Genomic DNA, 72,089 nt, shown 5'->3' with positions numbered 1-72,089 from the left:
GTAGCTGACTCCACCCATCTCCAAATTTTTGAACTTGAACAAAAGACACGTCCTACCCCGAAATCTGGGGGTTTTGTTTTGCCACACAAACAAGGAAAAGATAAAACAAAGAGGATTTTATATAAGAAAAAAATTTGCCAGTTTTTAAACCACCTTTTTTACCCATCTTTATTTTTTTTTAAATTTAATAATTTTAAATGTAATCTAATTGTAGAGCCTACGAGCCACGCTCATGGAGGAGACCACAGTGTGCTAGGTGCTGTAGAAATGCATAAATAAGATAGGTCCAAACAAACCAGTACTTTAGGGTTTGGATAAAATGAGACCTAGGATCCAAATCAGCCCTAGTTTGGGTTTTTATTTCACAGAGTCCCACACTGATGAATTAAACACCTCCTGTTTAGTCCAGGTGTCTGCTACTGCAGCACCATCACAGAGGCATCCCACAGTTTGACACATGTTGTTGTTTTCTGTTGGAGAGAGAGGCCCATGGCTGGAGTGGTCAGATTCTGCTGAGAAGGCCTGAGGTGAGTCTATGATGTTACGGTGGGGGAGTAGAGATTATGCAACGCCTGCATGCCCAAGGCCTGGTTTTCAGTTTTATGAACAGTCACTCATTAATGAAAACAAAATGATAACAACCAACTTAAAACTGTAGTCTGAACTCCCTAGCTTGTCATAGCCCTGCTGGGAGCAGCGAAGGCAGTGTGTATGTGAGAAAGAAATGTCACATTACCTGCTTGGGTAAGTGTAACCACAGCTTACCTGGCCCAACATCAGGTCATATGTTCCTCAGTTTCCCTTCTCATGTATTTAGTGGGTTCAGGAAGTTGGAGGTTTTAGTGCTTTGGCCAGTTTAGAGCCATCTTCTTCTAGGAGAAGGGAAGTCCAAAAATCTTCCTCCCAGTCTCTTCACTGGTTGACAGGCTTCCCTCAAAAGCCTACTCATCTTCTCCCCCCTACAAGGCACAACACCAATTTACCATCCCCCACCTACATCTCTCTCCAAGTCCTTCCCTCATTTGAAGGTGTTACCACACCCCCACAGGGAAGCCCAGGTCAGTCTTCCTTCTCCTCTAGCCTCAAGCCCTGGGACTTTATATCTCCAAGCCCTGTTTCAGTCCTCCAAGGCCTGCTTCCTACATTGCGTGTCTCCAGGCCTTCTTCCCTGCAAGCCTCCATTGAACATCAGGAGCCCTCTCCTGAATTCAGGTTCTCTCTCCCACCTCTTTCCAGCAGACCTTTGCCAGATTGCTACTCTCCCACAGGCCACGTCCCTGAGGAGAGCCACATCTTGCCTCAGCTCTCTCACAGTCTCCAGCTAACCACAAAGCTAGCCTTATATAGCCCTACCCCTATTACCCAGCAGGGCTTGCATCCAACTTGATCACATGATCCTTCTGGGGACTCCAAGTCCCAAATGGCTGTCCTTAAAGAGGCAAAACCTTGGCGCAAGGGTAGGTAGACCTGGGCCTGCCCTTAAAGTGACAGATTTCCTTGTTTTTTTTTTTCTGGCTCCTCACTTTCATTGGCAAGGTGAATATATGGCTGGCGACACTGTGAAGTTCACCATTCACATACAAAAGCAGGTTTTCCTTAAGAACTATCCCTTCACATGGTGCCGTCGAACTTCTTCCTTCACCACCAGATGGTACAATCTCATTTTTTGCACCAGCTGGATGTATTTGGCTTTGAAGGACAGTTTTTCCCTCCCTCATTAGCTGTTAGTGGTACAGTCCATTACCTCCCCTGACTCTCACCCCAACTCCAGGTGGTACAGTCCATCCTTGGTTTGGAGTTGAAAAGCAAGAGATTCAAGTTCTCCTCTCATACACTACTGTCCTCCAGTAGGGGCTTCTTGCCATCTGATCCTCCAGCCTGTGAGCTGTGGGTGTGGGTCTGGGCTCCGTTGCTGTGTTTCTTATGGCTGCCCGATCTCAATGCAAGATTGTGGTTCCTGGAATGAACAAGGCCACTAGGAGCAACAGCAGGACCGAGCATGCTCCAAACCCTTGGTTCCATCTCTGTAAGTATGTGTGTAATTGATAATGGTGCCCTCCAGTGAACACCAAGGGCTCTTAATGAGATGTAAGCAAGGGCAGAATGAATCTCTTTTTTTCCTTTGTTGTTTTTGTAGGTAAGAAAGCATAGAGGAGCAAGATCTTCTCTAGTGTCTATTAACTTCAGGGAAATAACACCAACAAAGAATTTGGCCCAATGTAAGTAAAAAATATTCTTCAATTCTTATATGGTCTAGCATTACTCCAGATCTCCCTCTTAGCCTTTACTCTTAAATTGTTTGCTTTAAAAAAAAATTAAGACAAAACATTGCTATTGCTGGATCTTGAGAATTGTTAGATTAAAAAAAAAAAAGTCATGGTGAAAGCCAGCCAGTGAAATTGACTGGAGACAGAGAGGGATCTAGGGTCTCTCACCGCCCCAGGGCCCCACATACTGCATGAAAATGGCAGACAATTTCCTGACTATCAGACAAAGCAGAACATCTTGAGAAACTAATTAAGTAAATGTGTTGAAACAATACAAGTTTGATTGGGTCTTCGCTCACTTTCCATAGGCAGGCTACTGGCTATTCGCTCTAATAGCTGTTCACCTAACAGCAGGAAGACTTTTGGCCGCTAAATTAATCCCATTCTCCCGTTTCCATGGACAGCATATTGTTAAGGATTAAACCATCCTTTCAGTAAAATGGTGAAAGAGGAGCCAGAGGATCCTTTATTTATAAAATGATGAGTGCTCCAGGACACTGAAAAATTGCTAAAAATACAGCGATCGACCCCGCCGCAGGGAGATGCTGTAATTGTGTTGGACACCAGTCCCCTATATGGTAGTACCATATTGGATATACCATGCACTCAGAGGTATGCCCTGTTGGGGCTCCAACCACAGGGTCCTTCAGACTCTAGTCCCCAGGTTTCCATAAACAGTCACGGAGTCTGGTGAATATCAAAGGCTTGCTTTATTGGGGCTGTCTCACATAAACAGTGCAGTTCCCTCAGCAGGATGGTTAAAAGTTGCTAACAAAAGAAGTGAGCCCAACACTTCACCAGTTCCCAGTCCAGCCCCTTGGGATGTTCCCATACAGAGGAATTAAGGTGGGGCTCCTCGGACCTAGCGCCCGGACTACTTGCCGCTGGAGGCAATCACGGCCCAGCTGGGAGATACCCCAGGCAGAGTTCAGTTCTTTTGTCTGACCTGTTTGAAGCCATCTACATGACCCTAGTATTTGTAGCCTGCTTCTGCTCCAGTCCCCTGGACTCAGCTCTGCGTGAAATTTGGGCCTGCAACCTTTAATTGCCTCAGTAGTTATTACTCACACAAGTAGCACCATTGAGTTCTGTGGGACTACTCACCTACGTAGGGGCCACTGGATCAGGTCCTACGTTCTTTGCCTTTGTTCTTTTCCTGAAAATTTATGGGAGGCCAACAGGTCACCAAATTCTCAGCAAAATGGCCCATGGTTTGCAGCTTTGCAAAGACCTCACAGAGCTTCCAATGCTACTGCAGAATTAAATGATACTGAGTCAGGAGAGCAAGAAGTTGGTATCTGCAGCGCTCTGATTGCAATGCAGAGAACCCTCCCTCTCCCCCTGTAGACAGAAACACAGTTTTGGGCTTGGGGGGTCTCCACAGATAACATCTGGTGAGAAAATCAAGAGAAAAGAAATGCAAATGAGCATAAACAATGTACATAGAATAAAGGACATGGTCATATTCTAATTAGCTTTCTCTCCCCCCCACTCTCCCTCCTTCTGTCTTGCTCATCGAGGGCAGGTCTGAAATATCACAAGATCATATTCTAAGAAACGTCCTCTCAGACATGGCACCCTGGACTTGACCCCTGCGGTTCTGGCTCCACAGAGCCTTCTGATCACTTCAAGCAACAGGAACTTCTGTCAGCGGCCGTGACAGATAGTTGCAGTGGGAGGGAAACCTACAGACCAACAGTCTCACAAACACAATGACAGCAGAAATAAAAAGAAGCCAGATCTTTAAGTGTCTCAGAAAAGCCACTAAAAGCGGAATGGAAAAAAGAGCCACTTGGTGTTTAGCACCCAACTGGGAGTTTGCAGTAATAATGGAACATAGTGACAAAGAGCTCTTTCTCCAGTGGATCTGGCTGGCATGCATGTTGTTCTTTATGGCTTATGCTCGAGGATGTGGTACCTCTCTCTTGCACTAAGTACAGAGTTAACCAGTTCTCAGGGCTTCCATTGCCCTGATGTGGATTGAAGAAGTGCTGTAAAGCTTAATCATTCCATAGCTGAAAATAAGCCAATAAATAACCATGAACTTTCTCTCCTCGCTTCATGAAGTAAGGAGGAAACCATGGCCTTCCAGACTGACCGAATGCCATTTTGGTGCAGGAATGGGAGGATGCTAGAAAGAGAGAATAAGACTGGCAGACCACTGGCTACATAGTTTGATAGTATTGTCGCTGTTAAAAGCCTCCTAGCTGTCAGCTACTTCCTCTCAGGATGTGCAACATTCCCTAAGAATCTTTTCATGTGCTGTATAGTTATACTTGCCTACTTGATTTTTCACTCCATGCATCTGATGAAGCGGCTGATAGCGCACGAAAGCTTATGCCCAAATACATTTGTTAGTCTCTAAGGTGCCACAAGGACTCCTCTTTGTTTTTGCTGATACAGACTAACGGCTACCCCCCTGGAACCTAAGAATAGAGACTAATGCAGATACCCAGCTTGCCTTTTCTTTTTATCTGAGGCAGAATCATTACAGTTCTAAGAGTGAGCTCTGTAGATAAGTGGCCAGAGACAGACATGCTAGATATTTTGAGTCAGCTCCTTTGGTCTGGCTTTGATGAACTCGGGATGGAGGCTAGTTTAGCTGCCAGAGTATCTTTAGAGCAGTAACTATCCTCTAGAGACCATTCTACTTGCTGGGGGTCACTGGAGTCCAAGGTCATCTGGACTGGAGGACCTGAACTAGGGGAATCTCCAGCTGACCAAATGAGGCAGCCTTCCAACTGTTCTGCACAGTCTGAGCAACTCAAAGTTGCCAGAAAGGGGAAGGACCTGGCCCTCTATTTCTAATTTTATCTCCTATTCCTAGGAAGTGTTCTCTTTACAAGGGCCCCACCCTGCTGTTCATATGTGAGCAAAGCCTCCATTTAACTCAGTGCCTGCACAAGGCCTATGTGATGAGGCCCAAATATGCACTTGCATTCAGTTTTATTTTGGTGACTCTTTAACACAAGGAATATATGAAAAAAAAAAAAGTAACCTCTCTTATTTGTACATCCAAGGAATAAGTCTCCAAGCCCATCAGAGGAATAAATTGCAAGCCCTGTTAAGCAGGCAGTTAACCATGATAGAGCTATCAGGCATGACTCCAACGTAACCCAAAATGTGGCTCTGTGGTTATTAGCATCATGTTGTTACATCATTAAGGGAACAGAGAGCTAAAGGGACAAGTAATAGGACTTTTCCTGTCGAGAAATATGTTAGAAACAGGAGCAGAGAGAACCAAATGCATATTCTTGTTTAAAGAGACACTCACGTATCTTAGGCCTAAAATTTGACCTACACTTACTAGAATTTGTATAGTCTGATGGGGGAAGCTGAAAAGTTTCTTAATTGGCTCAGTCATGCTTCTCTTGGTTTTCACAAAGAGTAAAACTGGGTACAATGACTTTTCTTTCAATTCCTATTTCTCTGTTGCTGAGAAATGGACAAAACCTTTGAAGAGAATATATTAACAAACAGCAACAGGTTTTTGGCATTTCAAGGCAGATCTCCACCTAGTGTAAACTTTCATAGCTCATTGTCATTGACTTCAATGGAGCTAGGACAATTGATATGAGTTGAGGATCTGTCCCATCACTTTAACATCTAATCTAATCTATCTATCTATCACATGTGAATAAGAATTAATGATGGTATTATAGTGAAAATAAAGGAGTATGACACAAGAAATTTTTTTCTCTAGTATCACTGTGAAGCAACGGTCAGACAGCAGCAAAAGGAATCGATGAAGATGTCCCAAATGAAAACAACAGATTATAAAGCAGAACAGTGATACGAGGCAAGTTACAGGAGAGATTATAGGGAAAACTATCTATAAGGTCCCAGGTTTATGTCTAGGTTTGTAAGGATTAGATTTTTATCAGTGAATGCTGGTAAACATCAGTGTCACTATGCACATGCAGTCCCATGAAAAAATATTTCCAGGGAAAATAATAGAGATTTACTGACAGGGTAAATAAGAAAAATGCTGCTTGAGAATTTATTAGAGTTTGATTTAAGGATATTTACTTTGTATATTTTGACATGTGATGTTGACAATTTGTGTATTAACGGATACAAAGCTTTAACTTTTGAATCTGTGTCTACTGTCATTGAATAATTATTGTCTGACCCCCGCAATGATTCCTCACAAATGTGAAAAATATAAATCAATACAAATCTAAACAAAGGCATAAACCCCATAATTTTGTGTAACTGAAAATTTAAACCGATAAAAATAAAAAAACGCTTCAAATAAGCACTAATTGCCGTACTAATTAAAATCAGACTCTAACAAGTCTGTTCATAACACTGCCTAATCTATAAGGCTAGACAATAGTCAGTCTCCACCATTTGTCACTGCGATTTAAGTGAGTGTTTGCTCACTGTGTGGGTAGCAGATGAGTCCAGTGATTTGAGGTGAGGCCTGAGAGTCAGGCAAGCCCAGTTCCACCCCCCCACCTCAGCCAACGACTTGCTGTTTGATCTTGGGGAAGCCATTTACCTGCTCTGTGTCCCTTATCTAAGGAGAAACTCCAGTGTCAGTTCTATTACAGAAGTAGCAAAGGGCAAAAAATGAGCAAGCAGGGTTTCTTTCAAGTGTGGTTATAATGATCAGGAACAAAGACAAGTCCGTTGGAGATACTGACCATGACCAGTGAATATGGGTTAGTAAAATACAGTGACTTATGCTTGCTTCTCTGTCTTGTCCCCATTGTCTGTGCCTGTTGCTTCACTATATGCCAAGATGGGCTTTATGATATGTTAGCATAAAAGAAATTTAATTTCCTGTTATTAAACCCCCCCCCCACGAGCCTATCACTGTTTTAACAGTAATTTACATTGCTTCCAATTAGCGCTGCCCTTTGGTTTATGATATGTTGTTTTTCTCAAAAACCTTTGAACTAGTTTATATACCAGTTGAAGGACATTCTCGGGGCTGTTAATAAAGATTAACCCTTTTGAGCAAAGCTGCCCTGATTGTGGCCTGAACCTTTAGCGGATGAGAGCGAAATGGATTCTGTTAAATGATCCTTGGCTCCTTGCTCTTCAAATTTTTCAAGATAATTTTTTGCCCTTATCCCTTCCTTGTCCCCATTTTCCAGCCTTTCCCAAGGAGAAAATATCTCCCTGCCATTGCCTTAACTGAGGTGAACTATGTAAGGTCTGTAGTTAAGCAAACATTTTTAGAAGTGAACATAATCTAGAGTGGGCTGTAAAGTGCTGTACAGGTATCAAGTATTATTCTTACTTCGGCACTTGGAACAAACCCCCCAGGTACAAAATAACCCTTTAACCACAACAGGTTTCAGGAATAAGTCACTTAGCAGCTGCCCTTTCTCTGGTAGATCAAGTATTTGGGGTACCTGAATCTAATACCTCTATATACCTATTGAAAAGAGGAAGATCAAGAGGCCAACAGAAGGAGAGAAAGTCCATCAGAACTTCAAAACAGGTGGATTTGAGTGTATTTACCTACCCCTTCCAATGCTGACTCCCACTGTGTGTGCCCCTTCATCACTGTCATGAACTCTTATGCCCCTGTGTTAGCTTTAGTCCTCCTCTTGTTTGTCTAGGGTCATTGGCTCACCTGTTTACCTACTGGCCAAAAAGATGGAAATATAGAACAGATGATATAATCAAGTAAGCCCTAGGTGCATTCCATCTTCCTTTTATTATTACATGTATGTTTTTATTATGCTGTCAAGAAGAAGGGTTATTGCCCTTTTCTCTAGGTTATTTGTTCTCTTTTTCTAAAATTGGACTTTTTTTCCCCAAACAATTAGGGGGAGAGGGAATTTGACTTTTTCTGCCTTTCAGCCAAGAGCACAAATGTCTTCTCCAAGCTCACAGATCCACGCAGGATTCAAAAGAGAAATGGGCTTTACAACGCAAGTGTTGGTACCAGTATTTTTGCATACAAGGTATGATGATCCAGAATACTATATAGAGTCTTATTAAACAAGGTCACTTTAGCCAGCAATGTGCTGCAGTTTCACACACAACAACAGCAACAATGAAGTGTTTCACACACAACAACAGCAACAGTGAAGTGGTCCAAGCTTCACACAGCATATATTTCTCTGTTAAATATTGCAAACATCTTAGTGTGAGGTCTGGCTGTGAATTTCAGAGTCCAGGTTAAATATTACTGTATGCGATGGGACATGTGATAAGGTGCTATAGGGAACAGACTGCAATGTATAAACACCTTGTATTATCAACAGCTGGCAAAACCTGCAGCCCACATTCAGGCTCCGATCCTGCAAAGGCTTATGCATGTTAGCTTTACATGCTGTAAGTAGTCCCATTGACTACTCTACTTAGTATAATGACAGGTTTCAGAGTAGCAGCCGTGTTAGTCTGTATTCGCAAAAAGAAAAGGAGGACTTGTGGCACCTTAGAGACTAACCAATTTATCTGAGCATAAGCTTTTATGAGCTACAGCTCACTGCATCCGATGAAGTGAGCTGTAGCTCACAAAAGCTTATGCTCAGATAAATTGGTTAGTCTCTAAGGTGCCACAAGTACTCCTTTTCTTTCTACTTAGTATGTGTAAAATCAAGCATGTGCTTAAGTTTTTGCAGGATCAGGGCCTCGGTCAAAAGTCTCAATGAAATCAATGGGAATTTTGCTTGGGTAGAGTCTATATGATCTGGCCTATCGCTTTTACTGCAAAGAACTGTGATAACAATTCAACAATTGCTGCCAATGTTTTTGCTTTAAGTGCTCCACATTTCTCTCTAAATGGCTTGAGGTAAGACCAGCAAACCATTTATAATGAAGCAAGTGGCCCTTAAAATAGAGCAAACACAATTCTAGAAGCTGTTAGCCATCTATAACTGTAATAAACCATTCCTAATTAATTTCACCAACATATAAATATTATAGAACTCTTTAATAAGCCATTAACAATAAAATGTGTAACTCTTAAGCTCAAGTAAAATCACTAGCTGTGTGGCACCATTGTCTTTTCCCGATTTGTTGTTAGGTAACCCTTAAATTCAGGCATTATTCCAGTAGAAGAGGCTATTAAAGAGGCTGCAACAGCTATCACCACTCAACCCTCAAAGTGTGACACCTTCTTGGATATTGGTACCTTACCTCCCAAATTATGACTGGGTACTGGGCAGTAAAGGACAAGAGATGAGCCAAATCTCAATAGCTAAACACCTCGGTCTATGGGGAAGTCTGTATGAGTCTGAACTTCACATACAGTCTTCCCCATCTCTCGGACCTAATATTATTTTGTGGTTTTCAGATCAGATCCCTTTTTGATCCTTGAGTCCCATGTCTATGTGTAGGAGCCACACCTGCATTCTTTATCCAGTGCTCCCTTCTATACAAGACTGGGCTAATATTGGATAATTGCCCTGGGTCTTCGCTCTCCACTGTGTGAAGGGAGGGGAGAAAAATAAGTAAACAGAAGCAAAACAGTCCCTGAAGCTTCAGCAAGAGAGGAGCAGAGTTAACACTGAATGCTGCCCCACTTCCATAGGCGTCTACAGAAGACCCTCCATATGGCCATGTCTCTGTGGGTGTGGGGAGGCAAGTAGGGGTGGGAGGAGGCTAGAACCAGGGGAGCAGCCCTTCTAGTCTACAGATATCTTGGTGGCAATCCAAGCAAAAATTCATGCTGCTCCTATTAGCATGTTATCAGGCTTAATTAATTCTTGTTTATAAAGCACTCTGAAATCCTCAGGTGGAAGGAGCTATAGAAGTGCACATTTGTTACTGGCTTGGTGAAATCTAATTATAGAACACATTACCAGTTTGGGCTGTCTTCCCTGCTTGGACAGTCTGCCCTGAGGTTGGTACTCATGGCTGTGAGCTGCTCCAGACAGCATGACAGAAGCATCCTTGATTCTTCAGTGGCGTAGACTAGTTATAGGGGCTCCTACGTCACCCACCTTCCTGCTGATGGCGGAAGGGGCTTGGATGGACTGAAGGAGACATGGCTTCCTTTTGTCCCTTGACTGCTCTTGTGACCCCTTACACGCTCACAAGTCAGACACTCACAAATTTACACTTTTAGGGTTCCGATCCTGAGAGAAGTTGGGTGCCTTTTATCTCTCGTTAATATCAGCTTAATTAAACTTACCTCCTTTGTCAAGTGCTTGAAGATCTACAGCTGAAAGGGACTCTGGAAGAGCTAGGTATTATTGTATTATCATTATTATTATTATGCAGTGGGCTCTCAGCCTAGATGAACTACAACTTAAACCAAATGATCAGGGGTCAGTACATCCCACTAGCTCTCTCATTCCATATTGAGGTGGATGTTTACATCTTGACCTGTTTGCATGGGCTTATTTAGTCCACTAACACAGGTGATTGCTTTGCCTGTAAGGTGGTATATAAAATGACAAGAGTGGTATCCTAAGTGGTAAATACATTGCATATCGCTGTCTTCAGTACTCCCATATATCTGCAAGTGAGTGGAATGGCTGCAACTCTAGTGGCTCTGTGGATATTTATTGTGAAAAAACAGCAGGGGAACAATCAAAGTAATTGCGCTGGGCTGATGTACATGTTTCTAATGAGTTCTGCTGCAGAGGGACTGACTCAGTGTGTCTCCATTATTTACACAAGACACCCATTATCAGTAAGAGGCCTTATTAGCTACTTTATATTGGTTTCTATATCTTTCAGCTCAGGGAGTTTTTGGATTTTCTTTCTTTCTTCTCAGTTAGTGATATGATCTTGTAGTCAATAAAAATCCTTATCCATTTGGTCCTTATCCATCAGATTCTGCTGGCTGCACTATTCATATTTCTGAAAATGCCTCCAAGCAAATATAAAAGTCTGTTTGAATCAATTGGGTTTAGTATTGCCATATGTACTGCCATTCATTAGGAAATAAAGTAAGCTCCATTTTATATCACTCATAATCAAAATGTTACAGTCTGAACACAAAGCTTTCCAAGTGGTGAGCCTGAAATTGGACTCCTCTTTTTTGATAGGCACAGCAGAAAAGGAATTAGGAGATTTTAATTCAAAAATCATGGCCCAGATCTTCACCCATATATTCATGAGTCTAAACTGTGAGCATAGTCACCATGACCAGGCATGCAGTCACAGTGATTTCACATGCAATTTTGTAGCTAGATATCTAACTGGGCATTCACACGTTTCTGCTGCAATTGCATAATCACACTAATTATGGTAGTTGACCAACCTGTAATTATTAGTTCAGTTCTTAATCGATCACAAACACCACTCCCGCAGCTGGTATTAAATGATGCCCTTTTAAGTAGAGCTGATTAATAGATTTCAATTTAAAGTTTGTTGTTTTTTTCACCGCTATGGAGAATGGCTTTTAGATTAAATGGCAGTTTTTGCCCCAAAAATTCTGTGTTACCAAAAAAGAAAATTGTATTGAAAAAAGAAAACAAAATCTGCAGTTTTTTTTATTTTTTTCAGTGAAAAGCCAAACTATTTCCAAGCAAATTTTCAATGAGGGTCAAAATAATTTTTTTCAGGGGAAAAAGGCATTCCCTAACCAGCTCTATTTAAAGAGTCCAAGGAATGAATGAGCCATTATGGTTAAACTATCTTTTTACCCTCTTAGAATGCTGGTAAGATGCTTTGTGCTGTTGTTAACCCAAAACTAGTCTGTAGATAAACAGAGCTCTCCAGTTACCAGTGCTGAGTATGGGATATGTTTCATGAGCACTGCATTGACTTTAAATATAAAAGCAAGACAAGAGAGGGCAAATCAGTTTGTATGTTTCGTTTGGGTTCAGGGGCCAGATTTACAAAGGGATTTAGGTACCTAAAGATGCAGATAAGTGTCTAGTAGAGCTTACAAAAGCTCCTAAGCAAGGTAATCTGGCTAGGTGCTTTTGTGAATCCCACAGGGTGCTTATTTGTCTCTTTAGGTGCCTAAATCCCTTTGGAAATCTGGCCCATACGAACAAATTGGTGGTGGAAACATTTTAGAAGAATATTTGCCATCTGCATGATTCAGATACCCAGACATGTACATAACTGAAGCAAAGATTAACCATGTCTGACGGAGCTGATGTGTCTCCAGCTTTGTGTATGTATAAGCGATAATGAATCAAAACTCTGTTTGCCTTCGAATAATGCATAGCATGATTAATTATATGGAGGAGCGTGAGTAATAACAACAATATTGTATGCTCCACCATAATGGAAACCTGCTCTCTTCTTGCTTTGTTCCTCTAATCTTTGAGAGCCAAATATCCACAGGGTGTTGCTGATTGAGTGGCAAGGAGATTGCAGATGGCTACAGTTTATAAGGAGTATTTCTCTTCCATTGTGTTCTCACGCTGAGTGGATTTAGACAAAAGCTTTTTAGAAAACACAGATTGTTGCTAAAGGATTAAAGGGATCTATAGAAAAAATACAAAGAACCGAGCTAGACATTATGAGCTTGAACTTACCCCTAATAAACTCAGTGGCAAAACTCCCATTGATATCAATGGTACTGTACTGGACCATAGTTGATCATTATTGATTGGCATTGGGACACTCTCAGGTAAATATCTATCACTTTGTTACTAAGAGACTTTTAAAAAACCTCTGTAGGCAGCTTAATCATCTCCTCCTAAGACAGGCAAAACCGCACCTTATGAAAACCTAACACAGCGTTCAACAGTAATAGCCTCCAACCCAACGGTAACAGCTGCAGCAATTTGAACTGCTTCTGTAGGTTACTCCAGCAATCTTTCCAAACGAGCCCAACACTTACTTCAGTGGGCGCAGGGAGGGTACCAGCAGAAGACCTGCAGGGTGAAATTGTGAAAGACTGGGGCCTCATTTGCAGGCTGCAATAAGCACAGGCTGCTCATTGTGCACGTGTGAGCAAATCTAGTACGTGCTTGCGAAGCCATTTGCACACACGGATGGCCTGACTGGCATGGGCATATGTTGCACCTGCGATTTAGGCCTCATTCATGTGGAATTTGCCCCTTGCAATTTCACTCTTTCAGACAGAGTCAGCAGAGGGAGCCGTAGACCCTGCTTGGTTGGTTCATTTTTTGTCTATGGGATTCTCCTGTGTTTCCAGCTAAGCATCCAACACTTGCTGAAGGCTGAAAGGTGAGGCCAGTCCACAAGACTTGCTGTACGTGCTGTGGGGCAGAAAGGAAAGGAAGTGGAACAGCTAAGAAATCTGAACTGGGAAGAGAAGTGAGTCTGAGTGACACATCCTCATCGAAGTTTCCTGACTTGCTTTCAGAATCAAAGTCCGGGGCACCCCCTTGTCCCACACAATTAAATGGGAACTATAGAGGGGGCTAAGGGAGGGAAAATACTTCCAATTAACAGGTCAGTTCTCCTTGGAATTATATTAGTGTTTTCCTCTATTTATCCTTGTGGATGTCTGTTATAAATATAAAGGGAAGGGTAAATACCTTTAAATCCCTCCTGGCCAGAGGAAAAACCCTTTCACCTGTAAAGGGTTAAGAAGCTAGGATAACCTTGCTGGCACCTGACCAAAATGACCAATGAGGAGACAAGATACTTTCAAAGCTGGAGGTGGGGGAGAAACAAAGGTTCTGTCTCTGTGTGTGATGCTTTTGCCGGGAACAGAAAAGGAATGGAGACTTAGAATTTAGTAAGTAATCTAGCTAGATATGCATTAGATTCTGTTTTGTTTAAATGGCTGATAAAATAAGTTGTGCTGAATGGAATGTATATTCCTGTTTTTGTGTCTTTTTGTAACTTACAGTTTTGCCTAGAGGGATTCTCTATGTTTTGAATCTGATTACCCTGTAAGGTGTTTACCATCCTGATTTTACAGAGGTGATTCTTTTACTTTTTCTTCAATTAAAATTATTCTTTTAAGAACCTGATTGCTTTTTTATTGTTCTTAAGATCCAAGGGTTTGGGTCTGTGTTCACCGATACAAATTGGTGAGGATGTTTATCAAGCCTTTCCCAGGAAAGGGGGTGTAGGGTTTGGGAGGATTTTGGGGGGAAAAGACGTTTCCAAGCGGGCTCTTTCCCTGTTATATATTTGTTAGCTTGGTGGTGGCAGCAATAAAGTCCAAGGGCAAAAGGTAAAATAGTTTGTACCTTGGGGAAGTTTTAACCTAAGCTGGTAAAAATAAGCTTAGGGGGTGTTTCATGCAGGTCCCCACATCTGTACCCTAGAGTTCAGAGTGGGGAAGGAACCTTGACAACGTCTATAGAGAAATCCTATAGAAATCTTGCACAATGTACTTAACACATACGGCACCACAGAGCTTCCACAGGAATCTTTAGAGATCCCACAGGAGATACTTCCCAAAAGCACATGAAGGAGGTGTAGTGCACAGCAATAAATATTTTTGTTAAAATTTTAAATAGGTTAAACTAGTTATCCAGCAAAATGTTGCTAAAAATATGAGTTTAATTCATATAACTAACCCCATTTGCCTGTATATACTATATATAACTTATCCATCTACCGAGCTTAAAAATATTACTGGCAAATTCCTGTCTTTGGGATATTTTTAGTTGCTATTGTCTCCTCTGTCATTTTGGTGGATAGTATTGACGAGGACATGAAAAGGTTTAGCAAAGCTTTTAGAATGAATGATTTTCAGTAGGAAATGAATGTGGAATGTTAACCGTGATATATTTTTGCATTTTATTTCATGAGTTAATTAGAACTCAATTCAAAAAGAGCTATTATATGCTAGTAAGCATCACTTTATCTCCTTCTTTAAAGTTCCTTTGGTTTTAATGGAATTACAAAGCAGAATTAATGTATCAGTTCCACTAACTATGCACCAAAAAATCATTTTATTGTAAGTAGAGCTGGGCAAAGAATACATAAGGAATAATTTATCAAGGATTTTGCCTCTTTTGCCAATATTCTGAAATGTCTTTTACTATTCAAAATTATGCCCCGTATAATTTCTGCAAATAAGCCTTGGTTTATGGATTGCTTGTGAGTTGTTCACATCCCCGGTGCATCTATCCAGCTCCCCTACATGTTTCATGGTGTCCTAGGGGCTCCTGTTCCACAAAAGGAGTTTCATTTCTGTGCTCCGGCTGTACTGTTTGCACATGGGCTCCTATAACTGACCTCTATAGAGTGAGAGTCTGATGCAGAAGGGAAAACATTCCCTTCACTTGACATACCTTACGTGTTAAAATGAAACGGACTGGTACAGAAAAAAGTCTCCCCTTATCAGTGACACATTATACTGTGTAATGACCATAATCCAATATTAGCGTATGATAGCGATCCTGGCATTTGTACAGAATGTGCTGGAGGCGAGGCTGCACCTTGGGAGTGACCTCTTCTCTGCCCCCACGTTTCCTTTCACCTACTATAATGATTCTTAACACTTTCCAGCTCTGGTCTACACTGTCTGACTGGGCTGTTTTTGGGGGGCAGGGGGAGGAGTTTGTACCCCAGTAATTCTCCCTCTGAGTATTGCATATGGATAAATGGCGCACATGTTTTCCCTAACGAGAGAAAGGAGCAGTCCAGCAAGAACTAGCCAGATGCTGGCTTCATAGAAGAATGACCAAGAAGGCCAACGAGAGGGGGAAAGCGCCTTGCTGGGGAATTGCAGAGCTGCCTAGGGGGAGGAGATGTGTGTAAATGAATTCTCCTATATCTCACCACGCCGTCTTCTACATCTCCCTCACTCTTCCTTTTCCCTTGCTGAGTCTCAGTGGAACTCCTACTATCTGTCTTTGGTACTTATATGGCCCCCTATTACCATAGTACCTGAGCACAACCCAAATCTTTTACTGGATTTATCCTCACAGCCCTCATGTGAGATAGGAAGTGGTTTTATCTCTGTTTTTTTTAAATAGTTGGGGAACTGAGGCTCAGAGGGGCTAAATGACTTACCCACAGTCACAGAGGGAGTCTGTGGGGGAAGCGGAGACTTGAACCCAGATCCCCCCGGCTCTTAGCCTAGTGTCTTAACCAGTGGATGGTCCTTCCCATTACCACAGTAGGACCTGCCTAGCATCAAGAAGGCCTGCCCTACAGTGATCTCTCTCTCTCTCTCCCCGTACCACTGCTGCCCCTTTAAATTAAAAGCAAGAGAACAAAGAAAATAAACATTGATGTTGGAGGAGCCTTTTCCCACTCATTCCAATCCTCACTAATTAGGGACAGGGGGAAGTCTTCCGCCCAATAAACCACTGGCTTCATCTCCTTCAGTGCCAAGAGGCCTGCTGTCAGGAAGGGAGATCCGGCTGCACCAAGGATTCCTGCCACCCATATGGAAGCCTCCGGGGGCATAATGACGTTCCCCCCCACGGTCATTCCGACGCGTCTGGCTTATCAGGCTGAGTGTGAAACTTTGGGCCACGCTCTGCTTTCACACTGGTGTATGACGAGAAGGGATTGCTAACCTCGGGTGTTCAAAGATCATGCGCCACGTGCCAGAAAGAACAGCAGCCCTACTCCAGCATCCAGCCTCCCGGCCAACGAGGCATGGTGGAAGGATGATGAGATATATATTTTTTAATATATAAAGCTATCTGTCAAAGTGTTGTATTTGGACATGAATCCGAAATATCCCGCGCTGCATGATGAACTTATAAACATTAAAGCCATATGCCCCGGTGAGGGACGCGGCAGCCAACTCATTGCTGCATTCCAGCCCCAGCCTCGTTTACCCAGGGAGCTCTGCTTTAGAATTGGCAGCCAGAGCAGAGAGCGGCAGCACTGCTGACCTTCTGTGCATCGTTAGCTGAGCAGCAGGGTCGGGGAAGGAAATCCAAACCATTTACATGTGCCTTTTAATATTTATCATCCTATAATCTCTCTGGCTCAAGTCAGGATATTTAACGTGTCAGTCACATTACTGTAGCTATTCATTATTACAGTGGAATGAATGCTGAAGAAACTCCTGACCGGGCAGGGAAAGCAGTGTGGGTTGCGCAAGGCTAATTCACTCTGCTGGGTTTTTTTACTTTTAATTCAAGTAAAATTTAATCAAATTGGCCAAGCATTTCTAACCAGAAAGTGAAATATGTCAGGTGCTGATATACTGCAGGAGTGGATGGAGGGGGACTAAAGATGAATCATAACTGCAGTAAGAAGAACCAAACTGGATCTGAATTCTTTCAAAGGTTGGGTGAGGGGAACTGAAATGCTTAGGAACTGGCTGGTGTCCCTTCCAATAGTTATGACCCCTTAGTGAACCTATGCACCACTTGAGCCCTATTGTGAAGGCTTAATGGGAGGTAAGCAGTGCATAGGCCTCATGGATAAATGTCACCCTAAATGCATTTTTGGGGCTTCTGAGCTTTAGCTTGTGTCTGCCTGTGAAACAGAGAAACCCTCCCCTGAAATACTGCAACATCTCTGAGCCAGCACTGTAAAATATTTTAAATGAAACTCACCCATTTCCACTGCATGCATCTGATGAAGTGGGCTGTAACCCACAAAAGCTTATGCTCAAATAAATTTGTTGGTCTCTAAGGTGCCACAAGTACTCCTGTTCTTTTCACCCATTTTCGTGTGTCAGCATAAACTTGAAAATCAGACTTGTTCCTTGAAAGGCCTGCTGGTAAGGGTCAGCTAGAGCCCAGTCCACGTGCTATGTACCAGCTGTGGTTCTTACTAGCAGGTGTGCTTACCGCTGGCTATTGAGCTGACTACCAATTAAAGACTTCTCAGACAGGTAACAGCTACACCTGGTATTAAGGGTTTGCAGGATTGGGTGAGTGCATGATAAGCTTATTGGGAAAAGGGATGTTGTCTCTGTTTATATTTGTCTATATATATATATATATATATATATATGCCCCTATAGAAATGATAAATATGTAATAACAAAGTCAACAACATTTGGCTTAACATAAAAATTATATTAAATTCATGATCTCCTGTGACTGCCATATAAAACCAGGTAAAACTCAGTCGTCTTGACTCTATTTAGATTTGTGGCCATTTGCACCCCAATTGCAAAATGAGATCAAAGGGTGTGAATCTCATATGGGAGGGACCAGAAGAAGACATGTAACTCACTCTACTAGGTTGTGGCTCCTTGTCCCCCTCTAGTGGCTACACCTTGAAGGTGTAACTGCCATGCCCTCAACCCCTAAAAGCAACATCATCATTCCTCACAAGACTCTTAACAGGAGCCTCGTGTTAAGATGTTGCAGAGAACACCAAGTTAAGGCAGAGGGACCATGGGGATCTTAGCACTATGTAAAGGTTTTTTTAGGTCATAAATTTTATTTAAAGGCTCTTTCAAGACGACAAGAAAATTTAAGAGGGCAGTTAGCTTCTGGCACGTAGCTGCATAACTTTATTTGAGTATTTCACTTCCTCCCTCGTTCATAAAGTAAACATCTCTGATTTATCTGAAAGTGGTTGTACCCTCCTGCAGTGTTTTCTTAAAAGAGTCAATAGGAGCAAAGAGACATAAAATGATTCAGAGAGCTTGACCCAGGAAAGCATAGGTTTTTCAATTATACACATTCAGGAAACGGTTGAATTCAGCATTTTAGATGGAAAGGTTAAAATGTTTGTGCTGAATTGTATTAAGTCTTTCACCAATAAATCCTGCAGGAAGCTGAAGGAACCTACTCATTCTCAGAACCAAGGAAAGACTCCCATAGTTTCAAAGGAAAATGTCCATTAATCACACTGGACAAGTGCACTCTAATAAAAGCTGTTGTTAAATTAAGGCAACTTTTGTTATTAAACATTTTCCAAATTTAGTCTACTTTTTTTTATAAAATCCCCTTTTTTTGCTACAAAATGATGGAGGATCTTTGTTGCCTTTTAACCCGAAACAGTATTTTTAGAAAGAAAGAGTGCCTGGCCGAGCATCAGGAAATCTAACAGCTTCATTTTTGACAGGGATTTCTTTACTGCCAGTATGTTGGGAGTGTTTTAATAAGAACAGAATAGAACTTGACCTAAACATCACCTTTGTGGTTTCGAAACAACCCAAGGCACAGTAAGGGCCATGTAGAACTCCTGGTTTTTAAGCAGATCTCCCCATTCAGTCCAGGGAGAGTTCTGCTCCCCAGCTGTTGGTACTAGGATAGGCTCCGGAGATACATGGGCTATAGGCCACTGACTGTACTGAGCAACAGCTCACACCCTGCATGCTAGAGCAGTTTTTTAATGGAGGGGGGTACAAGGCCTAAGGCAATGGGATTATTCCAGGCTCTTCGCTTGGCTGCTGAACTTCCATGTGCACAACTATGAACTGCAAAGCACTGAGCCCGTCATAGCGCACCCCTGGAGCTATGCACCACCTCCTGCTGTAGGCTGCGTGCTTTTCAGAGCTCTTCTGGCCTGAGTCTTTGATTCAGTGCCTGGAACACAGCAACAGGCAAACTGAGCTCTGTTCCAATTCCTGCCACTGACTTACTGTTTGACCTTGGACAAGTCACTTAACCGCTCTGTGCCTCAGTTTACCTACCAGTAAAACACAGATATGATCGAGAACTGTCTGTGTCAGAAGGGTCTTGTGGCAAAACTCTGATTGACTACAATAGGGTCAGGATTTCATCCCTTGTGTGAAAGGTACTGGCCATCTGAAATTTTGGAGCTTGCTTTGAATTTTGAATGTCCCCCCAACTTTGGGGTGTGTTTAGAGATGGGGGGGTGGTTCAGGCCCATCTAGTCAGATACTGTGGTGGTCGGCTGCAATAGCAGAACCTGGACAGACAGGCAGGTAGAACGGAATTCTAGTGACATTTCACTTTTTTTCTTGCCAGATGCTTAATTTCTTGCCAAGAATTCAAAATTCCCTTGCAAACCCCACTCTGCAATTATGGTGTCCAGGGCTGTGCAGAACACGGGGTTCTAGGGGAAAGTAATTGACTTTGACACTGTTATGTGCCTTTGAACTTGGGTAAAGATGTCTAACTCACATCATGGTCATTTACCTCAGGCCAGAGCCCTTGATGGTGGGACCATTGTGATAAAAACCTGATGCTCAGAAGTGAGTTATTCACATTTAATATTTTTAAATGGCTAATTGTTTATAGCTGTATTTTCATATGAGGCAAAATTTCCTGGTTTAAAACTGCTGCCAGTTACACTCCTTGGTGTTGGAGTGGCTTGGGAACAAAAGCTGAGGGCTGGAATTCTGAAAAGAGTAAGATGGTAACTTTGGACCCAGGTCTGCAAGGTGCTGAGCATCTCTTAAAAGGTGCTGAGGGCCTTCACTCACTCCACTGGCTGCAGTGGGAATAGAGGGTTCTCCATGACTAACAGGGCTGGGCCCTTTGAAATTCTGCCTTTATTACCACTAGAATGTGGAAATTCCTCTGTGGAGTTAATGGGGTCTGCTCTCCTCAGTCACTCTTGACTTGCCCAAGATTCTTACTGTATTTCAGAAAGAAGACAAACAAGAATAACTCACTGCTGGGAACAGAGAATCAACCTATCCTGGTTCCTGATTCCTGAGAAGGTCTGAGAACCTGCAACCCCAGCTAAAGGCAAAGAGGTTTGTGGGTGCCCCTGGCTTGGAGGAGCTTGCAGATGGAATGATGATCAGCCTAAACCGCCAAGTTAAGATCCAAACCTGGGTCTATGTCTGCATTCGGACTTTGTTTAGTTTCAGATCTGGGGTTCTGGTTTTGATCCAGAATTGAGATATTCTGGGTCTGGCTTTGAGCCGTTACAGAGTTGCTATGGTCTGTGGCTCCAGAACTATTCCTAATTTAAAAGCAGGAGGGTTTTTTCCCAGCTGCTCCAGAACCATCAAGTAAATCCAGTTCAGACGGATGGAAAATTTTGCTGTATTCCTCAGCTCAGCCTGCTGAGAACGTTCAGCTCCTTTTCTAGCCAGGCATGGTACAGTGCATCCCAGTGTCTCCTGTCCACGGGGTGCCTGAAGTCACTCAAGAGACCACTGTCCTTGGAGCTGTAGAGGCACTAAGGCCCAGATCCTGAGAGGCATTTTGGCACCTAACTCCCATTGATTTCACTAGGAGTTAGGCGCCAAAATACCTTTCAGGAGCTGGGCCTAATCCACATTATCTATCGCATGCACCAATCGAAGGCCAAATCCAGTCGTGTCCCATCAGCTGGCAAGCGCCAATGCAGCCATGGCCAACTGACTAGCGATGGGTTGCTTAATGGCCCTTAATCGATGATGATATAATAGTTTTTAAATGCTCTCAGACAGCAGAGAAACAAACTTCTGCTCTTCTCAGTGAATTCCCATGCAAGCTGGGAGGCTAAGAGGAGGACTACCATTTATTTTTAAATGCACGACATTAACAATCATCTACTGTAGAAATCTTCCATCCCTGTTTATTGCTGGAGAGTTACTAATCAGGGAAGAAAGATGACAAGGTCAGGCTCTGTGAGCACATTCACACTGTGATCTCTGCATATAAATAATCACACTTTCTATAGAAACAGCAGTGCGGGCTGGCACACAACAGAGTATTACCAGCAGGATACAGGTTATTCCCAGTGTCAATAGCACTCACAGGCCTATATTCGCCTACAAAACAAACAAAGGTGGATCCGAATGCCCTGCTCCCCCAAAAAGGCCAATTTATGGTGCCATATAAGCATTGGTTTTCCACATTTAAGGCTATATGCTTGTAGATCCTTATGCATACACCGCTTCTATTGCAGCCACTGTCCCAGATAGGGTAAATGATTAACCCCTTAACACCCCCCCACCCCCGCATCATAGATTTGATCTGTCTATTTCAACCTAGTCTTTCTGATCAAGTAAAGAGGGGTGTGCTTTTCCCTATCAATTATTTTAATATCAATACTCTGTAAGGAAATATCACTTAAAGGCATTTAAACACAGATCTCAAGTCAGCTGTTACACTTAATTCCTGTAGTTAAATGCTTACCATTTACATTAATGTCACAACCAGGAGCCATTCGTTTTTATTACACAAGAAGAGAGAACAGATGGAAAGTGATATTTACACCTGAAATAACAATAGCTTTAGGGCTGTTTTCCCCGCCCCCTTTCTTTCCTTAATTGATCTTTCAGGCGGCTCTGCAGGGGTGTTCGCTGCATGCAATCTTGCCCTGCAGCAGGGTGGAATACTAATTTAAGCATGGAATAGGGACACAGGCTGGAAATTTCCTCCATGGTCTTGTTTTTAGGTTATAAAAAGGCTAAGTCTTAAGCTGCAAGATTCAGAACAGGATGCTGAACTCCTCAAAAATATAGGGAGGTTTCTTTTGGGTGGTGGTGGAGTTTGATTGTTGCCCATATCTAAGCACAAGTCAAAATCTGAGCAGGGACGATACTATAACAAATCAGAATAAAGTCTGAATTTCTTCCAGAGATAGTTTGGGCCACTTTTGTTTGCTCTTCATGGACAGTGGGCTGAGAAAAATTTTCCCTGCAGGGTGTTCAACAAGAAAGGAAAAGTGCTGAGAACACTCATGAAAATATGTTTTGGCACATAAATGCTTGGGTGAATAGGGATTTACATAAGTGTACAGCCATCCTGCCAAGGCTTTATGGGATTGGGATTAAGGCCACATCTACACTAGTTAAATTGACTTAAATTATGTTGACGATCATAAACCGCTGTAATTACATGGCTTGTGCGTGTTCACACAATGTTCCTTGTGTCGGCGGAGCCCGGCCACCATCTCTGCCTGAAAGCCTGGATCCTGCACTGCTCACCAGTCTTGTGATAAGCATTATGAACACAACACAGCTGATCCTGCAGTATGTCATGAGCTACAAATCTGAACGGGAATCTGTGCTGCCTGCCCTGCTGTGTGCCATAGAAAGGAACAATTCAGGACGGATGTTAGCATTCACAGAGCAGCTGCGCACAGTGGACTGTCACTGCTGGGCTCGGGAAACAAGCACCAAGTGGTAGAATTGGATCGTAATGCAGTTATGGGATGATGAGCAATGACTGCAGCACTTCCGTACGTGCAAAGCCACCTTCCTTGAACTGTATGTGGAACTTGCCTCTGCCCTGCAGCACAAGGACACCAAAATGAGAGCTGCCCTAATGATGGAAAAGTGAGTGGAGATCACTGTGTGGTAGCTAGCAACTCCAGACTGCTATCCATCAGTCACAAATCAGTTTGGAGTTGGGAAGTCCACCACTGGGGCTGCATTAAAGGAAGCGTGCAGGGCCATTAATCACATCCTGCTACAAAGCACTGTGACTCTGGGCAATGTGAGGAAAATAGCAGGTGGCTTTGCAGCAATGGGATTTCCTAACTACGGCGGGTTGATAGATTGCATGCATATCCCAATTTTGACCTTAGGCCATCTTGCGATGGAATACATCAACGGACAGGGCTACTCCATTGTATTGCAGGTGCTGGTGATTCACCGGGGTCATTTCACTGACATCAGTGCGGGGTGGTCAGGGAAGCTGCACGACACATGCATCTTCGGGAATACTGGCCTGTATAGAAAGCTGCATGCAAGGACTTTCTTTCCAGACCAGAAGATTCCAATAGGGGATGTAGAAATGCCCATAGTGATCCTGGGAGACCCAGCCTACTCCTTACTCCCATGGCTCACAAAGCCTTACACCAGAAACCTTGACAACAGCAAGGAGCGCTTCAACAACAGGCTCAGCAGGTGCAGAATGACCATAGAATGTGCGTTTGGCAGATTAAAGGGTAGCTGTCACTGCTTTTTCGGCATGTTAGACCTCAGTGAGGAAAATATTCCCATGGTCATAGCAGCCTGCTGTGCTCTGCATAACATTTGTGAAGCCAACGGGGAAAGGTTTCCCTAGAGCTGGAGCGCTGAGGTGGATCACCTGGTATCTGATTTTGAGCAGCCAGACACCAGGGCTATTAGAGGGGCTCAATGGGTGTGTGTGTGTGTATTTGTGTGTGTGAGCTATTCGAATCAGGGAGGCTTTGAAGCAGCATTTTGACAATGAGTCCCAGTAATGTGTCTTTCTGTAATGATTTGAGCCAGGCATTGCTTACTTGCCACCTTGAATGACCCCTGTAATGATTTCTGTCTGAGTGTAAACTGCAGTCTGCAAATGTGGCCATTGCCTCTGTGTTGCAACCAGAATTTATGTTGCAACCACCCCATGTAGATCACAAATAAAGAATCACTGTCTTTGTAAGACTCAATTTTTATTAAACAGCAATACAGAGATGAACATTTCTTACAAGGGACATGACAATGAGTAGCACTCTCTGAAATGAGGATCTCACCGCTGTGTGTAAGTCCAGCTGTCATTATGGAAAATGTCCCTAGGGGTGGAGTGCAAGGGGTACTGCAGTGGGCCAGGAACATGAGAGGAATGTTTGGGGGTAGTTTAGGGAGGGCAAGGAAGGTTGTACTGTAGGAGCTGCAGGGAGAGTTGAGCATGCATGTGTTCTGCCTGCAGTACAATCAGGGACCTCAGCATCTTTGTTTGGTTCTCCATGAGATTTACTATCCACTCCTGATCCTGTCTGCTCCCCCAGCTATCCATTTGTAGTTTCTCAGTTATTGTCTCTCTCCATGCTTGGTGCTCACTATCATCCTGATCCAACGATTGCAGCAATTCCAGAGAAATGTCCTCCTTACTCCTTCTTGTTCACCTCCTGATCTGATGGAGGCGCTCTGCTGGTGTGTAGAAGCTGACCCTCAAGGGCACATCTGCGGAAGCAAAAGAAACAGTACACAGGGTCAGTATTGTGTGGGCACTCATGGTCTTGAATCATCAAAGTTACATGCACTTCTTTCTCATTTTTCCTTGGCAAATGCTCAACACGGTCAGAGCACTAAACATGGTGAGTTTGGCCCGAGTGTGTGTGTGTGTGCGTGTGCGTGCACACATGTGCAAGACAGGACAAAGGCTCTGAGTGGTTTCAGAAGGGGATCAGTACAAGCACCTAGGGACACTATTCTGAATACTGGCACCGTTTTCCACAGATAGGGATGATCGAAGCTGAAATCACACTACTGAGGGTAATTGAAGATGCAAGGGTGCATCTCCTGCATATGTGTGACTTCAGACTGGGTCTGTATGGTGCTCGCCTGTGTGCTGCTTTGGTTCCTGCAGAAGTACTTGCCGATTGGCGCAGCAAAGTTTCCTACAATGGGGGAAGAAACAAAGCAGCTCTGCCAAGGAATCTTCGGCAGAGAATTGCAGAGTATCTGCAGGAAAGTTTCCTAGAGATCTCTGTGGAGGATTTCTTGGAGATCTCAGTGTGCATTAACAACTTTTCCGCAGGGGCCCCCACTGCGTAGCTGCACAGGGGAATGTGAAACATGCAAAAAGTACCTAGTGTTGTTTATTTCGATCCCTTCTCCCATGTGCACCATGTAACAAAATAAAGGGCACCTCTACCTCATGTAACTGTGAACTATCAAATTAAAATGATTACTTACTGAAGCTCCCTTCTCCTGCTTCAAGCATGCCAGAGACAGACTGCTGGCACTGGCTAGACCCTTCCAGAGTCAGAAAGAGGTCCTGGCTTGCCAAGCCACCAGACGAGCCTCTCCCACATCCTGCTCCAACTGGACTTACTCATCCATCACTTTGTCCAGTCCTCCCGAAGGATCCACAGGGCTCTTGGCAGTGGAGATGGGGTGGCTGCTGAGGATGGCATGCAGCTTCTTGTAGACGTGGCATGGTTTCGGGCACCGCACCAGAGCAACAGTCGGCGTCTCTTGCCTTCTGGTACACCTGCCTCGGCTCCTTTATCTTAGCACACACTGCTGTATGTTCCTTTCATGCCCCTTCTCATCTATGCCACGAGCAATCTGCTCGTACTTGTCAAAGTTCCTACAGCTGGATTAGAGCTGTGACTACACAGCCTCCCCTTTCCACAGCCCCAACAGCTCCAGCAACTGCAGTGTACTCCATGCGGGAGCCTGTTTGTTGCAGCAAGCCGGCCTGGTCAGCTGGGAAGATGTGATGTGAGATGTCCATGCTGAGCAAAAAAATTTCCGCGGCTTCACAGAGGAAGGGGTGTATGCCTGTGTACCTAGCTGCAGGGCAGCGGAGTAGAAACTGCTTACCAGAGTGGTCATGATGGGCATTGTGGGACACCTCCTGGAGGCCACTTAGTGTCTACACTGACACTATGTCGCTCTGACTTTGTCACAAAAAGCTCTATGGCACTTTTCGAGCTGGTAGCAGGAGAGTTCAATCGGCATGAGGAGCATTGTGTGTACACCTCCGCTGTTTTGTCGACGAAACCTGACTTCTGTCGACAAAACTGTGTAGGGTAGACAAGTCCTTACCCAGAAACACGAGCATGTGATTTAGGTGACCTCTGAAACAACAGTAAATAAGCACTGGTGAGTGCTGAAGTCAATACATTTGAAGCCATAGTCAGGGTGAATAGTCCAGGGACAATCCATAGGCTGAAACACATTTGCATAAACCATTTATCAGCTCATTTCAAGTAACAATTTTCTCCTCCTGGCACTTCCCTTCAACAGTGAGGATAAATCTCGCCCCAGAAGTTTCAATTCAATGAGACTTTATCACCATGTCAAGCTATTCAAGTGTCGCCAAAGTGTAAAAGAGACAGACCCTCTGATATCTGTCAGAGGTAGAAAAGAACTGCCCAGCATAGGGCTACACACTGATGCTGCAAATGCTTAAGCACATGTGTAACATTACTCACATGAGTAATCCCATTAAGTCAACGGGACTGCTCATAGTGCAGACAGTTAAACATGTGCACAAGTCTTTGCAGGATCAGGCCCTTACTTTGGAATCTGATCTCCTGTGTCCAGTTGTCAGCAGTGTCTGTTCCTGATCTGCTGGCGGGTTGCTACCCACTGCTATACCATCTCTGCCTTCCCCAAAGATGAGGAACGTGGAATACTCCTGAGCGTGGTTCCTGGCATATTACAAGAACACGGAGGTGGAGATAGAAAGATTTTTCTTGCTCTGTCCGCATTAAATATACTGGTGGGGGAAAAAAATCATTCCAAAAGATCCTTCCACTTGTCTTTTTCTTTCTTCCTGTCTACCTATATATGCTTCTATATTGCACATAATATTTGAATGCCTCCCTAAAGCTTTCAAAACCCAGAAAAGGTCAGTGGTTTAATATTTCTCTCTACTTCCCCTGAAACAATCGGGACTCTGCTTTTTAATCGTTTAATTCTTTATCCCTTTCCCTTTCATCCTCTATTCTTTTTCTCCCTCTCTCATCTCCCACAATCTTGAACAACACACACACAAAAGGACAAGATTAGATATTCGCTTCAGAGCAACATCCATTTACACTGGCCTCCCTTTAGGATTCTTATCAGAAGGTGAGATTTTCCAAAGCCCACAGGGTTGGTCTAACTCTGCTCCCAACTGAAAGGGAAATACAGAGCGTCTTTGAAAATCCCACTGTGCCTATGGAAATCAGTCTAACGCCTATGCCTCCCTGGCCTTGATTGAGATTCCAACACTAATTTGTCCTTATTACACTGAAAAAATCCTACAAGAACAGCTTACCCATGCAAAAATATGGCCCTGTAACACTGTCAGGTTCAGTGAGACCAGCATGCCCTGTGTCCGAGATATCTGTATGTAGGTAATTTGGCACTTTCTCCCTTTTCCTAGTTTGCTTTAGATATATGTTACCTTAGGGGCATAGTAACTATCTGCTACACCACTCTTTTGGTTGAAAATAAACAAAAACCCAGGATCCTGAATACAGTAGGAAGGCAGAGCAGGGCTCTTCAGTGTGTACGACCTCTAGCAAATTTCCACTGGAGACAGCTCAGGCTTGAAATAAAAGCACTTTTCTTAAGGTGCTGTGCGTGAACACACCTTCACTAAGTGCTTTCTGGGCAATTCAATGTAAATTCATGGCAAACAAGAGGTTCTTGGAGAAACACCCCCAGGAAAAAATAACAGTTGGTAAGAAGAATCCCGCCCCTTGCGGTAAAAGGACAATGCTGTTTATCTTCCTCAGCAGTGCATACAATGGCAGGAGTAAATAGTCCCTTCAGGTTTATCAACAGCAGAAGTAAATAGCTCTGACTCCTAATGGAGCCAATGCATTGATTTAGAATGTAATGCTGCCTATTTTGCTTTCTTCCTCTCTTTTTGTGTGTGTTGTTTTTAGTTTTTTTGTTTAGCATAATATCCAGTTGAATAGTAAAAGCGTCGGGGAAGAACAAGTCCACTGGGGGCTTTGGAAAGCAGGACACAGGCAACAGGAACACAGACCTTCTGGAACTGTCCTTTCTTTCGGACTTGCAGGGAATGAACCTTGGCATAAGTGCATATGTGAAGGCAGTGTGTGGATTTACAAACCATTCTTTTAGCAAAGTTAGGGAACCCGTATGTTAAAGCCCCAGCTCAGACACGCGTTTAAAAGAGCAGGGGCTCAGTCCAACTGTGGTGGCCTGACATGAAAGATCTGCTCTCGCACCCATCACACAGGGTGATTGATTCATAGTCAGGGCTGGTCTCTGTCTCTTTCCTGGAGCTGACAGAGGCTGAGGTGATGATGTATAGCCCTGTAGGAGATGATCAACAAATAATTAAGCCAAAAGAAAAGGAGTACTTGTGGCACCTGAGAGACTAACAAATTTATTTGAGCATAAGCTTTCGTGAGCTACAGCTCACTTCATCGGATGCATTCAGTGGAAAATACAGTGGGGAGATTTATATATATAGAGAACATGAAACAATGGGTGTTACCATACACACTGTAACAAGAATGATCACTTAAGGTCACTTAAGAGGATATTCCAGCAAGGGGGGGGGGGGAATGGGACACGACCTTTTGTAGTGATAATCAAGGTGGGCCATTTGGAGGGGCATTAGGATCTAAAAGGCAGGTTCATCCCCTGTAAAGAGGAATTAAAGTGTGAGTGTGTTGCAGGGGGGGCGGGAGGGAATTGGACAGGGCCATCAGAACTCCATGCGGGGTAGACAGCCCCATCAGAGAAATGGATATGCGGTGTAGGTTCAGTATAGACAAACGGGTGGCAGCTAGCAATACTAACCTTTGAGCTCTGAGATCCTATTAGGCCCCTGGAAGTCTTGGGTTCATCAGGCCTCATCCATAGGCCACTGAAACCAATGCAAAGACTCCCACTGACTTCACTGGGCTTTGGATCAGGCCTGTAGTGCAAAAGGAAGTTGGGTGCCAGGGTTTGGAATGGAATCCTGGCCCCACTGAAGTTGCTGGGACTTTTGCCGTTGACTTCAGTGGAGTCAGGATTTCTCCCAGGGCTGCTCTCATCCATCTTTCTCAAACCTGCTGTAGTGTGAAAGACAGTTTGCCAGGTTTGTGCAACTTAACATTTCTGGCCCCCTCCTTGATGCCTGGCCTCGATGCCCCCATAACCCGATGCCTGGCCCCCTCCGAGTTTCTACAGACATTTGTCCAATTACAGCCCCACAGCAGAATGATGTCAGGAGAAGCCCAGACTAGGTGCTGCTGGGCAGTGGGAGAGCTGGGTGGGGCAGACTCTCCTGGGCCTGGCTGAGCTGTTCGGGCCCTGAGTCAGGCCCATTAATTCTGCCTTTCAAAACTGGCATGAAAATGTATCAGCAGAGATAGAAAAGTCCAGCTCCTTTGCCGGCTCTTTGCAGTTCAGAAGATGGGAATAAACACACCAAGCAGAGGATATTCCACTCACCTGTCCAGAACCAAAAAGCCTGGCCCAAGAAATGGTTGTTCAGGATTTAACAAGGCTGCATTAGCCCCTGATTTGGCACCCAGCTCCTAGGCTGAATAGCCAGGGAGAGGTGAATGAGCCGTGACAGAAGGAATTCATCTCTCTGTGCCGCAGAGCAGCTCTGGAGCTATTCGGCAGCTGCTACTGTACCCTTGAGACAACTCCAGCCCCGCGGCACTAGCAAGCCCATCCATCCTGCAGGGAGGGAGTGGCTATGGAGCCAATGGCCCTACTCCTTCCCCTCCCATGTTCATTGCTGGGAGAGGCCTCAGGAGATGACTCCAGCTCATACAGGGGGCTGCACCTGGCTGTTTAACTCTTCCAAAGCCTGCACCTCTTGCCCAGCATGGCTCCTCTGGTCCCACTGCTAGGGACACCTCTGTAGCTGCAGAAGCCACTAAGCTAACCCACTTTGGAACATTATGGGCCAGATTCTCAGATGGTATAAATGACCATAACTCTCTTGTCTTCCATGGAGCTACACCTATTTACACCAGCTGAGGATCTGGCCCTATTGATTAAATAAAGGCTGTCTAACGAGGAGCAAGTTTAACCATGCTTGTTTGTTGGCTAACTCATATTCTAAGTGCCATAGCCCTCAGACAGGCGTTCATTTACATTTGAACTGCCATACAGCTTGCAGTAAAGGGCTTCCTGATGCAAAGCAGTGAGATCATGAACCTCTAGGCCCATTGTAAAAAGTACACCCAATTAGAAAGTGGAAGGGAGTAAACCTTCCGATCAGAAATTTAGTGGCAACTTTCCATTTTCCACACAGAAGAATAAAGGAAACAATTAAAAGAAAGCAACCGCGCTGGTTAGCAATGATTTTATTGTGCTATTCATATGACCCTAAACAAGAACAACATGTGTTTAGCGGCTCGAGCGTGTCATTAGTTACTTGCTGACTTGGTGAAAACACCGCGGCATCTGCAGCAAGTGCAAAATGAAACGGATCGTTGTAGTCATGTTGTAAACGCATCTGGCCAGGTAACCTTTGGACAATGGCAAGTGATAGCTCAAAAGCAGCTCTGCAACAACACTCAAACAGATGGGTACACACAGGATGACAGGCACACTGCAGTGCAGACACTCTAGCTACCTACCTCTCGGCTACAGCCCAAGCCAGCCAGGGGAACCAGCGATGCTTGTTTAAGAAAGGAAAAACCTACCTCTCAGGTGACTCACTGCACCACTGCAGGCTGGATTAAAATTAGACCATGGGACATGAGTGCCATGGGATAAGGAATAGATTTGCAACGCTTATTTTTGGTGGCATTACACAATGGTCTGGAGTCCTCAGCCAGGACTGGAGCCCCATCGAGTTAGACGCTGTACATACATAGTAAGAAAATGTCCCTGCCCTGAAGAGATTACAATCCAAACAGAAAATAAGGATGGGGAATTGCAAGGGAAACAGCAGGAGAGAAGGGGGATGAGGCTTGTCCAAGGGCACACAGCATCAGAACTGGGACTGGAACTCCAGTCACCCTGCAAAGGCCAGCCCCAAATCCACGGGATAGGAGCAACATGCCCCATGGATCTTTAGCTGCATTGAAATCCAATGCCTGGCTCCTGCTCCCTCTGGGCGGCTGCAAACCCCTCCCACTGAAGCAGCAACTCTTCAAAGGTGAACTCCTGGTGAGATTCCTGCTTTTCCACTGGTGGAGATGGCTGCTTTTGACATCATCCACTGGCAACACCCAGGCCCAGACTCTCAAAGAAATCAAAGGGAATTACTTACCTTTGAGGACTTGGGCCCCATAATCCTCCTCCAAACTGGCCCTGTCCTGCCCACAATCCTCCACCTTCTTCCATGGTCTGATGGAGAGAGCTACCATGACACACTGCCCCACGGTCTGCATAGAGCATGGGTCTCTCTGGAGCATTTCCATGACCTAGTGCCCTCAAAGCAGTGGCACCGAGCTGGCTGTGCTGCATTTCAGGTCTTGGCCCCCAGGCCTTTGACTTGGTGGCAGTTTTGCGTGCAGGAGGACTGCAGGACCAATTCTGCAAACACTCTGTGCAGGAGCAATTCTCTGACCAAAAGATCTGTTGTCAATGGAGGAAAAAATGTTAAGCTCAGCTTTAAATGAGACAAGGGAGCCTTGTGGAAGGTGCTCATCATTAAGTGCAGGGGACGAGCGGGAAAGGAAAGTTATATCGCACATCACAATTACTTCATTCTTGTCATATCATCTCATTTTGTCAGCCATCAAGCCAGAGAATATCCAGGCTTACGGTCAAAATTTACTGACAAGCAGGCAATAAATAACATTGCTGGAGCCATCGGTGTCAACATCTTGGCGTTGTTCGGGTTCTCTTGCCTGGCTTTCAAGTGACACCCACTCGGGGTCTCACATGCACACAAGCAAAAGCAAGAACCCCTTTGCTGTTGTCTGTAGAAGTTATCCTCTCACAACGTCTCTTCAGATGCCCCTCTTTTGTATACAGCTCAGGATTTAATTGGTGGTTTGACCATGTTACTAATTTTGCATATGGTGTTTTTTCCACTTGCTGCTTTCAATCAATGCCCAGCCAAATGCATTAGTTTGGGATCAGGAGTGCCTCCATTTTGTCTGAGGCAGGGCCATATGGGCAGTTTGCCAGGAGTCTGAAGGAAACTTTTAGGACTGGATCCTTAGCTGGTGTAAATTAACATACGCCATTGACTTCAATTATACTGATTTACAGCAGCTGCGGCTATGCTCCATGCTGTGTGAAACTGACCAGATTGCTTCATTCTGTCCCCCTCTTTAACAGGGAAGTAGGACTCTTGCAGATCACAGCTCAGAGCACCAGTTCTCCCTTTTCATAGGAGCACTTGGGTCAAGATCATAGAATCATAGAAAATTAGGGTTGGAAGAGACCTCAGGAGGTCATCTAGTCCAACCCCCTGCTCAAAGCAGGACCAACACCAACTAAATCATCCCAGCCAGGGCTTGTCAAGCTGGGCCTTAAAAACCTTTAAGGACCAAGATTCCACCACCTCCCTAGGTAACCCATTCCAGTGCTTCACCACCCTCCTAGTGAAATAGTGTTTCCTAATATCCAAGATAGAACATTGCATGTTGGGAATCATAGAGTCAGTGGGTCATTGATCGAATGGTAGAATCCTATCCACCAAACTTTGGCTGCCCCTCTGTTTGCAGTTTATCCAAGCTGCAGTGAAGACCGTCTCACCTACTTGCAAGTGAAGGAGAGGGCGAACTTGCAGGGTTGGTACAAATCATCAGGTGAACTCTTCCTCCATCGCCAGGGTGAAGACGGAATCAATGGAAGCTCATGCCATTGGGTCAGTGGGCAATGTCATGAATGGTGAAGTACAAAAAAGTTTTGCGGGGAAGAGGATATTTTTCTGAACACAACTGGCCAGTGCTGAGGTCAAGGGAGTTGGGCTGGTGTTAATGAGAGCAAAAGCTCGCCAAATATTTCTGGGGAGAGGATAGTGGTGAGGAACTGTGGGCACAGCCTATCAAGTGAGTTAGCCAGAGAGCGAGATAGGAACCATGGATAACGCTAAGGATCAAATTCTGACTTGGTGCAACGCCAGTGACTTCAGATGCCATGCACCTGCTCACACCAGGGCTCAAGCTGATGCTGAAACTGCATTGCCACCAAAAAGCCTCTTTCAGACCAAGAGGAGGCAAAGCAGCAGGAGAGGGAGGAAAAGGCCACATCGTAGGTGTTTCAAAATGCATATAGACAGATACCCATGAAAAGTGGGGGAGCTGCAAACAAGAAAATCAGGAATGGGAAGGCGCGTCTGATTTTCGTAACTCCATCTCGGCGCTCCACGAGAGGAGGTGGGATCAGTGAGTGTGAGTGAGACAGGGCTCACGCGAGGGCGAGTGAGTGCGGGTGGGCATATGCACAAGTGAAATGGTGAGATCTGAGCCGCTCACAGGAAGGTGCATGAGAAGCCCTGGTAGAACACTTTAGAACAGCCCAGTGGGCCTGGCCCTCCTCTCTCGCACATCAGGGCTACATCCGTCTGACGTCATGGAGCTGAGTGCAATTGCCACTAACTCATGCTACTGCAAGTGAGCAGAGACGCAAGCCCACTGAAAGGGGAACTCTTTGGCCCAGTCTGCGAGCTGAGTGAAACCAATCAAAAAAGACTAAAGCCTCTTGTGAGCCACACCCTGCTTTTACTGAGCCTCTGGGATCAGTTGGGGTCGGCCACTGGGTCACCTCTCAATTCTGAAATTGGACCAAAGACCAGCCATTACACAGTCCAACCAGCGATGACCCATGCCTGCCGATAGTGTGGGCAAGGTGTGTGGGGGTGGAGGCAGAGTGAGGGCAGCTGGCTTCGGCAGTGTAACTGAGCATGCTCAGTGCAAACCAACCAGCAAATCAGGAGGGGGCACGTGACCCAGCACTCCACCCTGCTCCCATCGCCTCCGACTCCCAACACAAAATAAATGACGCTTTGGGCCTATTGCACTTGAAAGCAGAGACCCAGGGATAGCTCACCACCACCGCTTGCTCCTCTGCAGATAGAGTAAAACCATGGATAGTCTGGAGAATCAGATTCCCAGCAGGGATCAGGGCTTAGAAAGACACCAGCTCTGCAGACAAGTGAAAGCAGCATTGACTGGTGGGGACCAACGAGCAGGGAAAATTTGGGGAGGCTTGTCTGGCACATATCTCAATAGAGAGTCCACTGTGTTTAATGCCAAGCTCAGCAAAGCGCTAAGAGATTGAGGGCCACGTCATTAGGTGTAAATCAGAACAGATGCACTGCTGTCAAGGGTGCTGCACAGATTTACACCAACTGAGGATGTCACGCAGACGGTCTGTTTGGAGCATATTCTTAACTCACTGTAAGAAAGGAGTGTTACAAAGGGGGAAAGAGACTCTTCCAGCCGCTATGCAGCACTGAAGTTTCACCTGATCTGAGACGCTAATAAGACTTTTGAGTTACACTAAAACAAACTGCAAAATATTTTTCATTTAGGGTTTTAGATAAAAGGCTGGATTGAAATCCGTAGTCTCTTTAAATGACAGTTAAGGGCAAAGCCAATGTAAGCCTGCAGCTATTTAGCTTCCTAGAGGGAATGGGTATTTATGTCACTTTTGAAGTTAAGCAAAGTTGAAAGGGGACTAATGTTCCCCAAGTTGCTTGGAGCATCTGCTTTCTCTCGAACATGGATTAAATGGAGGAAAAGTTCCATACTCCATTTCAGATGAGACACGATTTGATGCCAGATCTCACTCTCCCCCGATTGTATTTATCCTGTTGTTTATAATAAAAATCGAGTGATCCATTTCTTCTGACAGGAGGAAGAGCGGCTTCAGGAAGCCTTGTACCAGTCTGTTTCTATATTAAGGGACTATTACTTGACAGCTTCCTGACCATAAATAGCTATTCAGCTAGGCAGAGTTTTAATTTAGACGTGAGAAATAAGAGAGTCTGGAAAAGTAATTTTATGATGTTACTCAACTTCTGCCCCCCCTCTTTTTTTTTGCTTTTCAAAAATGGGGTGTCTCTGATCACGCTTCCACCCCACAGCACTGACTCTACTCCACCTGAGCTCACCCCCAACCAAGCACATCCCCTGTGTTCACAAAAGCTGCAAAGCGGAAGTTAGGCAGCTCCCAGGTGCTAAGTGCGTTACAAGCGTCACAGGGGCGGCCAACCTGAGAAGGAGCCAGAATTTACCAATGTACATTGCCAAAGAGCCACAGTAATATGTCAGCAGCCCCTCATTAGCTCCCCGCCCCCTGCTCCCAGCGCCTCCCGCCCACCGGCAGGCCTGCCAATCAGCGCCTCCCTCTCTCTCCCCACACCTCCCGATCAGCTGTTTTGTGGTGTGCAGGAGGCTCTGGGTTGGGGGGAGAGGAGTGAGGGCATGGCAGTCTCAGGGGAGGGAGCGGAAAGGGATGTAGTGGGGGCAGGCCTGTGGCAGAGCCAGGGGTTGAGCCGTGAGCACCCCCGGCACACTGTAAAATTGGCGCCTGTAGCTCCAGCCCCGGAGTCGGTGCTTGTACAAGGAGCCGCATATTAACTTCTGAAGAGCCACATGTGGCTCCAGAGCCCCAGGTTGGCCACCCCTGGACCAGAGAGCTCAAACAGGACATGGTGCATTGACTGGCTCTTCCCTCACTCCTTTCCCCGGGGCCTTGCGGAGGCTGCTCCGGCAAGGCAGCTGTAGGGGGCAAAGGGAGGCGACGCACTGGGGTGAATGTCACTATGTAGCTCCCTACCGCCTCCATGAGGTCCCACCAACATCATTTCCATGGGTTCATGGCAATTTGACTTGTCTCGCTGTTGCACGATCAAGGGCAATACAGAACCCTATCAAAAACAATGAAGAGTACTAGCGGCACTTTAGAGACTAACAAATTTATCTGGGCATAAGCTTTCAAGACCACGTGATCTAAGGAGCTGATCCAAAAGTGCAGGCAAGCTAATTGAAAGGGCTCCCACTGAAGTCAAAGGCAGTCTTTCATTGACGTCAATGCGCCTGTAACTGCATGGGTTCTCCATTGCTGGCAGGAGTAAAGAGTAGGAACAATTTATTTTCTCCCTAAAGTTATGACTCAGGATGCATGCCGTAAATAGACCTGTTGTAGACAAGGCTGCCATTTTACACAGCCAATTCCCAGACCATAATCCCAGCTCTGAGTTCTCCATGTAGGAGTCTGTAAGCCATGCCCATACTTCAGATAAAAGCTTGAAAACATGAACTCTAAACAGTCTAACACCAGAAGGCAAATAAAAAGAACCACACATTTATTAGGGTTAAAAAAAAATCTCATGAATTTAAGCTGAGCTCATGATTTTTAGGGGCTTTACTTGTGATTTTTGAATGCGTGGAGTTGGCAATACTGGAAACGACAACAAAATAACCCAAAAGAAAAAGGACATTTCAAAGGTTTTTTTTATTTTATTATCGGAATCTTTTTTGACCATTTTTGTCACATGGTTTGCCTAAAAAGAAAAAGAAATTCTTTCTTTGGATATAGAACTGGAAGAGCAGCGTGTTTATGTCATGAATGACTCATGGGATCAGTGTTGAGAGACTAAATGCTTCAGAAGCGAATGCTCTATAGAGATGATTGTTTTTAATATAAAACAGCATACGTTTAAAACAACAAGGTCTTTTTTTCCTTTCCTGCCGTGGCCAGTGAACATAAGGAAGGCAACACAGTTTACGTGTTAATAGAATTAAGTTACCTGGTGCTATATTATCACAGTCTTTTGGAAAGTGGAAGAAATTGCACACACAGGAGTCAGAGAAGGGAGAAATAATCGTGAATAAACATAGATTCTGGGATGTATTTATTTGTTTCGTCTCAGGAAGATAAAGGATTCCTCATGAAAAGAGAGACATCCCCTTTTCTTTTGCTTTGGGGAGGCATCTCCAGTTCACTTCTGCAGAGTGAAAGCTTTTAGAGGCGTGAGTACCACAGAACAAGTCAGTCAGGAAGAATGAACTTGGCCAAGTATAGCCAACATTTTCTAAGCTTTCACTTCCAGCCTCTGAGAGAAATCTGTCTTTGAACATAGAATCATATATTGACTACTTGAAACCTTTCAGTCCCAAAGCTCTAAGGCAGCCATTTCTTTTGCCTCTTATCCGTTAGTTGGGAAGGTAGAAAGGTTGGTCCAGAGTGTTTTATTGGAAGCCTTGTTTCTAGGCCAATGCCAGTGCACACCAAGAGTCCTGACGGAGGGGAATGCTTAGTCCTGACTGTTGAGTCATGGTAGCAGAAGTGAAGGCGTAATCCTCAGGTTCAAATTTGAACTCGGAATGGCCGCTGGCCAGTGTGTCATCCGACTGGCTTTGAGCCTATGAAGATTACGATAAGGAGAATTATTATAAAGCCACAGATGTATTTTAATATATATTTAAAGCAGAAGTTTCAAAATGAGAACACTGAGTTACAGTTACTTTTATTTATTTGTATTTGTCTTTGATCAGTGATGCAATAATCTAGCTCTAAAATCGTCTAGCTAATCACTTAGGATGGGATTTCCGAAGAAACCTAACGGAGTTGGGTGTCTGACTTCCATTGAAATGTAATGGGAATTCGATGCCTATCTTCCTTAGGCTCTATTGAAAACCCCAGCAATTTAGCTGACAGCGTTCCAATTCTGAATGAAGGGAATGTAAGATAAACCCATTACTCGCACCATGTCATTAGCAAAAGAATAGTCAGATTTGTCATAATTTAGTAGTATGAATATGACAGATTATGAATATGATAGATTAGACCCTAGCAGAATTGTATGCTCAAGAGAACCCCAGAACTAGACAAGAGGATTGCTTCATTCTAAGACTAAAGTGCCTTTGCAGAGCTCTCTGGAAGAAGCCTGTGCTATACCTGGCTCTACTGATTGATTGATTGGATTGATTGATTGATAGATAGATTGAATGTGTCCAGTTTGGAGATCTCTGGGCACATGTATGTTCTTTATAACCATAACACCAATCAAATTTATCAATGTCAACCAAGAACCTCTACTATAAACTAGAGAGGGCACCAAGTCTCACAGTTGGGATCTCAGTCGGAACTTCCCTTAAATTCAGACATATTCAGATTCAGAGGCTTGGTTAGGCCCAATATAAAGATGATGCATAGTCAGAATATTTTGATTTAGAGCCATCTCTTCCATCAGATAAACAAAGCACCAATCCGTGCACCCAATGCAACCCATCCAGACAAACTCGTGAGACAGGAAATGGGTCTGACACCCAATGATCTCTAGAGAACACTCTTTGCGCTGCACTTTCATGAGTGTTAGATACACCTCTAATTGCCAGCAGAACAATAAAGAAAATGCCATACAGGTAAGTATATACTTGTCTGATTAGAAAGCTGTCAAGAACTGTGCAAGTTCCTAATCTCACTTACACTGGTTTTCAATTGACTCCATTGTGTTATTCCTGATTTACAACAGAGCAAGATCAGAATCAAGCCCAGCTACATGGACATAACTCCCATTGCCATCAGTGCAAGTTGAAGCTGTGTACTCTGTAGAAGGGTAGAACTGGACTCTATGCAAATTATAAAACTTGTGGCGACCCTTCATATCTGTGCCTAATAGTTTTCAGAGCAAAAGGTGCGTTTAGGGGTAGAAGACAGGTTGAGGTGTGGATGGGAGAGTCTAATTATGAAACTGGCTTGTTGTAGCAACAGACAGTTAAACTACTTAGTCCGGTACCAGCTAGTCAAAAAAATCAATGCGAACAAATACAAATAGCTCTCTGATCTCAAGCTTTACCTGGGAGACTGACACTATGGTTTGTCCTGGGTACTGTGATGTCACATTGGGTTCGGTTTTTAAAGTGACGGTGCTGTCCGAGTTTGTAATGGAAGAAGGGGAGTTAGTGGCTGAAGTTGTAGACCCTGAAAGATAATGGTTACCAGCTGATAAAGTAGCAGACACATAAGTCAGTTCTCAGAGAAACAGTCATTTATATTTTAATAGCTCCCTGAACTTTTTTAGGGGAGAATCTCCTATCTCATGGCATTGTTGTAACATGAGAGTACTTTTTGTGTGGTAGTTTGTTTGTTTGTTTCTCAGATAAAACATGGAAAAAACAGAACTGATTGGTAAGTGACACGCTAGAGGTACTTGGGAGGGAGACAGACACGTGATAGACATGAACGTTATTCTTCCTGGGTGGCCCTTCCTGTCAGAGCCCTGAGACGAGTCCACTCATTTGCTCCCCACCTTAACACCCATCACACTAAAGGCCCCACAGCCTGGCTCTCATCATGCATTTGACTGAAGAGGGCTGGAATGGTTTCAGAGTCCATCAGCCCCACTCTGAAACCAGCAAGAGGATTGCTGCTGAGTGCAACACGAGGCACTCCCCTCACTGGCTCAGCAGACCATCTGAGGCATTCCCGGCCCCCACCTTTCCCCTTTACACCAGTTACACCCTTGCTGCTGAAGTTGCAGTTCAGGAACCCTTTGCGCAGCATGGAGGTGTATAGCAGCAAAGTGAAATTGACAAGATCTCTCTCAAGTGCTTCTGAGGGGAATTTTTTAAATCCTCTCTTAACCTTTCCTACCTCCCTCTGCCCCAGCAACTCTTGACAATACCCGGCTGCCCTACTGCTCCCACCCCTATATACTCCATCCATCCAACAGCCAGGGATACAGTGTCTGCATGTGTCTTCTAAAATGCCCAGCAGTGAGACAGCTAACAGCACTGCCGTTTACATCGCCAACATGAGTGGACACCCCAATGAGAAGAATGGGACTCTCGTCTGAGGCTCAGGGAAACAACACTGCATCAGCTTGCATCTGCAGGGTTTTCTTTCCAGTCATAAAGACTAAAAGACACTCTGTTTTCTTGTAGGAAAGATTAGATTCTGCAGGCATATTCTGTAGCAGGAATTAACTTTGTAGCCAATTCCATAGCTGTAGAATCACTGACAACACTAGGCCCTGCTTAGAGTCTAAGCCATAGGGAGGAATAATAAAAGAACCATACCTGTTGAGGTTTTGCCTTTGGTAATGTTTTTAGGCTTCCTTTTCCTTGTCTGGATGCTTTCCTTTTTCATTGCCAGGGGTCGTGGCACCTTGACACCCACAAAGTTTGGAATCATTAATAGTGTATTGTACTGAGCTCTGCCACGTGTGTTACTTTTATATTTACATACTGTAGCTCGTGCAAAGACCTTGTCCTTCACTAAGTGCTATTTTTCTCCACAACAGGCCTTGGCTGGAAGATGTATAAGGCTGAACAGTTGAGGCTTTCACACAAATTTTGTTCTTTTCCATTATTTCCTATTTTCCTTTTCCTGATTTATTAGTGACCTTTGCAACTGTGTCTTATTAAATTACACCAGTGTGTGGGGCACTGGATGTCTCCCAGGGAATGGTCATGGGATAGGGAGATGTTAACCTCTAGGGCACTGGCTCAAATTGGCCCAGGCTGAAGCACAAAGTCTGCTTTGTGGCCTATGGACAATTCACTAGAGGTTCCTGCCCTGAGTGGATAAACATCATCAAACCACCTCCACAACTTGGCGCTAACTGCCCTTCTTGCTAGAAACCAAGAATCGAATGGGCGTGGAGACTAAACCATCCTGTCTCCTCTAGAAGTGCCCCTGCCAGGTCTGGGCAGGTGCATAGTCCTGGTCTGGGAAAGTTTGCCCTGCTGCTACCTTGGAGGAACCTGTTCTATGGAAACAGGGGACTCCAGGCTAGCAATCACATCTTTCTTATCCACTACATTCATATTAAAATGTTAGCAGAAACAGAATCACACTTGTGCCCCTGAGATAATGGAAAGGAAAGAAGTTAATTAATAGATTTTAAGGCCAGAAGGCTCTGTTACAACCATCTACTCTGACCTCCTGCATCACACAGGCTAGAGAACCTCACCCAGTAATTTCCGCATCAGGCCCATAACTTCTGTTTGATTTACAGCAGATCTTTTAGAAAGACAGCAAACCTTGAATTAAAGACTTCAAGTGATGGAGAATCCACCACGTCCACAGGTAAATTGTTCCAATAGTTAATTACCATCACTGTTAAACGTGCACATTATTTCCAGTCTGGATTTATCTAGCTTCTGCTCCTAACCACTGAATTTCATTATGCCTTTTCCTGCTAGATTAAAGAGCCATCTACTATCAGAAATGTCTTCCCCATGTATGTTCTTGTAGAGCGTGATAAAAATCACCTTTTAACTTTCTCTTTGATAAATGAAACAGACTGAGTTTCTTAAGTCCCTCACTATAAGACATGTTTTCCAGACTTAGATCGTTCCTTTAGCTCTTTTCTGAATTCTTTCCGATTCTTGGACTGGATAAAGCTGCCCCTTCCAATAGGAAGTGAAGGCAGGATATTTTAAACCTGGTGGGAAATGATTAAAGACAATATGGTTTCCTATGGAGGATAAATTAGTGCCTTACCCCATGGAGTTTCATGTATAATCCACAGGCATTGCAGACTGGCTCTCCTTCTGCATTCCGTCTCCAGAGGGTAGTATTGGTTGTGTGACAGTTAGTGCAACAAAGGCCGGCGCGTCTCGATGAAGACTAAAAAAAACCCCACACACATGAAAAAAAGAAAAGTAAGAGTTTGCATGCAGGGGGAAAAGGAAAAATCTCAAATTACACTGATTTCCTGGACAATGAAAAATGCTGACTAAATGCACAAGATAACAAAATTCACATCAAAGAAATAGCTGTCCAGTGAGCTCATTTGATTTGCAAACGTTCTTTTATGGAGCTTGATAAACCTGGCAAACATCCTTTTAATCCCTTCCACTAATGTTAAACAAATATGTTCCGAGAAATAACATTTCATAACATGGTGCGATAATTTCCAAGTGATCCACTCGGAGGGAGACGAGTCTTATAAGAATTATTATCCATGTTTTGAAAGCAGAAATTTTGCGAACTCCATAGAAAAATGCTGTTGATTTAAATTAACTGTTAAAGTTAAATGGGGCCAGACTGATCTCTGGTGTAAATCATCAGTGGTGTTTGGGCTTGGAACAGGTTCATAAAAAAAGAATGATCCTTTGCACTTCCTGCGTCTCCCGCCTCTCATCTAAAGAGCCCAAAGCACTTTCCAAACACTAATTAATTCCAATTTTTGTGGGTGGCTTGACTGCAGGACAAGTCCCAAAGCTAATGTTTCTTTAGCTGGAAGCAGAAACACTTTGTAGAAGCAGCAGGCCTGTCTCTGTCAATCGTGTTCTCAGCTAGTGGGAAATTCAGAGCTCTCAACACAGGGTTTTAGCTTGTCAACTTATGGGCGTTTCATTTTAATGTCTCTTAGCGCTAGGCATTCCAACTATTTGAACAGGAGTCTTCAGTAAGTGTAAAGATATTGGTGCCATATTTAATATCATGGACTATCGCCACATTCCCGTGTTTGAGTGATGTTCTTCAGCCTGGGGACAAAAATGTCAATTCATCACGGAGATAGATGTTGGGTGATGCAAGTAACAAAGAATTCCACATCTGTTTTGTTTTCCCATTATTGCGTCACATCATTACTAAGCATTGTGATAAATTGGGTAAGGGGAGAAGGAATAAAAATGAAACGTTTTACAAGGTTAGTTGTTAAGTGCAGATCAGATTTGAGTTTCAGAAGACAGGGAGGGCAAAGTGACAGAAAGCTCTTTGAGTCACTGGTTGCTAAGTGAAGCAGCTGCAGCAACTTGTTGCAGATCATTATATTCCTTTATACATTATTTATTTTTCAAAAAACAACCTGCCAAAATATAACCCTGAGATGCAAGTGGATTAACTTTTGCACAGAAAAGAATCTGATGATGTTCAAAATCTTTCCCTAGCAATTTCTGTCCTGAGCAGGAGGGATGGGGTCATGGATATACCTGGTATAGCTAACCTGGTATAGCTAACCTGGGCAAAATCCTGCCCTCAGATATGCCTCCTTAACTGCTATCGGGCCCCATTTGCCTAGCTCACATCTTGTGTCGAGCTGAGCATCCTCAGGTAACTCAGCTAGAGAAGAAGGAGATCAGCACCTTGCAGAATTGGCACAACCCAGCCTGAAAACAGTCCCATAGTCCCTCCTATCATCAATAGTCCCATGGAAGCAGCACATACTGCAAGCCAATGGGCCTACTCACAGTCGTAAGGACCACATCTGGTATTAAGGGGAGGGTTTACAAAGTGCTTGGTTTTGGCCTAGCTGTCCCCGCTGAAGACTGGGGGACTTCTACCACTGACTGGATGTAGAGTAAGGCCAGTGCTGAGAGCTTTGGAAAGTACCACCCTTAAGTGTTATAGCAGGATCAGTACTACCTGAGGGGCTGGACCCACCGCCCCGGATGATCAAGTAGGTCTCATGACATGAGGTCAGACTTGCTGAAATTGTGCTCCTGACCACTGAATTCCAATACTAGGCCTGGCACCAAAGTGGTCTTCCTATCTAGATACTTCTACAGCCTTCATCACCCTCGTATTTGAGGGCCTCAAATCACTAATGGATTTTATTCTCTCCCCAACACTGCGAGACAGGAAAGTGCTATTTCCACTAAACAAATGGGGAGCTGGGACACATGGTAGATTAAATGACTTCTCCAAGGTCAGACACAAAGGGTTTGTCTACACAGCACTCTAGTCCACGCCGTACGGGGGTAAATTTTAGGCTGTGCTAGGGTATCGTGCACTAAATGGCCCATGTAGACCGTGCTGGTGCGCACTAAAATTTCCCTGGTGCACGTTAATGTGGTCCCATTTCAAACTGTACTACCTTAGTGTGCACCAGCAGGGTCCACCGGGTCATTTAGTGTGTGATAGCCTAGCACAGACTAAAAGTTACACCCTCTTGTGTGGACTAAAGCACCATGTAGACAAGTCAGGGGCTGAGCTGGGAATAGAAACCACATCTCCTCAGTTCCAGTTCAGTGCCTAACTCAGCAGAAAATCCTTCCTACTCTGTAATCTTTGCATCATCAGTCACCCAGCAGTTCTGTGACGGAAGAGTGAGTAATATGTAACTGACGGCATTTCAGAACCAACTATAAGATAGTTTTAATACACTGTTGTTTCAAATAATTTTACAGACCATGGGACCATCTTCTTCTCCTAGGGAAGTCACTGGGAGCGTGATCAGGCCCAGGGTTACCAAAACACTGGGTCTAAAAAACTTTAAACATTCTCTGAAGTTGCCCATTGTGATTTAACTTTCCACTGCAGCAAGAAAGACACAGTCAAGGCTACTTTTGCTTACTGAAGGACAAAAGGTACAAAATGTTATTACTAATTTCCCAGCAGTTTACTTAAAAGAAAGAGCGTTCTTGCCCTTCCCCACCCCCAATGCAAAGTCCGCCATTGTAGCATTCTGACCTTGTCTAGGAAGTTGTTGACTTCAACATTGTACTCCAGTGTTTATTTATATAAATGTAGCATTTAAACAAAAAGCCCTTCATGGGCTGCACTTGACAGCCAACTGCTGCTGATAAAGCTCTTGGAATCATTCGTCTGAGCATATTTAATAAAATGTACGCTAAAGTTAGCTACATGAAGGTCTAACAGAGCAACTGGCCCAAGAAACTCAGAATTAACAGAGGATGGTCCCTCTGTGGAGCTGGCTGACTGTTTGAAGAAAACCACAAAACCATCAGAAACTCAGAACATGGAAATGAAAGTAGAGGCGTTTCATAGAAAATACCTTTGAACCCCCAGAACATCTCATCAAAACTTGTTGCCACTTTAGATGGGCATGACTTGTTGGGGAACGGGGTCATTAGACAGTTTGCTACAGGTGGGCAAATGGTAGGTCTTCTTGGTCAAATGAACCTTTGTGAAACCTCTGAAAGCTGGATCACTGAGATGTCTCATGAAACCATACAAACCCAGACACAAGGCAGAGTGTTGCAAAACACACAAGTCTGAAATCTGCTGATGAAAAATGCTATATAAGAGCTGGGGATTATTAATTTGAGTTCCTTTGCCATTCTAGCTTCGAATGAGCCTAAAACTCAAGGGGTGGGAAATCACATGAACTGAAACCAATGAAATAGTAAATCAAAACACACCATACATTTTGCACCGATCTAGATACCCATCAGTTAACATGGTATTTAAGCTCAAACCCCAAGTCAAGGTCCTCAAAGGATGTTATAAGTGGCATTACCTACGCACGAAGAGTTAACTAATGGCTATAGTTACTCTTTTCTGAAACCTCTCTATCGAATGAACATGCTTTCTCAGCTCAGAATGTGATTGGTGTTATAGATTTTCATGAGAACATTGTTCTTATTATAAGAACAACTTAATCATTTTATTTCCTTTTTTGTTCTTTGTTGGGTTTTTTTGCTAACAGTGCAATAACTTGCACGGAACATATCCATGTGGATATTCATGCTCTACCAAAATTATTTCATGAGGTGCTGCAGTAACCATGTGATATTTTTCTGTGCCACCGTGTAGTGGAAAGTTCTATGTTTGCCTTAAAAAAAAAATTACAACCTCAGTAACTTGGAAAATAGTTGATTCCTCAGAAAGGGCCCAATCTTACAATTAGTGGATGTTTTCACTGAATAAGAACCAAGTTAAGAATAGAGCCAGCAGATAATTGATTTTTTTTTGGTTTGGCAGCCAAACCAAAAGAATCTGAAAAATATTTTCTTTCATTTGACCCAAACCAATTTCCCGCCCCCATTTTGTTTTGTTTCATTTTGGGTGTTTTTTACCCTTTAAAAAAAAATCTAGCTACATTTCTAAACAAAACATCCTATTTTATTTTGAAAATGTCAAAACAAGACAGTTTGGCTTTTTGGGGGAAAAATTCTCTGTTTCTTTTTTTGGGTGAAACTGTTCACCAAATTTGACTTGGATTTGCAAATAGTTTTGGTCAACCCAAAACTGCATTATTAGAGGCCTGCATCCAGCCTTTCTGCTGTGGGGACTGACAGATATCAGGCGTGTCCTGAGCATGCTGCAGGATTGTGCCCTGCTGGAGAGACAGAGATTCCTCCACCTAGGCTGAGAATCCTGCTTCAGGGATTCTGGGGCTTCGGCTTGAGCCAGGGCTCCGAGCTGCTTGTTAGCTGTGGGACAGCATCACAACTTCTGCATTAGCTTAATATTAAAATCAATGGGACTACTCACGTATGCACAGTTACATGTGCTTTCAGGATCAGGGCCTAATTTATTATTTTGTAAAGTGCTTCAAGATACCTTGACTATGAAAGATGCTCTATAAAACAAAATTCCGTCCCAGCCCATCACTAAGTAATGTAGCTTTCTATGGAAATCAATAGGGTTGCATTCTGTTCATGTCAAAGATAAAAAAGGATATGTCGCAAAACTGCTGCTTACAGAACATTGCCGTATCATATAAAATGGGCTAGCAACTGTATTATTCTTACTTACCGTAACTTCATATACATGACTACACTACTGTATACAGAACTGCTAAGTATCGTTCCTGCTGTGCTACTGTGCAGTCACATTGAAATCTCTAGCGCAAAATATGCCTTTTATTTTAATGCAATTTTGCATAGTAAAAGCAGCATACCCAGCAGGCAAAATAATACATAGTGAAATATCTGTCTAGGCTGGTTACAGAATGAAGCTCATAAGATAAAGAGAACAGAGCATTATTTTACTACAAAGTATATATTTCTATGCACTGTAAGGGAGTGTAATTCAACGGTTCCTCATCTTAACGAGACTTTAGTGTTTCATTGAATTCACTGGTTCAAGTACAGCACTCTTTTACTACCAACCAACTAGTGAAGACTGTACGCAGGGATATTGCTCAGAAAATTTCTGTGCAGAAAACTTTTTTTTTTTTTAAAGTCTAGGACTTAGCAAAATCAAAGCAAATGTGAAACCCTGAAGCTCGACTTTTTTTTTTTTTTTAAAAAAGCTTTGGGGGTTTAAACAATGGTTTTATGGAGGGCAGGGGGAAATCAGACCTAGGATGGCAACATGCATCTTAAAAATTAATCCTTGTGGAATTTGTTCAGCTCAGATATTTCAAAGTTAATTAAACAACAACAACCACAAGGACCAAGCCTGTTGTGAGAATTTAAATAGGAACAAAGGGAAAACAATAGGGATAAAGTGGACAAGAAGACATGGGTCCTTCTCCTGGAGTGTACTGAGAGCTCACTCCAGCTCCCTTTACTCAACTATTGGTAACTAATGTAGACTCAATGTTGTTAACAATTGCTTAGGACCCATTTCCGCAGAGCTTATATCAGTGGAAGGTCTGTTACATAGGGATGGCAACACTGGGCCCCTTAGGCCTGGTTTATTCTTAGAGGTTAGATCAACCTAGCTATGTCGCTCAGGGCTGTGAACAATGTTATGTCCTGCTGAGTAACGTAGTTAGGTTGACATAATCCCCTGTGTAGACATGGCTAGTTTGATGGAATAATTCTTCAGTCAACCTAGCTACCTCCTTTTGAGGGGTGGATTAACTACATGGATGGGGAAAAAACCTTCCACCCTCGAAGGAAGTGTCCACGCTACAGTGGCACGGCTGCAGCGCCGTAACTGTGCCGTTGAAGCGGCTGTAGTGTAGACATGCCCTTAGAACCAGAGCACAGCCATCCTCAGTTTCACCCCTTTTTGGCCTCCCACTTCTGCCTTATTCCTTGGGGTTGAAACTGGTTTCCCAGGTGGTCCTGATCCTGACTCCAGTGAAGACAATGAGAGTTTTGCTACTGATTGAGTGGGAGCAGAACCGAATTCTTTTTTCAAGTGATCTTGCTTATGGAGACGAGAGACTGGCTTGTTGCATGCTGGCGGAGCCATTTCCCCATTTGGAGACTGGATTTCGTAACTGCAGCAGGAAGTGGTCGTCCAGCTATCGGCCTGCTGAAGGACCAGTCACTTTGTTTTTAAATCACCAGAACAACCAGTTTTTTGTATGATGACAGGATTCAAATACCAGTAGAAAAATGCCAGTGTGAATCTGACATTAAGGGCTAGATTTTCCAGTGCTCAGTGCCAATCAGCTCCCATTGTGATGCTAATGCCTTGATTTTCAAAAAAGCGCTGCGTGCCTGAATTACCCTGAAAGGCACTTCCAGTGCCTAAATGGGAGCTAAGTCCCTCTGAAAATCTGCCCCCTTAGGGCCAAAGCACTGTGCAGGGGACTCCCACTGAAGTCAATGGGAATTGTACATAAGAACATAAGAATGGCCATACTGGGTCAGACCAAAGATCCATCCAGCCCAGTATCCTGTCTGCCAACAGTGGCCAATGCCAGGTGCCCCAGAGGGAGTGAACCTCACAGGTAATGATCAAGTGATCTCTCTCCTGCCATCCATCTCCACCCTCTGACAAACAGAGGCTAGGGACACCATTCCTTACCCATCCTGGTTAATACCCATTAATGAACTTAACATCCATGGATTTATCCAGTTCTCTTTTAAACCCTGTAATAATCCTAGCCTCACAACCTCCTCAGGCAAGGAGTTCCACAGGTTGATTGTGCGCTGAGTGAAGAAGAACTTCCTTTTATTTGTTTTAAACCTGCTACCCATTAATTTGATTCGGTGGCCGCTAGTTCTTATATTATGGGAACAAGTAAATAATGTGAGTTGTGAGTTTCCATAGACCAGTCCCTGATCTTGCAATCAGATACTTTGGTTCACAGGCCTCCAGGTGGGTACAAGTGTCTGCCTACATGGAGTTGATTACAGGAGCTGGTCCCAATGTTTTCGCTTTCCAGCTCACAGCATTGAATCGTGCGTGAATAATTGCTTAAAAATGATGAAAAATAGTTACTGGGCATGTATAGCCCTCTGGGGAATGGGTGTTACATGCTCAGTGGCTCGTTAAAATGTAAATATATCAGACCTGACCATTTATTTTCCTGACAAATCCAAATGATATTAGTCTGTACTAACCTCCTTGCTCAGCCAAGATTCCTGTTGACTTCAGCTGGAGAAAAATGCACTAGGAATCGCTGCAGCAAAAAGAGCAGCTGTCATGAGCAGCTTGTGTTTTCAAGTGTCCGAAACTGCAGAGATGCACGAGGTTCGCTTCACTAGGAGCTTGACCCCGCAGTGCTTAAATCAATAAGAACTTTGCCATTGACTTCAATGGATGACAAATCAGACCTTATAGGTGTAAAACCCTGTCCCTACCAGGGCCTGCCATGGCCAGAGAAAATCCTTCACATGGTCGTGAATGTTGACGTGAATAGGATACTGCCTGGACTCTAAAAATTAGAGGCTATGCATGCGGTGTGTCTGATAAAGGGAGTCTTTGGGATGTGGGAGTGAGGGAGAGGAGCTGTGTGAGAGCTTGCCAGACAGGCTAAGGGCTTGTCTACACTTGTCTACCAGGGGATCAACGAGCGGAGATTGATGCATCAGTGGTCGATTTAGCAGATCTAATGAAGACCTGCTTAATCGACCACAGATTGCTCTCCTGTCGCCTCCTGTACTCCACCAGATTGAGAAGGGTAGGGGGAGTCGATGGGAGAGCGTCTCCTGTCGACATTGCGTAGCTTAGATCGAATTTCCCCTGTAGTGTAGACAAGGCCTAAGACACACACCTGGCCTGCGTGCAGTACCGTTTGCACATGGCCGTAGACCTCTACAGCTTGAGATTTGGGGCTGGTCAGAAGAAAGATTGCTTGTACACATCAGGGTTTATCTAAACATTAGATTAGTTCCATTTGTCAGTCCTAGCTGTTACATCTCTAAAAACTGGGAATTAAAAGTATTTAGTCAGTAATGATTCCCCAGTGCTAGGCAGATGGCCTGTACCAGGAAAGCCCCTACAATGAATAAGTCCTAATACTTCAACAAAATACCTTAGTAGCATATCCCAATGTGGCAAGGCCTAGAGCTTTGAATATATACATATGTAAATACATTACATCCCCCAGCTTGGAAATACCATCAGTAATAACAACCTAACAACAGTTCCTCCTGATCTGGGGTGGAGGATTATGGTAGGTAAGTGATGCTGGACATATCAAATGGCTGTTACACATCTGTGTTTTGAGCTTAGAACATGCAATAAGTGGGACTGAGCTCTGAAACCATCCCTAACTTGATCACTTTTCCTCTTATGGGGAGAGCTGGCTGAAAAATTGAATTTCCATCCCATGGGAAATTCTGGGATTTTTAATTTGGTTTTGTCTCAAATCAGGACAAAAAGTCTAAATCTCTGAATGTTCATATCACAAAATATTCTGAGATATTTCATTTCAACCTTATTGAACCCTTTAGTTTTGATAAGATCGAAAATTTTTTTGACTTTATCATTTCAACTATATTCTAGTATATTATTGTCAAAATGAAGCATTTTGATGATTTCCTACTGGATTTTTTGGTGAAATTGATACATTCTAGTGAAATGGTTTAGATTTTGTTGAATCATCATTTTCCAATGGAAAACCATAGCATCAGAAAATTTTTGACCAGCTCTACTGATGAGGCTGTTGCATAAAGGATGGGTGATCAGTGATCAGGCCTAACCCCCTGCAGCATAGGAAATAGCCCCGGCGTCCTTAGGCAGCCTGGACATAGTACACAAGTGGGAAGGTGTGAGAGTTAGCCTTCCCTAACTCTATGCACCCTTAATAATGGTGCAACCTATTTGTCTCCATTTCATCTGCTATATATATTGAAAGGACTCTGAGAAACATCTGCTGTGAAGTCAGTTACACAGTTCTCTCAACAAAAAAGGTCTTCAAAATCAGTGGAGTTGCTCTGGATTTACATCAGTATACCTGAGATCAGAATCTGCCCCAGTATACAGACACTATTCACATTACAGCTGGTTGGAAGTTTTCTGACGGAATGTTTTTCCATCAGAAAATGCTGATTCACTGAAAGCAAAACGTTCCGGGGAAACGTGTGGATTTTAATGAAATTATGTTTTAAAATAATGGGATGGAGCATTCTGATGATGGCAAAATGTTCCATTTTGAGAATGCAACATTTTAATTTCCTGGTTTGAAACAACATTTTGTTTTGATATTATATTATGTGTAATGTAAAAAAGCAAAATCAGAAGGAAATGTTTCATTTTTATCAAAAGGAAACATTTCCATTCACCTGAAATAAATGTTTTTAAATGTTCATTTAATGGGAAATTTCACATTTTGGGGGGTTTGTTCCATTTTGGAATGGGAAGAACTGAAATCACGGAATTTTCTGTGAAACCGAAAATCCAGTTCCTGCCCCGCTCTAATTCAGACACAAGCATCTTTACTATTTCCAGTAACTGACTTTTGAAGATATCAGTAAATACCAGAAAGCAAAACACAGCAAGGCGGACAGAAGAATTACATTTTAAAACAGTTGTTTTTCTTAAGAAATTGGTTATAATAAGAAGTTGGAATCCATTAAAAATCTTATTAAAAATTGGCACTAGACTTCTAAATCAGTTTAACTGATACATGTTAGTTTTAATTTTAAAACAAATCGCATCTGCCTAGATAACTTGTAAACAAAGCTTCAAAGGCAATATGACAGAAAACAGACAATTTACACTGAGGCTCACTAAGCACAAATGTTGCACAGAGATTGTAATTGTTCATAGAAACATTCTGTTAAAAACCAAAGTCCCTGCATAGTGACCTCAGTAAGACTTATCATCATGCAAAGGAAAATGGGCTTCTTAGGGATCCCTGAGCTGTATGGATCTGATCCTGTAAATTCTTGGTCAAAGCTGTCCATTGACATCCAATGAGAGTTTTACCTGAGTAATGAGCGTAGTATCCTATTCATATTGTTACATTATATCTATAACAGTGTCTTTAATACCAAACTACTAGGGTCTTCACCAAATTATTTATTGATAAACCCTAATTCTGCACACACTTGCACACAGGCTTTACTTTACACACATGCACAGATTACGTACACAGTTAACGTGCAAATGTCTTTGCAGCTTTTTGGAGACATACGTGTAAAAATTAGGGATTTTACATTAGCATTCATACCCTAAGCTCTAGCAAAAAAATCTATTTCCAACTGAAACTTTATATTTACTGGTGTGATATTCCCTAATTTTGGTGGGAGGACTTGACTGATTAAGAGTTTGAGGGATCGAGCCCTGAGCTCTGTTTCCAATCACTGCAGTGTGAAAAGGTGAAGCTTTATACAACTAAATTCAAATATCAAAGGTGAATTTACATGAAAAAGACACACCTTCTCCCCCTTGCAAGGAGACCCAACTGTGATGGAATCCAATGTATAATATCTGTAAGATTAATATTTTAATCTGAAAAGATACAGCAACTAATGAACACAGTAACCATAACCTATCCTTCAGCCAATGCTGACAGCCAGAAATGCACCAGTGACTGTATGAGATTCCAGCCTACAGTATTTATTTAACCGGGGACAATTGTGCTCCCATTTAAATCAGTGGCAAAGCTCTCATTGACTTCAAAGAAGTAAGGCTAGATCAGTGTTAACTTGTTGTTCCATATTCAGCCCAGCCTAAAAAGTAAATTAGAAAGAGGTGATAACATGCATTCTAGTAGATAGATAATCAGCTTGTCTATCTAGATGCATGCACTACTATATATTAACCTGATACTATGCCTATTCTATGTGTTTGTGATCATCGAAATGGTTGGAAATGGTGAGGCACATTTAATCTGAAAATACTGCTTAGTAGCATGTCATTTAATTTAATTTAATTTAATGTCCTGAGGGCATTTACACTATGGAGAGTAATTGTTAAGATATACTCATTATTTCAATCTATTAAAGGCCTGATGGTTTTAATGGGAGTTGGGTCTGGTCCTAAATTGAGACCGTAGGCATTTTATCCTTGAGCACAGGCTATTCATTCCCCTGAATCAGAATTGCAAGATCAGCCCCTCCACTGAACACACAAATAGCTAGTGTCCAACAGGCAATGCCTTTGTTTTGGTCAAGGTTTTCACAAGGACAGGCACATGCCACACCACTAGTAACTCCCCAGTTGCATTTTTCAGCTGGCTAATTTAAACAACCCTCAGCCACAAGCTGTCAAAGTGGTTCCTGACTTTGTACGGGGCCCACGCATCCGGTAAACACTCTACTGCCCATGTTTTTATGGTGCTCGCTTGAAAAAAGGCTCCTCTCAGTTCACACCGTGGTAGCCATGATTTCTGACCAGCCTCTTCGAAGAGCCACGCTCAAGCAACACACCCATTGACTTCAGCACTAACTGTGACTGGAGAAGCATCACAGGAAGGTGGGAGCTGGTGACTTGCGTGAAGGGCAGAACTCAAACCTCTCTCTTGGGGAGCCTACATGGGAAAACTTTTCTGCAAACCCAGAAATGCACACAAGGAGCTTTGGACCGGTGATATGCACACTTAAGAGCTCTATGCACAGAACCAGGCCTTTCCTGTTTGAGAGCAATATTAAAAATATCCTCAGCTTTCATACATGTTTGTAATTGATCAGCCTGTATCCACCAATGTATCTGGAGCTGTGAATTCCTGCATTCAATAACAAGCAAGTTAAGTAACTAGGAGGGTCCTAATAGATCTCTCCTGTCATTGAAAGGGGTCCTTATACACTGGAGGCAGAAAACCACAGCTACTCATCTTAGCATTTAAATGTAAATACAGTCCCATGGCATTGACCCTCATTTTTGAGATCTTTATTCCCATTAATATCTATTTTTTTATTCTCTAGCTAACCTGGCTGTATTTTCCTTTGGTAGATTCTTAGTTGTCTACTCCTTACTTCTAAGAGAGCAATGCATACATGTGCCCACATGTATTTATCCCAATAAAATACACTCAAAGTGATCAAAAACCCAACAGAGGGTCAATCAGACACTCTATAGATCATTTTAATCTATCTTTGGTAGCCTTCCAAAATATGGTGTGTGTTTTTTTGCTAGGCATTATAGCAGAAAATTTCAGGGGCCTCAAGAGGCAAAACTTTGGAAAGATAACTTTATTATTGACATGAAAAGCAAATTCACTTCTTCTGCACTATAAACACACAATATTCTCTTGCACACAATATTGTTTTAACTGGCCACTGTACACTAGAATCCCAACTAAGCTCATGGCTTTTTCTTTTCTTTTTAAAGAACAATGTCAAAATATGTCAAACGAACATTGAATAACTTCCCCTGAATTTAAACACAGACTTTTTGTTGATAGAGGGGATAAAAAATATTTAGAGAAAGGCCAGTTCCCGGGTAATGATAAGGTGGTCATATTAAAAACAAAACAAAAAAAGACATGACATAGTTTGCTTCTCTCTTTAGATTCTGTTTTATACAGGCCCAAACTTTAAAGATTTCCCCCTGACTGGCAAGAAACCCTGTCCTTTGTTTGAAATACGAGGCAAGTGGACTGAGAGAGGAAAGAGGACAAGACAACCCGCGCTTATCAATGTGAATTTCATCCTACCTTGCAAAACGAAAGCACCCAACTGCTCTCAGCTCTAGATTTCGATTAAGGGGTTACACCTCTGTATTCCAGTGTCAAAGACTATGTTTGTAAAAATCAAGCCACTGGATTTCTCTTTGTGGGAACGACTGAGGGGAGAGCATGTCACTCTATTCAGATTCGATAAATCATCTGCCCGAGGAAACATACAAATATGTAAACCTTTGGTTTCTTAGCCTACCGCTTTCTCTCCTTTCAAATCAGTCCTGTAGGACTACCACCAGTGCTGCAGTAGCTGTGTAAATAGCTAGTTAGTTTCCTTGCAAACTTGCACAGAAGTCTCCGTTTGTAACGAGCTGGTGTCATTTCATCCTCCCACCTTTACCTGCTGAACAGGTCAGGCTGGGCGGGTGGGGTGGGCGCGCTGTTTTTACACCAGCGAATAATAGCTAACGACTCATGAACAATAATTATCATCATCATCATGCGTGATCGATCGCCAGCGACCGACGGCACAAATATGGCTGGGATTATTGCTTAGCACTCACGAGTTCACTTCTCAGCTGGATTCCTCGGAGCTGCAACATCTCAGGGGCCAGACCTTTATTTCTCCAAGCCCCAGAAGAAAGCTCCGAGGCACCTCACTCGCCTCTCCCCCCGCCCCGGAGCGCACAAAGCACCCCCTCTAGCCAGAGCCTGGCGCCGGCACAGATCCCCCACTTCCCTAGCGCGCTGCGGGAGAGAGGGGGAAAGAGATGGGCGGTTTGGGGGCTGCCAGCCTTACCAGCCTCTTCTGTGGCTTGATGAGCGGTCGGTTGATGCCATTCATTTTGTGATAGAGACCGCAGGCGTTGCACAGATAGTGCCCGGTGCCATCCTTTCTCCAGAGCGGGGTGGACATCGCCCCGCAGTTCACACACTCTCGGCCATCCCCGGGGAATTCTTCCAAGTACTCTGAAACTGACCCAAACGCAGCTGGTTAGGCGCTCGCTCCCTTCCCCGGACAAGGTCACTTCCCCGCGGGGATCCCAAGCGACCCGGGCTAGGCAGAGCCAGCGCGCCGGTCCTCAAAGGAACCCAGTTTTGTCTTAAGAGGAACAAAAGGCAAAACGGCATTCCCTAGCCCTTTAAGCACCGATTGCTCTGGGGGACGCTATGGGAGAGCATTTGGCTGCTGCGCATTCAGGTGCCCCTGAAATTTACCTTTAACTACCTCCCCCCCCCCCCCCCACGGCTACTTTCCTAAATACGATTCTTTGCAAGAGCAAACAGCCCCGGGACACCAAGTGTCAGACACACCGGGGCGTCCGGCTTCTCTTCGGCCAAAGAATCTGCAGAATTTTTCTCCAGCCTTGAGGCTTTTGTCAGCCATCTCCTGGCTCCCGCAAAGGACCGTGCTGTGCGTCTCTGGCTTACCAGGATCCGGCCAGCTTGTTTTCCCTAAACGGCAAATAGTTGTAACATCACTACTGAAAATACCACACCAGTGCGCCACGGATACCGGGAAGAAACTCAGCTGGAAGAAGGGACACGGCCCTGTGCGGCGTGGGGCGAGGGAATCAGTACATGGGAACAAGTATCAGAGGGGTAGCCGGCACGGGAAGTGACCGAGAGCGATGGTAAATAAGGATCAGAAATAAGATGTTAGGGGAAGATCCCTCCCTAACAGGATTCCCACTGGAGTCACTGACAGTTTTGCCCACCTCCCGATCGCAGGTGAAAACACCACGCGTGAAATCCTGGCCCCGTGGAAGTCAAAGGGAGTTTTGCTACTGACTTCAATGATTTCTCCTCACCGCACCTGTATTGGATTGCCCCAGTATGAAATAAATCACAGGCGGAAATAGCTGAGGGCCCTGTCCCAGGGCTATGAAGAGGGGAGTTCGGCTTAAGCAGAGATGGCAGCAGATAGCCCGGTCGGTTTGCCCATCCCGTCAATCAGCAGGTCTCCCACTTTTCATGGCCTCGAGAAGTGTCAGACCCAGGGGTGTCAGCTGCAAAACTCCCATTGACTCCAGCCGCAGCGGGTCAAGAGAGAGAGAGAGAAAGAAATCCAGGCGAATATGTCAGACCAAGTTCTTTTCTGCCGACTCTCATGGGAGCCTGGATTCTGAAGCAGGACCCTTCCCATCGGCTTCACTGGGCTGAGGATCAAGTTCTCTCCATTGCAAAGCACCAGAGGGGACCTGCTCGCAAGGACCTATTTCAGTTACACCCCATCCCTGCTTTTAGCAGCGCTCTAACCTGTCTCCACGATCTGCTAAGAAGGAGAAAGAAGCCCCCGCCCCCTCCCCTGTTTTCTTTTTTACTTAACCTTTTAATGTATCATTTAATGATTTTTTAAAAAAAATAAATATCCCCGACAAGGGGCGATAATGAAGATTGATTTCATTTCATTTCCCTGAGGACTCCCCAGAAACCGCTTCTCATGTGGCTGGAAGCGGGCCGGGTGCAGCCCAGCTCGGTTGTAAAAATAAATGATCGCTATGATGTTATTGTAAGATGATAAAAGGAGGAGGGGGGGAGGGAGGGAACTGGAAGACTTTCCTGATTTCAATCAAATGGTGTTGGTTGCTGACTGGTGGCGACAAGCAGGCTGGGGAAGGCCTGGTGGAATGTCTATGGCTGATGTACCACTTCGGGGGATGCTGGCCTGTGGGTATCAATCACACCTAGAGCTCCGAGCTGACAAATGACAGACTCACAGGGGAAAGGGGGGGGGGTCAGCTTTCCCCAGTCAATCTTACAGCTCCCAGGACCATCGCTGGGGGAGTTTGAAGTTGTGTATGGCTGTAGACACCACACATCTAATTGTATTATATATCCATACTATGTGGCTATAGAACATACATGTAAAATAAACTGAATATAAAATCAATGTGCTGTGTGTGTACACACGTACATGCACATCTTTTACACACACACACACAAAGAGGACATGGGTTTTACACACACACCCATATTTTGCACATAGGTACACATGTATACTTTCCCCTAAGTCCCAAATATTATATATTCATGGGGCACTTAACTAGACATTTCAGAGTGAGATCTGACCCCCTTCTTCCAGAAATCAGAAGGGAAAGTGAAACGTTTTGTTTGTCTGACTGGCTTTGTGTATCTCCCAGCTATGTATTTTTGCTTCAGTTATTTTACAAGCAGGCGATACAGAGCAACCCCTATTATTTCAGTCTTAGTATGAGTTGATTTAAAGCCTCTCCCCCCCCCCCCCCGAAATAACTCCCTCCCTCCCACTCTGGAAGAAGCTGTTCTTCGTGGTTTGAAAATTGCCTGTTTTCTTTCCAAATCAAAATGCACTCCTGGTTTAACCTCCTTTGGACCTATTAAAGAAGCGATCCTTAAAAAAGAAAAAAGTTTGGACTTTTTGTTGTTGTGTAAAGGCGCTTCACACTCGCTCACATGATCTAAGAGCAAAAATAAATAACTAAAAGAGATTCTTGAACACTGCATTTTGGAAGGCCAATAACATACACAATGCATGGCACAGAGAATGACTTTGCAAGGAATCCACATCTCTCAACAGAAAAGAGGGTAGTTTATAAACTGGGGTGATTTCTATGGGATTAATGTTTGCTTTAGGCGCATTGAAGAGTTACATTCAACTCATCAGGGGGTTCCAACTAATGCAGTGGGGGAAAAGATTGTACATTACTTTCAAAGGCAAATAAAAACGATTCCCAGAAATCATAAAGAAGCAGCTGTTTAACGTGCAATAAAAGAAAGTGGGACCCGCAATTTGGAAAAGTTCGTAAGAAACATGGAGTGGAGGCATGTTTCCTAGTTTACTTTGTTCTCACTAGAGAGATAAGATAATTCGATTCACCGCAGTAAAGATAATAAGAAGGATGAGATCCTGAAGTGGATTTTAAAGTACTTTTCAAAACATAATCTTAGGAGAAGAATAGACCCATGAGTTATAAACTAGAGCTGGTCCTATTTATTTAGCAGACCGGGAAGGGTCAGGGGGAGGAGGGGGAGAAGCTGGAAAGTTGGCTAGGACCTTGATTTAAAAGGGCTCTCCGTGTGGATAAAAACGAATTGAAGTGGGTTTTATTGTTCAACGCCTGACTAGATTTCACTGTCTCTCCAGAGGCAGCAGATTGATGCAATTGGGGAATTGTTTGGGTGAAGGCGAATTAGGAGACCAAGAGTCTGTTCAAATATAAACTAATTTACCACAATAAATTACTTAAAAGGGAAGGAGCTATAAATCTGCCCTCCTAATTCAAACACAAGGGCAAGTATTGAGGCGAAGGCACAGAGTCGATATTGTAGAAAGCAGAGATCATTTGGGGTAAAGGGCAAGGCGTTTAAACTACCTCCATTTTCCTGTCCTCCAGGGAAATCACTCTCCTTTTTAAACGTGTTCTTTCCCCTTCTTGATATATATATATATATATATATATATATATATACATACACACACACACAGGCATTCATGTGGCAACAACCCAGTTCCTGCCTGGAGAGGGGAGGGAACAGCTGATTCCACTACTGGACCCTTCATAGGGTTAAAGACACAGGAGGTCTTTCTAGAGAACCATCTTTTCCTTAAGGTTCACTTCAAACTCAGGGGTCAGATTCTCCTGCCTCATTGCGCCCATTACCTGACTCCCCATTTAGTCCCATTAACTCCAGCGGGGCAGAGTCAGGCGCTACTTTGACCACAAGAACCGGGCCGTGCACGAACACGCTGGGTTCTTTTTTGTCAGTTTTCCGTTTCCATGAGGCTCCTGGCAGCACTTTAGGGAGCGGATCCTGCTGCCCACTGAAGCGTCCATTGGCTCCAGCGGGAGACAGGGTAGGCCCCACTCAAAAAGTGGATTGCCCTCCAGGAAACGTGCAATGGGTTGGAAAAACAAACCGGCGTGGGTCCAATTCTCCCCCCCCCCCAAGCCCCCGTCTTCCTCTGCTAGAGAAGTGGGTGCCTTACAAATCGTTTGCATTTTTAAAAATAGCTAAACCTACCCCAGGGCCTCCAGAAGGGAGGGCTCCTGGGAGCAGGGAAGGGGGCGCAGAGGTACCGGGAGCCGCGTGCGGCCCAGCCGGGCTGGGCTCTGCGGTGCACCAGGGCCCAGGTGCGGTCACCTACCGAAAGTGGATCTCCTGCCCGGCAAGGCAGCCTGCCTCGTCTGGAGACTGTGCAGGACGCTGCTTTCAAAGTGTCCCGCGGTCCAGGAGGGAGGCATCTCCGGGCTCACGTAGGCAGGGTAGGGGCTGGAGTAGGATCCATTGACCGAGCGCACCAAGGCATTGCCGTACTGCTCCCTGGCCCCGCTGCCCAGGAGCAGCGGGCTCTGGTAGGCTCCCTCCCGGCCGGCGTTGTTGCTGACGGGCGGACTGGGCGAGTAGGGGAAGCCCGAAGACGGATGAGGGCTGCTCGGGTTGAAGGCCGATGCCTCGCCGCCGGTCTGCGCCCAGCCCGGGTGGTTGCCCAGGGGGTGGCTCTGGTGGGCTGTCTCGCAGCCTTGCAGATAAGGCAGGGTCTGCAGCATGGAGGGCACCCGGGTGGTGGGCACGTACACCGGGGAGCTGGCCGACGAGTGCAGGAAATTGCTGGAGTCGTGGGAATAAGCCGATTGCCCATGGTTGGGGGCTAGGGCTAAACTCTGATACATTTTATATCCTCCAAAGCGGGACCAAGGCCCGGGGCAGCCGTGGGTCGGGGAAAGCAGCCGCTCAGTCGGAGCAGAAGTTTTCTGTGGCGTGAAGCTTCAGGATTCCTATGTCCAGGGCTGGGAGTTTGACATGAGAAGCCGGGCTGCTCCCTTGCAGCTGTCTCCAGATGTTCGGGCTCAGGTCAGTAACAGTTCCAGGCACCTGAAACAGGAAAGCAGACAGGTGTGACTTTTTTTTTTTAATGGCACAACTATTAGATCATAAAAAAACCAAACCCGTGTTGGTTCGCAGCAGCCTCTTGCACCTGCCCTTCCACACGGACACTGGTGAAGAGGAGGGATGTTTTAACACGTCTTCATGGAAGGAGATCGCAGCTAAACACGACGAAACGAATGAGGATGGGAAGAAGCACCGGGCGAGAATTAAAGGTTTGGATTATTGCCAGATGCAGATCTTTATTTCAGAACTGAGTCCCCTTTTAGTTATTCAGTTTGCCAGTATTATCCATAATAATTCACTCTACAGAGAAAAGCTCACGAATGCTCATGCTCAAATAAATTGGTTAGTCTCTAAGGTGCCACAAGTCCTCCTTTTCTTTTTGCGAATACAGACTAACACGCTGTTACTCTGAAATCTACAGAGAAAATTCACTATATTGGGTATTATTATATTGCATAATACAACACACATATCCCACATATCTAATATACGAAACATACAATTATATACATATGCACGATCATATACAAGTATAGCACACATACAGATATATCCAAATGCACGATCATATGCAACATATATAATTTATGTGTATTTTGTATATTTCGCATCATATGTATTGAAATATACAGTGTTACTTATATAAATACTGGCTTTGCAGGTGATAATACATATTCTGGAGTTTGCTTTACAGTATCTACCTATAGAAACGCCACTCAAAGTCCCAACGTTACATTTAGGCTAGATACAATAACACAGTATTTTAAACGGGGTACTTCTGTGTTTTAAACAAATGCTCTCAACTTTTGTTAGTACGATTTTTTTTTAAAGAATGTCTTCACGAATGTTCTGCTTTCCATGTAAATTTCGCCAAGTTCTCTAATGGGATTTGCTTTTTCTTTACAACACCGATTTGGACAAATAAAAACCCTGCAGTCGTTTTAAACATTTAATATGCTCCCGAAACTGATTCTTGGTTTATTTGTTTTTGTGAAGATACATTTTGCAACCGATGAAATAATAGGAATAATCGTTCTATAATGAACACAAAACACAACACATAAAATCAACACTTTTCAAAAAGACTTTCCTGCCATATAAATAACGCCATTTGCGTTTAACCCTGCCAGGAAGAGAGATTCCTGTTCGCTTTCAGCCATCACAGTCTATTCAGGAGCCACAGTAAGAAGTCGCAACACAACCCTACAACTTCCTCGGTGATTTTAAGAAGTCAGCAAATTCGGTGTCTTTTTAAAAACAACTCAGCAATCGTGGCCGCGCTGTAAATAATGGGCCTCGGTGAAAAGATAACGAGAGCGGCTGCTGCACACAGGAGCAACAGAAAGCGTGGCATTAAACCGATCTTTTGGAATGAGAAAGCAAAGCGAAGAATGCGAAGTGTTGTTAATTCCCCCGGCCGGCCTGCTGCGTAGGGGTGGCAGGGAAGGCTCCTTTCCACATCAGGATTTTGCTGCTTCCTCGATAAGCAGCAAAATAATCCTAATCTGGCCCCTGTATAAAAGGACCATCTGAAAATGGGATTTTTTTTTCCAAATCAGAGACCACGTAAATCACGGAGCAATATCACTAGCTGCCTTGCAAAGCTAACAGAATCCCATCGGGAAACCTCCCGACTCCCGAGGCATTATCTCCGAGATAAGGGCAGCTGGCAGATAAATTCGCAGAGAAGTACTTACAGTGCAGCGGGGAAGGAGCAAAACCGTGCATGGCTGGGTGGGAATTAAGAAGCAGCTGAATCCAAATCCTCGGGGAAATTCCAGCAAAAAGAGGGACTGGCTTGCCCCCCCCTTCTCCCCAGTAAAGAATCGGTGACTTTAGCCCCCCTCCCCCCCGCGCCGCCTTCCCCTTTGAAGGGAGTGGTATCGCTGTGATAGGGTTTGACCCAGCTCCCCTATCTGCTTTAACTGGCTCCTTTCTCTGCTAATCTCGAAGTTAAAGTGGTTCCCTTCGCTTTACAGCAGGGCAATTGTATGGCCCGGATCACGTGACCCCCCCGGCTAGGTAGGCCGTTGTGTTCTCTAAGGATTGGGTGTCTCCCAAAACCAACCTCCAGCGACAAACTTTCCAGGGGAGGGGGAGGCGAGAGACTCCCGGGGAGTGAATCGCCCCTTTAACTCGCAGGGCTGCGCAAGGGGCATGTGTTTTAGGTATTTATTTCTTATTGGAGTCCCTTTTGTCGGCAGGAATTTTGCTGCACTGTTAGTGGAATTGGGGGGGGGGGGGGAGAGCGATCCCCTGGCTGAGTCGATTGACTGGCTGGGAGCCACTGGTACGATTAATTAATTAACTTTTTTTATTTTATTTTATTCGTATTATTTTATTAGTATTTATTAAGAACCGGAACGTTTTAGAAAGCTAGTTCCTGCCTTTGCCTAATGCTCCGCGGTGCTCACTACACCTGGGTGTCTCCAAAAGCCATGGGTTTAGAGGGCAGTTTGTTTGTTTGTTTGATCTGGCGCTGAATAGAAGGACAAGCCACCTTCTTCCTCACAACTCCCCCCCCCCCCCCCCGCACACTCACTCACTCACTCACTCACTCACTTTTCAGATCTGAAAAGGAGGGAGCTGTTTTGCTAACATGTATCCGCTCAGGCATTCGAGTGAAAATACGCGTGGGGTTTACAGCCAGAAAAGATCGCAGGGTCTGGACATTACTTTGAAACCGGTGTATATCTATGTTGAAGTTTCTGTTTCCCGCAGAAATGCGATCAAACGCGCAAGGTTCCCTGTCCTGGTGCCCTCAGTTTAAAGTGCCAGAGGCGAGATGATTTCCCCTCCTTCACCCCAAGTCAAAGCACTTTGTTTTTCAGAGTCACTTTGTATAGATCAAGTCTGAAAACAATCTAAAACTTTCCTACCGAGCTAAGAATTCTTCACTGAAATATAGGAAGCTGTGAAGTGGTTTCTGCCTTAACAACAACTTCTATTTAAAAAAAACACAACATAATAAAGAAAAGGGGGGAGCCCGGCTACCAGCTTACAAAATCACTCAAAACAACGGCTGAACTAAAGCTTCACAAGTTCCAGATCCGGATAAAGATGTAGCCATATTTTATTCGCAGCGCCTGTGGGGAGAAGCTGGCAGAGCCGAGATTCTTATAGGGCCCTGGGTCATTCCTAAATTTATTTCTAAAACTTGACAATTTCAATAAAGTACAGAACAAACCGTTCAGTAAACTCTTTACCGAAGACCAGGAGTAACCAAGGACAGAACGTAGCTCTAAGTAACAAGCCCTGGTTGTTTATTATTACCGTTTTTAGTATGAAATAATTTCGAAAACCAGAATTTTAACATGCGTTTGCTCAGTACTTGAAAACATCCCTCTTCTTCTTAGGGACTTGTGGTTAAAGGTGTCACTGTTTGAAAGAGGTTAAAAGAGCAAGGAGCTATTATTGTAAGGAAAAAAATAAAACAAAATCAGAAACCAGTTTATTGGGAGTGTATTATCAAGTTGGATTTTCAGCCACCTTTTATTTAATACACACGGTTATAAATATTCTAGATTTTCTCTCCTTTCTAGATTTTCTCTCTTAAGGAACAAGGCTCTTAAATACATATAAATCCAAGTTATAGTTTGTACCTGCTTAACAACCATTTTAATTAGTATAGTTATTTATTATTACGGTGAATATTAAAACAGCTCAAAGCTATCACCTGGATTTTGTCCTAAAGAGAGACAATGCAGAGTTGATTCGGATCGTATGTAATAAGCAAGGGGTGGCAGGAAATGAAACTTGATTTTATATTCAACATTTTAAGCCCTTTGGCAGAGATCGGTTAAACAGAACCAAGTCCCTTTTCTGTCTCCATCGCTGGGCAGGTTCTCAGCCGGCTTTACCTGAGCGAAACTAGCAAAATTAATCTCGGGAGTCAAGGGGTCTCTGATTATTTCGACTGCCTTGAAATACCTGTGAAATTCTTTCCCTTCTATGGAGAAGGAATTACACCTTAGTTAGCCATCAGCTCAACGCAGCCAGAGCTCATGGTGGGCAACGAGTCCTACCAACGCCATTAGAATCTGTTTGAGACTCTCCCGCCTAACCCCTTTTGCGCAAATTGAAAAAAAAAATCGGAGTTTAATTCCTTATCCCCCACTAGACCCCATTGTTTACTGCTTCCCAACAAACTAGGGACCCGATCTTGCAGTCTCTGCACAGGCAAAACGCCCACTGACCACAGTGGGAAGCCCTACTGTATGCAGGATCGGGCCCCCCTCCCCCCGTTTCAAGCTGTTCAATTCCTGCATTGGAATTTATTGCTAACATCCTATAATAAAAATTAAATATTAGGCAGTTTTAAAAAAAAATGCCAGTATGAATAACTAGAAAAGAGACACGAATCGACAGCAGGGAAGTAATAAGCCCTGGACGTTATTTCTCCAGTTTGGTTTATTGTGTACTTTTAACTGGGATATTTTATAGTAACAAAAAATATGTTGGAGGCATAAAAAATCTCCTATTAAAAATGAATTTGTATAAGAGTGCGAGCTATTTACCACGGAATAATACTGGCGAAACGTGCGTATTTATTTACTTGTTACATTCTAGCTGATTCAGATAAGATTCTGCAGTTTACTACTTATAATATATTCTCAGTACACAGAAAAGCAATTCAAGAAAAAACAACGTATAGAAGATTCAGATCTTTAGCCTGTGTTTCTCATACGCACAGCAGTTACGAAAACCCTTTGAAAACACCCTTCCATTAGCCTTTACGGCAAAACGGTAGAATTCGAAGAGAACTGAAAATATTTCAATTTTCTGATTTTACTATTAAAACTAAAAACATTATTTAATAATATTTTAATTTAAAATCTTTTTGGAAGATTTCTAGGGTGAGCATGATTGTAAAATAATATTAAAACATGTTATATATATATATATTTACTAGTATAGTTTATATATATATATATATATATATATATAAGTTTGTATTGTACATATAGACATCTATCTATAGCTATATCTAGAGAGAGATAGATGTCAATGTGTACAATACAAGCTTTATATTTTGTATATATATAATCTTTACCCTAAAGGAAACTTACATAAAGTGTTCTAAACTCAAACAAACACACACATGTAACCCCTCCCCCCCACACACACATATACTCACTCATACATGTGGACGTATATATAGATATAGATACACATACATACATTATAGATATTAATCTTATGCCTAAACTTAAATCTTGCTGTACTTTTAATTAGATTACTTGTAGATGGCTTTAAGTACCCTCCTTGCTTACACAATTCTAATTTTTGCAGAAGAAGGTTATATTTCCATAAACAAGAGTGGTCTAATGCTCGTGTGTGTGCGTTTAAAGCCCTGGGACGCTTATTTATTATATTGAAGACACACTGGTAGCCATTACAATGGGCAGAAGCAGGTCTACTGTGGTTCTCCATAACTGGTATCAAGTGCAACACAATGTCCTTAAAACTGTGGTCACTTTAAGCACCAAATAATTATAAAAAACACCAGCTAGAAACCCACATTTTAAAAGTTTTCTCTCCATGTCTTTCTAGGCAGAAAATATTTTCTATGGAAAATAATTGCTTTGCAAACCCCAAATTGTTTCCATCAGCCTTTCCTAAACGCTCATAATTTCAGTGGTTTAATACGATCCTAAAGGAAAAGAGGTTCATTCACATAATTTAAACTACAAAAGCGTGTCATTTGTCAACGGTATATACACATCACCGCATATATGCATAGGGAGTACTCACATGTATGAGCATATATACATTACACATGCATGTTACACACACATTATATTTATAATATACGCGTGTGTATATGCAGATGTGTATATACTTGTGGATAATTTATATGAGTTTGTGTATGTGTGTGTATTATATACGGATACGTCTCTGTAAGTGTACACAGTGTTAGTATTATATAAGCTTGTGTGTAGATGTGCGCATATTATGTACGTTTATAGCCGTGTATACACAGTGTGAGAATTATGTTTGTGTATGTGTGCGCGTATTATGCATATACCCGTGTACAAGTGTGTATACACAGTGTGTTGGTGTTGTTTGTGTGTACATCTGTGCGTATTATGTACGCAGCGCATATATGATATCTGTATGTTTGTCTATATGGTTAGCATGATTTAAGTTGTGTATGTATGTGTTTCAATAATACATATACACACGTGGTCGCTATGTATTTATATGTGCACGTTACTTTGTGGGTATATAGCGAGTCTATTTTTGAGACTGTGCTGTCCGTGTCTCTTTAAAAGCCAGCTGCGATTTTAAGTCTCAAGCGTTATTGTACTTTTAGAAACCGGTCTTTGCAAATGTTTCGGACCATCTGCTTGCTGAAAGCTGCAAACTCCTCAAACTTCAACCAACCAACCAACCAACCACCCCCACCCAAAAGGAGCCCTGGGACGTGTGGCGCTCCTATTGACCACATAAAGATCTTGTTCTGCTAGCTGGTCCGTAATCGCCGGGACAGGACAGAGCTGAGCTACAGGCAGCCAAGGGTCTGCGGGATCTGTCCCAGGTTACTGGGGGAGGGGGGGGACACGCTTTTAAAAAAGTCTCGAAATATTGCTGAAGGAGGAGGGTTCTGGATCCTGGTCAGAATTCGTCTGCGACCCCCCAGTCCGTAGCCCACGCGTCTGCCTCAGATGTGGTGCAGACTCCCGGTTTCTTCCCAGGAGTCGAGGTTTTTGGGCGTTGCAAGAAAAAGAGCACCGGCCCGTGTGCTTCCTCGAAATTCACGGGGCTCCCTGTACAATGGCCCGCTAGGAAAGAGAAGCTGGGCGCACGGAAAAGTGGAAGGAGCTCGGGTGTTGGGAACAGAGCCCGGGGCTGGACCAGACAAACTTCTGCAAGGTCCAGTTCTCTTTAAGATCTTGCCATCCTTACTAATGGGACTGACCCCACTGGCTCCCGTGGGACAATCTGTGGGAATAAGGATTACTCAGGCTAGGAATGGTGTGCAGGGCCACTGTCAAAATCCCAATGGAGCTGAAATCAAGAACTTCTCTGAGCGCAGACCTCACTGTTTCCAATCACGTTTGCTTGTCTGGGCTCGAATCCATGTTAGGGTTTAAATGGAAATCGGTACCATTTCCAAGCTAACCAGTTTGCACCAAACTCAGAAACCCTCAATCCTGAATTTCTGGGGGGAGTGGGGGGGATGCAAGGGCGCAGCACATCTGGAAAGAGGAAAGCACATAGGGGCTAGCACAGACGCGTGAGCCAACACAGGGTCCCTTCACTGGGATATCTTGTAACCACAATGGTTTATAATGTCATAACGCAGTAAGGCACCTGGCAGGAGAGATCAAATAGCTGTTTTATGGATCTCGAAAGTGAAGTTCAGCGTGACAGCTAGATCCCACGTGCATCGACCCTGTCCTCTAAGCAAACATGGACTGGAACTTGGCAAGGCTAACACAGGGTTCAGGATATTTCACACTCGTGTGCCTGGATGGATAGAGAGATTCCAGACCGGGCGCTCCTAGTGAAACCTAGGGGGACCTGTCCGTACAAATAGGCAGCGGACACAGAGGGTCAGGCTGATGCGGTCTAGAGCAGTAACAATCCCCATTTCCGCCCCACCATCACCGCTGGAGCCCAATTCTCCCAATCGCTCTATAAGGATGCAGCAGGCTGCCCTAGCCAAAGGCACCTGATCAGACAGAGTAGTGTCAAAAGAAGACATGACTCTAAAGAAACAATGAATGGTCAGAGAGGGACAGGGCAAAAGGACACTTTTCCAGGGGAGGCAATCTCCTCTCTCTGTGTGTCTCTGTATTTCTTCAGCACCCCGTTGCTTCCACCCAGGTGGCTGTGGGAGAAGCAAAGACTCATATGAACGTAACTGTCGGACTCAAACACACTCCTAAAAAAGGGTGACACCAGGCCGCCACCCCGGGCTAATTCCGCGCTACTCTGGAAAGGGCGAGGCGACTCAACGCCAGGCTAACTCCCCCCTGCGTCTTCTTTGCTTGTTTGAGAACCAAGCGCTTTCCCGAGCTCCAGTCCGTGGCGCTGGCTTGCGACCAGGGACCCCCACGCGGTCCCACCTGAACACAGCCCCCCTGCGAAGCAGCGGCCCGGAGAGACGGGCAGGTGCTGCCCTTGTCACTGGAAAGAGGCGAGGCGCTGGGTTGCCTGACAATTGGCTTTCTCTCCCTCCCCTGTGCGGGCACATCCAAACGAAGACAAGATCTGCCCGGGGCACGTGCTTTGCAGGGCTGCCCGGAAAGGCGCAGGGCTGGAGCCTACCCTCCCGGGGCAGTCAATGGGAGTTCTGCCCCAGGAAGGGTTGGAGAGTGAGGATTTCCAGCCTTGCTCCTTCCCCGAGCTCACGACGGTTGGTGAAACAGCTTTCGGGCTGGCGGTGAGACCCCTCACAACAGGAGCCCCGGGAGAGCTCCCCCGTGTCAGGGTGTATCTGAGAGTGGGGTGTGGGGGGGTGGGCAGAACAAATGTATAGATCCTGTCCAGACCTTCTTATAACCGCCTGGGGAAGGAATCGACAGCGGATTGGCGGGGATCCGGATCCGGAGTGGGTTCAGTTCAGTGCCAGGACAGGGTCCTTGCTGACAATGTTCCCCCAGAGCTGGCACCTTTGTGCTCATGGAAGGGATCCAAGCTCAGGAATGGGCCTGCGGTTCCGCTCGGCTCATCAGCATCCACTGGGCTGTTGTACTTCGCAGCCACGGCTTCATTGCGGGGGTGCTAGATCAGTAGAGAGAGAGGAAAACGACCCGGCTAATGCGGGGCTTTGTCCTCCCCTGTCCGTCGAGCAGGGCAGGGTCCAGGGAAGGCAGTTTGTGTAGCTGGATGTGGTCTATGGGGTATTTAGGAGCGGGTCATTTGGACCTGAAAACAATCGCCCTGTTAACCGCTATGGAAGCAGCGTGCGAAGCAATCGCAGCTCATCCAGCGGGGATGGCACCGTGTGGAGAAGCTCATTGGATGTCAAAGGAGAGACAACTCAGGCTCGGGATGGGGCAGGCTGCTGGTTAAACACCAGACAATACCTGTGGGGACTCCCTCGGCCAGCCAGTCGTGCTCAGGAACCCAACCCGATCGTGTCATGCAGGGATCGACACGGATCTGTGCTGACTTCTCTCTAATGAGAGCAGGATCGGGGCCTCGGGTGGCGGAGATATTCCCGGACCCGTGTCACACTTGCTAGGGGTAGAAACACCTTTGGGGGCCGCTCCTCAGATGGTGGAAATGGTCAGAGCTGAAGTCAATGTCAATTCACACCAGCTCAGGATCGCCCGCTCCTTTCTTTCCTTTGGTCTTTTTGCAGAGCGATCAGAGCAGCCAAGGGGGGGCGGGCGGTACCCAAACGCCTTAAAATGCAGCCCTGTTAGCAAAAGAGCATCCAGTAACTCGTGCGGATTATTGTCTAGCTGCGGTAAAAAAAAACAAAAAACAAAAAAAAAAACAAACCCATCCCCAGCATTAAGTGTAATTCACAGCTGCTTGGATGCAAATCCCACTAGTGTTGAGGAAGAGGAGAGAGAGATTTAGGAGCTGAACTGTCCAGGTGAGGTTTTTTCATGGTTCTGGGACAGACTGAGTGGCGCCCCCAGACCCCGTTGTCCTAATCCCCCCCACCCCCACTTCCCTGTTGATTTGTAGGATATTTTCTGACCCTAGACACGTGAGGCATCCGCTACAGGAGTAGGTCACTGGAAGGAGGGTGGTGATGGGAAAGCGGGGACGGGGGGTGGGGGTCAGGGGACATTCCTTCCAATTAAGGTGAAAGGGAAAGACACCAGGAGCCTTTTACAGAAAGGAGAGAGAAGCGGGGGAAAGAAACACTGGTGGGTTTTAGATTTTAACGAGTCAAACTCTCTGATCTCCCTTCAAGTCTGGGTTGGAGGGGCATGCGCTGAATGAAGAGCAAATGCAAAAGAGATTTTCCTTTCATAAGAGAAGTTGCCCCCAATAAACCAAGTAACGAATACAAGCCCCATCTTTCTTTAGAACCGAAGAGATGCCCTTGGAATGAGGTTACGGAGCCAGCATCAGCCATGGCTGAGCAGAGTGGAAAACAACGCAAATCAGGTGATGTGCCCTACTGATCCATACGGTTTCATTCCACGCAGCTGCCCAATGAAACGGAAAATCCTTCAACGCGGAGCGAGATTAACCCGCTCCGAATCTCAATTCACTTTAAACAGAAAGCCTTGCGTGCAGAATAGCGCGCCCCGTGTCTTTTAAACAAGTGAGAAATGGAGCAGCAGGAAGAGTGTTCCGAGCTGAAAATGCACCCAGCAATCCTATCTGTGTCTGCTTTATCTAGAGTTCAAATGGTTCACTATTGGTTCCCTAATGTCACCCCAAAAAACCAAATTCAAATCCAGATCTACACCAGACCAACGGAGTATGTTATCGTTCCACACTGAAAGACTTTGCAGGTTCTTGGAAAGGATTGTACACTTTTAAACCTTTCCCAAACTTTCCAAACCAGCCGCCAGCGCTGTATTGGGGACACACTGAACCTCGATCCGCTTTTCTCTTCCTGTCTAAATTAAGTGGAAGGGAAACAAACAGAAAGATGGCTTCAGGAAACACTTAATTTCAAAAATTCGTTAGCCAAGTCTTGCTAAACTCCGAAATGCGCCCTCTCTTTTGCTACGTTGGCCTTCAATGAGATAAGGAGCATGCATGATCTTATTTCTCGTTTCTTTTGTACAGGAAAGCATTTCAACAGCTTTAAATAATAAAATAGGTATCTTTTCTCCATCTCCCCAAGCAATGATCAAATACCAGTTAAAGAAACGGGAACCAACATTTTCCCAACAGGGTAAAGCCGCAGAGAAAGAGTTACCTTTCGATCTGTTTAGAGCGAATTCTTTGTCTTTTTCACACGGTGTCGATCTCATTAGGTGCCAGAGTAGCAGCCGTGTTAGTCTGTATCCGCAAACAGAACAGGAGGACTTGTGGCACCTTTAGAGACTAACACATTTATTTGAGTATAAGCTTTCCTGAGCTACAGCTCACTTCATCGGCTGCCTGCTCTTGATCTCAGGTGCCTAATGCAACCTGCAAGAGAGGTTAATTTCCGCAGGGAACACTGGAGAGAAAATCAAGACAAAAGGCTTGCTGGGAAGGAAGCCTGGTGGGATGGAGGAGAGCAGAGACTGGGCGAGGTGTGTGTGAGGACTAAGCTAAAGCAGCCCCATCAGCTGAAAGGGGAGATCATGGGTTTGTGGGGAGGAGATGCAGGACACTTAAGAGAAGCCGCTGGAAAGGGTTAAACAAACAACAGGCTTAATGGGAAAATATTTATCTTATGTTCACTGCATGTAGCCACGTCTCAGGGAGTGTGTGTGTGTGTCTCAAGTATTTTTATGTCCTTCAAAGATGCCTTTCCCCCCTTCTAAGAAGCTTTTTCTCTCCTAGAATAAGTTCACATATATTCTTTCCTAATTCAGCAGAACTCCAACGGCAGGGGGGAAATGGGATCCTCCACAGGTTTCAAGCAGTTTATATCGTCTGCTTCTCCTCCGCTCCTGGCTACACTGTACACCAACACTTCCGCACCCCAAAGCGGGCGCCGGGTCACAGATAAAGGGGTAAAGCATTTTCCCAAGTTAAGGACTACTTTAATTTTTAGAGAAACAAATTGCCTGCCAGGGAC

The 72,089-nt window shown here is 44.3% G+C and overlaps 1 protein-coding gene across 2 annotated transcripts; it reads right to left on the bottom strand.

The window, feature by feature from the left end:
* Positions 1-36,581: 36,581 nt before the first annotated feature.
* GATA5 (GATA binding protein 5) lies at positions 36,582-62,266 on the bottom strand. Of its 2 annotated transcripts, none has more exons than XM_074969695.1 (7): positions 62,128-62,266; positions 59,685-60,412; positions 55,356-55,531; positions 41,671-41,796; positions 40,242-40,329; positions 39,020-39,144; positions 36,582-37,583 (listed from the first exon to the last, which is right to left on the bottom strand). In XM_074969695.1, the coding sequence occupies exons 2-7, from the start codon at positions 60,208-60,210 to the stop codon at positions 37,428-37,430; spliced, it is 1,197 nt and encodes a 398-aa protein (XP_074825796.1). In that variant the 5' UTR covers positions 60,211-60,412; positions 62,128-62,266; the 3' UTR covers positions 36,582-37,427. The 2 variants fall into 2 exon arrangements, with proteins under 2 accessions (XP_074825796.1, XP_074825797.1); XM_074969696.1 differs by lacking the exon at positions 62,128-62,266 and adding an exon at positions 60,516-60,661.
* Between the last annotated feature and the right edge of the window lie 9,823 nt (positions 62,267-72,089).

Source organism: Natator depressus, chromosome 13, assembly GCF_965152275.1.
Source record: "Natator depressus isolate rNatDep1 chromosome 13, rNatDep2.hap1, whole genome shotgun sequence".
NCBI classification, from domain to species: domain Eukaryota; kingdom Metazoa; phylum Chordata; order Testudines; family Cheloniidae; genus Natator; species Natator depressus.
The sequence above is the reverse complement of the archived record's forward strand: the minus strand, read 5'-3'. Positions and strand labels throughout refer to the sequence as shown.

Bases quoted from the DNA above. Each gene is read 5' to 3' on its own strand.
- GATA5 (XM_074969695.1), bottom strand. From the start codon at position 60,210: ATGTATCAGAGTTTAGCCCTAGCCCCCAACCATGGGCAATCGGCTTAT. The intron at 40,330-41,670 runs GTAAGGCACTAA...GTGGGTGTCAAG, and splicing joins TATACATGAAACTCCATGGG to GTGCCACGACCCCTGGCAAT. The intron at 39,145-40,241 runs GTATGGTTCTTT...ATTATCTTTCAG, and splicing joins CAAAGGCAAAACCTCAACAG to GGTCTACAACTTCAGCCACT.